The following is a 61,504-nucleotide window of genomic DNA, read 5'->3' as shown; positions in this document are numbered from 1 at the left end:
GGAGAAAATCTTAGAGGAAATTCACTACCTGATTGAAGTATTGGAAAAACATGAGGGTAAGAGAATCAGTATCTCTACGCTAGTAGTAGAAGTAGTATGATGTTTATATGGGTTGCCTAGACTTAATTGCCTGGTTAAAAATCCGGCTATTTTTAACCACATTATTAGTAAATAGCTAATTGGCTTGCTAAGTTATTGTGTGAGTTCTGGAAAGCTTATTTTGTAATGAATTAGATGTTTTGTCTGTTACAGGTAAGGCATTTGACACAGCACAGCCTGTGCTTTATGCCGTCTCCAACATAATCTCGGCCATTGTCTATGGCAGCAGGTTTGAATACACTGACCCCCTATTCACAGGCATGGCGGACAGGGCCAATGAGAGTATACGCCTAACAGGTTCTGCATCAATTCAGGTACAGTCTGCTTATTCAGACCATTTTGTTTTTACTGTATTTTCTAAATAAAAATTGTCTGTCTCAGTGCAATCAATAAAACTAGGAAACAGAACACCTGTTATGAATTCTTGCAAATTTAAAATGAACATACTCATTTAAACTTTACTTGATGTGCCAGTAAACTTATTCTAAACCATTATTGTACAGCTTATAACCCATTACTAAGCTGCTTATAAATCATTTTATACAATATTCATGATGTATACGTGTAATATATCAAATAAAATCCTCATAGCCCAGTCCAAGCTCTTCTCTGTCCTGGCACACTAATGGTGGAACCAGCTTCCCCCTGAAGCTAGGACAGCAGAGCCCTACCCATCTTCCAAAAGGGTCTGAAACCCTACCTCTTCAAAGAGTATCTTAAATAACACCCCCATCTTTCTAGCTCTGACTTTGCTCGATAACTACTTTATGAGAAAAGTGTACTTACTATGCCTGTGATATGTGGTTGTCCACCAAGCTATCTTAAGATGAATGCACTAACTGTGAATATCGCTCTGGATAGAGTGTCTGCTAAATGGCTAAAATATTTTGTACAATTAATTATATCATTGTAATTATTATATATAATATGGTTACATAATCACTAGTGATGGGCACCGATATACAAAATGATATCAATATCAGTACCATTTTTGTCATTCCATATCGTAGCGGTTTGTATAAAATATATTACAACTGTGTATGTTCACTTTTCTGTTCACTTCCATGGCTCTTTGAGGTTCAGACAACTGTTTGCAGGTTGTCCGTTGGGCCAGGCGTGAATATTCTGGTATTATAATATTGTATTCAAACTGGTTAGTTAGGGAGGCCTATATAATAGGACCATCAACAGGCAATTAATTAAATATGCTAAATTGAGAGCCTGTGAGGTCTGTTAGAGGGTTTTGTGTATGCAGGAAAAGTAATGTGTTCTTTTTACAGAATAGTAAAAATAATAAACCGACATTACAATATGCCTCGCTCTTATCGATATTGAATATCACTATTGGTGCTAACAACTAATAATTACACATTTATGCATATGTGTTTCACATTTGTATTTAATTAATCTAATCATAGTTGTGGTGTGTTATGTTATAATTAATATAATATTGTTTTATGCGTATTCTACCTGAATCTCTGTGTAGATGTACAACATGTTTCCCCTGGTTGGGTCCGTGGATAAACAACCTGACACGTCTGAAAAAGAATATTGCTGATATGAAGCTGGAGGTGACAAAGCTGGTGAGGGTCCTGAAGGAGACTCTGAACCCTCAGATGTGTAGAGGCTTTGTGGACTCGGTTCCTTGTCCGAAAGCAGACCCTGGAGGTATGAAGACTTCATGCAGAATCTGCATCTCACTCATTCATAACAAAGTGTTGCATTAATATTGCTCAGCATAACTGTACAGAATAGAATAATCAATAAGGTCCGAGGGGGGTGTGGTATATGGTCAATTTACCCACAGCTAAGGCACTGCATGACGCGAAGTGCAGTGTCTGTATACAGTCCTTGGGCATATTGGGCATATTCCACAAAACCCAGAGGTGCCTTGCTGGTGTTATAAACTTGTTACCAACATAATTAGAACAGTAACGAAGTAATTTTGCATCACACCTGTGGTATATTGTCGAAGTTCCAAGACATTCGGACAATCAGTATCCAGGAACCAAACTATCGGCTTTATAATACTTATTACACCACCTTGTGGTTCACTTTACTGCCGAAGAACACAACTAACTTCAGTTGTCCAACATTAACATCCCACTGGGCACAGACGTCAATTCAACATCTATTCGACGTTGATTCAACATAATTTAATTAAAATGACGTGGAAAATGTTGATTCAACCAGTATGACTGAATGCCAGCTGAGGGAGGATCTAACTAGTTCTCTGTATCAGTAGAATCACATGTAAACTCAGACTCAAACACTAAAACAGTTCCTCAAGCTGATTTAAAAGATTGTGTTGATTATCTTTTTTTTTTTGCTGTATTGTTATTTTCCATATTATGTCTATCTCTGATAAGCTACACAGGAAATGGCAAAAAAATAGCCCATATTAACCTCTCTTCGGTAGGGGGCAGTATTTTGACGTCCGGATGAAAAGCGTGCCCAAAGTACTCAGGCCCAGAAGCTAGGATATGCATATAATTGTATAGGTACATTTGGATAGAAAACACTCTAAAGTTTCAAAAACTGTTAAAATTATGTCTGTGAGTATAACAGAACTGATATGGCAGGCGAAACCCGAGGACAATCTATCCCCAAAAAAAGAAATTCAGCCTACCACTATTTTCAATGGCTAACACTTTTATTATAAGTCCTCCCAGATTGCAGTTCCTAGGGCTTCCACTAGATGTCAACAGTCTTTAGAAAGACTTTCATGCTGGTTTTTGGAAAAATTTGCCAGAAATGTTAGTTTTTCTAGGTGGCTCCCATTTTGGCTGTAGTGTTTCCAAGCGCGTGGAAGAGAGCACGTTCTTTGGTATTTTTCTCCGGTAAATACTAACGATTCTCCATCTTAAATGTTATTGTTTATTTACGAATTAGGGTACCTAAGTTTTGATTATAAACGTTGTTTGACTTGTTTGGAAAAGTTTATTAGTAACGTTTGGGATTCATTTTGTATGCATTTTGATGGAGGGAACTGGGTGGATTATTGACTGAAGCGCGCCAGCTAAACTGAGTTTTTATGGATATAAAGAAGGACTTTATCGAACAAAAGGACCATTTGTGATGTAACTGGAACCTTTTGGAGTGCCAACAGAAGATCGTCATCAAAGGTAAGGCATTTTTTATATCGCTATTTCTGACTTTCGTGTCGCACCTGCCTGGTTGAAATATGTTTTTCATGTGTTTGTATGCGGGGCGCTGTCCTCAGATAATCGCATGGTATGGTTTCGCCATAAAGCCTTTTTGAAATCTGACACAACGGCTGGATTAACTTCTCTAGGATAGGGTGCAGCATTTTCACGTTTGGATGAAAAGCATGCCCAGTGTAAACTGCCTCCTACTCAGTCCCAGATGCTAACATATGCATATTAATAGAAAACACTCTGAAGTTTCTAAAACTGTTTGAATCATGTCTGTGACTATAACAGAACTTATTTGGCAGGCAAAACCCAGAGGACAAACCATTCAGAATAGTTTTTTTTTGAGGTCACTCTTTTCAATGGGTTTCATTGGGAATCCAGATTTCTAAGGGACCTTCCTGCAGTTCCTATCGCTTCCACTGGATGTCAACAGTCTTTAGAAATTGGTTGAGGTTTTTCCTTTGAGAAATGAAGAAGTAGCCATGTTCAGAATGAGGCTCCAGTGAAGTGTACTGTTTGTTAGAGGCGCGTGACCAGAAAGCACATTGTTTTCCTCCTGTATTGAACACAGATCATCCCGTCTTCAATTTTATCGATTATTTACATAAAAAAATACCTAAAGTTACCTAAAAGTAGTTTGAAATGTTTGGACAACGCTTACAGGTAACTTTTGAGATATTTTGTAGTCATGTTGTGCAAGTTGGAACCAGTGTTTTTCGGGATCAAACACGCCAAATAAATGGACATTTTGGATATATATCGATGGAATTAATCGAGCAAAAGGACCATTTGTGATGTTTATGGGACATATTGGAGTGCCAACAGAAGAAGCTCGTCAAAGGTAAGGCATGAATTACATCTTTATTTCTGCGTTTTGTGTCGCGCCTGCAAGGTTGAAATATCATGGTCTGTGATTGTTAGCTGGGGTGCTATCCTCAGATAAGAGCATTGTTTGCATTCGCCGTAAAGCATTTTTGAAATCTGACACGTTGGCTGGATGCACAACAAGTGTAGCTTTAATTTGGTATATTGAATGTGTGATTTCATGAAAGTTAAATTTTTATAGTAATTTATTTGAATTTGGCGCTCTGCATTTTCACTGGATGTTGGCCAGGTTGGACGCTACCGTGCCCATAAGACGTTTTAATATATGTAGCCTTAGAAATAAGGTTAATACAATTAATAACTTGCTAACATCAGATATATATTCATATATTAGCCATTTATGAGACTCATGTAGATAATTCATTTGATACATCATTAGCAATACAATGATATAACATCTACAGAAGACACAGGAATGCCTATGGGGGAGTTGTTGCTGTACATATTCAGAGCCATATCCCTGTAATGCTTAGAGAGGATCTCATGTCAAGTGTTATTGAAGTGTTGTGGTTGCAGGTTCACCTGCCTCTAAAGCCTATTTTAGTGTAGCTCCTATAGGCCACCAAGTTCTGTCAGTATCTAGATAATGTGTGTGAAATGCTTGATGGGGGCTCCCGAGTGGCACAGAGGTCTAAGGCACTGCATCTCAGTGCTAGAGGCATCACTAAAGACCCTGGTTCGATTCCAGGCACAACCGGCCTTGATTGGAGTCCCATAGGGCGACGCACAATTCGGCCAGCATTGTTAGGGTTTGGCCGGGGTACACCGTCATGGTTAATAATAATAAAAGATGGGACTAAAATAGTGTATGAGATCATACGAACAATTTTCAATTCAAATGAAATTGTATTTGTCACATGCCGAATACAACCGGTGTAGACCTTAGAGTGAAATGCGTACTTACAAGCCCTTAATCAATAATGCAGTTTTAAGAATTTAAAAAACAAAAACATTTTGCTGTGACTCTTATGTGGTTGATGTTAAAAAATATTTGTTGGTCTGATGTGATTAATAAGGAGCATCCAGACGCTGCACTTGATGCATTTATGAAATTGCTTCTTCTAGTTATTGTTAAACATGTACCTTTTTAAGAAACTGGCTCCATGGATTGATGAGGAATTGAAAAACTGTATGGTTGCAAGAGATGGGGCAAAAGGAGTGGCTAATAAGTCTGGCTGCACATCTGACTGGCTGAAGGTGAGGTGAAGAAATGATTGTCGATCAATAATGACAAACCTCCTGGGATTGAAACCTGTCATGTCTTTAATCTGAGCAGAGAGAAGTGTTTGTCCTCAGGCCTGGGTCTAACAGCCAACCTATCAGCTCACTGCCAGCTTTTAGCAAACTGTTGGAAAAAATGGTGTTTGACCAAATGCAATGCTATTTCGCTGTAAACAAATGAAGACTTTTGGCATGCTTATAGAGAAGGCCACTGGACATGCACTGGCACAAATGACTGATGATTGGTTGAAAGAAATGTATAATATAAAGATTTCAGGGTAGCCTTTAATATTAGTGACCATAACGTGTTGAAAATGCTATGTGTTATGGCTTTTCAACCTCTGCCATATTGTGGAATCAGAGCTATCTATCTAATGAACCCAAAGGGTTTTCTTTAATGGAAGCTTCTCTAATGTTAAACATGTCAAGTGTGGTGTACTGCATGGCACCTCTCTTGGCCCTCTACTCTTTTCTATTTTTATGACCTGCCACTGGCATTAAACAAAGCCTGTGTCCATGTATGCTGATGATTCAACCCGTCAGCAATCACAGCTAGTGAAATCACTGCAACACTAAACAAAGAGCTGCAGTCAGTTTGAGAATGGGTTGCCAATAATAAACTGGTCCTGAACATCTCCAAAATGAAGCATTGTATTGATACAAATCATTCCCTAAGTTCTGGACTTCAGCTGAATCTGGTAATCAATGGTGTGGCTGTTACTTGGTGTTATTTTAGATTGTAAACTCTCATGGTCAGAACATATTGATTCAATGATTGTAAAGATTTGAAGAGGACTGTCCGTGATAAATAGATGCTCTGCTTTTTCAATCAAATGTATTTATAAAGCCCTTTTTACATCAGCTGATGTCAAAGTGTTGTAAAGAAACCCAGACTAAAACAGCAAGCAACCTCTTGGCTAAGGTTTGAGGGAAGACTGACTGTACATAACTCATGTCATCTGCGGGTCTGTTTCTGTTAGGAATCTGGCAATATGGATTCTTTCTACCATGACGACAACCTGGTATTTAGTGTTGGTAACCTGTTTGGTGCTGGTACCGACACCACCGGGACAACCCTGCGCTGGGGTCTGCTGCTAATGGCCAAGTACCCCCATATACAAGGTAAGGATTGATATAAACACAAAATGCATTCACGCACACACACCACAGGAGGCTGCTGAGGGGTTGACGGCTCAAAATAATGGCTGGAATGGAGTGGTATCAAAAATATGGAAACCATGTGTTCGATTCCGTTCCAGCCATTACTATGAGCCCGTCCTCCACAATTAATGTGCCACCTGTGACACACAGACATGAAACAGTAAAGCACTCATGGTGTTACAAGTTATAAACATTGGCAAAGAGCCAGATTGAAGAATATATTATGAAACTACATAAGGATGGCTTGGTTAATGAAGGTTAAAGGTTAACTGAGGAACATCTTCCTCAGAACAGCCTCAATTCGTTGGTGCATGGACTCTAGAAGGTGTCGAAAGCATCCCAGAGATGCTGGTCCATGTTGAATCCAATGCTTTCCACAGTTGTCAAGTTGGCTGGATGTCCTTTGGGTGGTGGACCATTCTTGATACACACGGGAAACTGTTGAGTGTGAAAAACCCAGCTGCGCTGCAGTTCTTGACACAAATCGAGGCGCTTGGCACATTCACCATACCCCATTCAAAGGCACTTAAATCTTTTGTCTTGCCCATTCACTCTCTGAATGGAACGCATACACAATCCATGTCGCAAGACCCACTGGTTGACCTTTATTTGTAAAACCCTCTTAAGCCTCACTCCCCCCTATCTGAGATATCTCCTGCAGGCCTCATCCTCCACATACAACACCCGTTCTGCCAGTCACATTCTGTTAAAGGTCCTCAAAGCGCATATATTCCTGGGTTGATCATCTTTTCAGTTCGCTGTGACTGGAACAAGCTGTGACTGGAACGAGCTGCAACAAACACTCAAACTGGACAGTTTTATCTCAATCTCTTCATTCAAAGACAGTCTTACTGACAGTGGCTGCTCTGCATGATGTGTTGTCTCTACCTTGCCCTTTGTGCTGTTGTCTGTGCCCAATAATGTTAGTACCATGTTTTGTGCTGCTACCATGCTGTGTTGTCTTAGGTTTCTCTTTATGTAGTGTTGTGTTCTCTCGTTGTGGTGTGTGTTGTCCTGTATTTATATTTTACTTATTTTAAATCCCAGCCCCCGTCCCCGCAGGAGGCCTTTTGGTAGGCCGTCATTGTAAATAAGAATTTGTTCTTAACTGACTTGCCTAGTTAAATAAAGTCTAAATATTCTTCAGGCTTAAAAATCCCTTGTTAACCCCTTCATTTACACGGATTGAAGTGGATTTAAGAAGAGACATCAATAAGGGATCATAGCTTTCACCTGATCAGTCTGTCATGGAAATAAGAGCAGGTGTTTTTGTTTGTATACTCAGTGTACATTTCACGGTATTAACTCCAACCCTCCCTCCTTTCTGTCTCAGACCAGGTCCAGGAAGAGATCAGCAGGGTTTTAGGAAGTCGTCAGCCCTTAGCAGAGGACAGGATGAACCTGCCCTACACTGATGCAGTGATCCATGAGACCCAGAGACTGGCCAACATTGTACCCATGTCCATCCCTCACACCACCAGCCGAGATGTCACCTTACAGGGATATTTCATCAAAAAGGTCAGATACCTGGATATCCAAATCTCTGTTTATTTTGTGACCAATTTCATATTGTCTTCTTTTTTTCTGAAGGGAGGTTACAGGTTCAAAAAACAATAAAATAAATGCATACAAAGAGAAGCCCAATCCATTCCCCCCTTCAGTCCCTATCCACCCGCCCGCATCCTCCTTCCCCACCTGGAAACCATGCCTCCCACCCCGCCTGTATACATTGATGGGTGGGAGTACAGGATGCCAAGGTCATATTTTCTATTGTAACAAGTGCGCTGGGAGTCGGGAAGCAAGTTCAGGGAGTGAATCATTTAATCAATAAACGAAACATATTATAAAACAAGAACGAACAATGCACAGACATGAAACTGAAACAGAAACAACGCCTGGGGAAGGAACCAAAGGGAGTGATATATGGAAGGTAATCAGGCAGGTGATGGTGTCCAGGTGAGTGCTGGTGCGCGTAATGATGGTGACAGGTTTGTGTGTGTAATAATGAGCAGCCTGGTGACCCAGCGCCGGAGAGGGAGTATACGTGACATCTATATTCTGTTCCAGTTAAAGGATTGTTCAGATTGAATTAGATCTGTGGACCATACTGTTTTAATGGCTAGGTCAGAATATGAGCTTTCCAAAAGTTTATATATTATAGAGATCAGTCCATTTGGGAGCCCAGATAATGTATTAATAAATCCATCACTGGATGGTTTGGTAGTTGGGTTTCCCAAGAGACTCCGTAGACCAGCATAGCTGACTTCAGTTGTAAATATAGAAAAAATAAGTTACCTGGTAATGTATCTTTCAAATCTTGGAATGTTCTCAAACCACCATCCATGATATCGGTAAGGTTCCACATTTGGGGGATGCAAAAAGACGGCATCCAGATCACAACACATTATTGGAGTGTGGGCATGCTGTAAGTATATATTTCTGCCTGCAGTGGCAATCCACTCCTTTTGAGTGTGCACATTTATTAAACCAAGTTTCATCACTTTTACTCTGAAAATAAGGGGTCCTATGCTTCACCCTTACTGCAGGGGACGTCTGTGATTCCTCTACTGACGTCGGTCCTACAGGACGATAGCGAATGGGAGAGCCCCCACACCTTTAACCCCTCCCACTTTCTGGATGAGCACAGAAGATTTGTCAAGAGGGGCGCCTTCATGGCCTTCTCTGCAGGTATATTAACTTCATTATATAACACATAATTTCATTGGAAGAAGAACAATTCTGATAGCCTTTTGGACAGACTTCATGCTATTTTCTGTATCTTTGGTCTCTCGCAGGTCGTAGGGTGTGTCTGGGGGAGAGTCTGGCCAGGATGGAGCTCTTCCTCTTCTTCACCTCCCTCCTGCAGCGCTTTCATTTCTCTCCTCCTCCTGGAGTAACAGAGGATGATCTGGACCTCACACCATCCGTGGGGTTCACCCTCAATCCTTCACCTCACCAGCTCTGTGCTGTGAGCCGGGTCTGAGATTTGAACATGACAATATTGGTGGGGCAAACTCAATCAAAAAAGCTGATATGCATCGAAACCACTTCACATTAAATGTACCATTACAATAAATAATCCCAGAAATGAGTTTGCGCGACACACACAAACATTATTATATTTAGTTTATGATCGGTTCATAGGCTACTTCCAATATCTTTTACATTTAATTACACGGACTACGGTAGTCGAACATATTTTTATAGAGTAAAGTCTATTTTACTTCCTTTTCAGCATCGGTCTGCCGTATTGCTAAATTTGTTAGCGTATTGGGATGCAGACCAACACGTTCTGAGGGTAGTCGCATCCACCTGCCTGTTAATAAGATATTCCTGTTAAGAATAAAGGAACAAAGTTTATAAAGCTTCTCCTTCGTTTCAATCGTTTTCCTAGCCACCGTGCTTCTACACCTGCATTGCTAGCTGTTTGGGGTTTTAGGCTGTGTTTCTGTACAGCACTTCGAGATATTAGCTGATGTACGAAGGGCTATATAAAATAAACTTGATTGATTGATTGATGGTCCCATGGGTTATTAAAGCAGGGTCTTATCCTGTTCTAACAGTGCCTATTAAAACAGGATAAACCCATTAGAATTCAACAGTTTTTTTGACAACACCCCTTTTGATTTGAACGAAACCTTTCCATACATTTTTGCCCATTGTAAAAGTGCTCAGAAATTAACTTATTAAATATATATTTTTGTTCCCAAGAAACTTGACGACCTGGTTGTAGATAAACCAAAATACAAATGTATTTGTTGCTGGTATGTACCGCCCCCTGCTGCCATGGCGGATGCTATTGGTGCTACATCTGAATGTTTAACACCTTTTCTGTCCTCGGAGTGGGTTATTTTAGGGGATTTGAATCTGGATTAGCTATCCCTGGCTTCAGATCAATTTAAGTTTATATGCATAGATTTTTATCTTACTCAATTGGTCTCAAAACCCACATGGCCCTGTTAACTCTTCATTGATTGAGTTAATTCTTACTAATAACCCCCATAAATATTTGTGTAGTGGAGTATTTGCATATGATCTCAGTGATAATTGTCCCATAGGATGTATTAGAGATACGAAACGGCAAAATACTAAATCAGGGTTTAATTAAGATTTTTTTTTTTTATGTTTCTGCTTAAGGGTTTTTACATGACATGTTCTACTCTGATAAAACCACCGTCTCTTGTATTCCTGACCATGAATTGGCTCTAGAAAAGGTCTCCTCTATAAATAAATATATACACTACCCCAAAAGTTTGGGGTCACTTAGAAATGTCCTTGTTTTTGAAAGAAAAGCTCATTTTTGTCCATTAAAATAGCATCAAATTGATCAGAAATACAGTGTAGACATTGTTAATGTTCTAAATGACTGTTGTAGCTGGAAACGGCGGATTTTTAATGGAATATCTACATAGGCGTACAGAGGCCCATTATCAGCAACCATCACTCCTGTGATCCAATGCCACGTGTTAGCTAATCCAAGTTTATCATGGTAAAAGGCTAATTGATCATTAGAAAACCCTTTTGCAATTATGTTAGCACAGCTGAAAACTGTTGTCCTGATTAAAGAAGCAATAAAACTGGCCTTCTTTAGACTAGTTGAGTATCTGGAGCATCAGCATTTGTGGGTTTGATTACAGGCTCAAAAGGGCCAGAACCAAAGACCTTTCTTCTGAAACTTGTCAGTCTATTCTTGTCCTGAGAAATGAAGGCTATTCCATGTGAGAAACTGAAGATCTCGTACAACGCTGTGTACTTCTCCCTTCACAGAACAGCGCAAACTGGCTCTAACCAGAATAGAAAGGAGTGGGAGGCCCCCGGTGCACAACTGAGTAAGAAGACAAGTACATTATTGTCTAGTTTGAGAAACCGACGCCGCACAAGTCCTCAACTGGCAGCTTCATTAAATAGTACCCACAAAACACCAGTCTCAATGTCAACAGTGAAGAGGTGACCACGGGATGCTGGCCTTCTAGGCAGAGTTGCAAAGAAAAAGCCATCTCTCAGACTGGCCAATAAAAAGAAAAGATTAACTTCTTATGGCTGGGGGCAGTATTGAGTAGCTTGGATGAATAAGGTGCCCAGAGTAAACTGCCTGCTACTCAGTCCCAGAAGCTAAGACATGCATATTATTAGTATATTTGGATAGAAAATACTATGACGTTTCTAAAACTGTTTGAATGATGTCTGAGTATAAGAGAACTCATATGGCAGGCAACCCGGAAGTGGGAAATCTGAGGTTTGCCTATCCAATATACAGTGTCTTTGGGGTCATATTGCACTTCCTAAGGCTTCCACTAGATGTCAACAGTCTTTAGAACCTTGTTTGATGCTTCTACTGTGAATAATGAGGGAAGGAGAGCTCTTTGAGTCAGGTGTCTGGCATGAGCTGACCACGCGCTCTCCCGTCCTGCGTTCCATCACATTTCTGAAGACAAAGGAATTCTCCGGTTGAAACATTATTGAAGATTTATGTTAAAAACATCCTAAAGATTGATTCTATACATCGTTTGACATGTTTCTTCGAACTGTAATGTAATTTTTTGACTTTGTCTGGACCTAGTGCCTGCACATTTGGATTACTGTACCAAACGCGTGAACAAAAAGGAGGTATTTGGAGATAAATCATGGACGTTATCGAACAAAACAAACATTTATTGTGGAACTGGGATTCCTGGGAGTGCATTCTGATGAAGATCATCAAAGGTAGGTGAATATTTATAATAATATTTCTGGCTTCTGTTGACTCCACAACATGGCGGATATCTGTATGGCTTGTTTGGGCTCTGAGCGCTGTACTCAGATTTTAGCATGGTGTGCTTTTTCCGTAATAAAAAAAAAAACTCTGACACAGCGGTTGCATTAAGGAGAAGTTTATCTAAAGTTCCATGTATAATACTTTTATCTTTTATCAATGTTTATTATGAGTATTTCTGTAAATTGATGTGGCTCTCTGCAAAATCACCGGATGTTTTGGAGGCAAAACATTACTGAACATAACGCGCCAATGTAAACTAAGATTTTTGGATATAAATATGAACTTTATCGAACAAAACATACATGTATTGTGTAACATGAAGTCCTATGACTGTCATCTGATTAAAATCAAAGGTTAGTGATTCATTTTATCTCTTTCTGCTTTTTGTGACTCCTCTCTTTGGCTGGAAAAATGGCTGTGTTTTTCTGTGACTTGGTACTGACCTAACATAATCGTTTGGTGTGCTTTCGTCGTAAAGCCTTTTTTTAACAATCGGACACTGTGGCTGGATTTACAACAAGTTTACCTTTAAAATGTATGAGATTTTTGGGAATTTGGCGCCCTGCACTTTCACTGGCTGTTGTCAAGTCGATCCCGTTAACGGGATCTCAGCCATAAAAAGTTTTAAGATGAGCAAAAGAACAGACACTGGACAGAGGAACTCTGCCTAGAAGGACGCATCCCGTTGTCACCTCTTCACTGTTCACTGACATTGAGACTGGTGTTTTGCGGGTACTATTTAATGAAGCTGCCAGTTGAGAACTTGTGAGGTGTCTGTTTCTCAAACTAGACGCTAATGTACTTGTCCCCTTGCCCAGTTGTGCACCGGGGCTTCTCACTCCTCTTTCTATTCTGGTTAGAGAATGGTACTGGTTAGACTGGTACTGTAAAAAAAATATATATATATTTCATTAAAATCATTCAATAACTGTCTTAGAGGCGATGATAATATATTATCAAGCTTATCCACAATTTATCTTCCCTGCAAGATGTTGCTCATTGTGGACAATATCAGATTTGTTTTAAATACACAAACAATACATTTAGCAATTTCTTTTGGTAGCACAACACAGAAGTGTAATGTCTCCAGCTGTGTATTATAAAGTGCCTTCGGAAAGTATTCAGACCCCTTTTACTTTTTCCACATTGTTACATTACAGCCGTATTCTAAAATGGATTAAAAACATAAAAATCATCAATCTACACACACAACCCCAGAATGACAAAGCAAAAACTGTTTTAGACACTTTTGCAAATGTATCAAACCACAAACAGATACCTCATTAAGTTGTCGTGGCTGAATAAGAATTAGTTAGGTAACATATATAAATAAGATGTTTTAGATATCTTTATGCTTGTCATTAGAATGTCTTCTTTTTGGACTATACTGTGGGCAGTTGCATTGGCCTTTCTCTCTAGGGAAAAGTCACTTGGGGCCCAGAGAGGGGAGGAGAATGGCAGTGTCTGGAACCATTGTATTACCCCTCTGATGTGTTCAACTCATCTTTCATGGTATATGACCTAGATAATCACTCCCCTTTCTGAGCTTGTCCAGGAGGGGGTGTATTTGAGATGGGAGTATCTAGAATTGACAATTGATATATGCCATTAGATGAGGTAATGTTTTCGTACTAAGTGGTAGCAAGAACGAGATTAGAATCTCAATTTAGGAGACCAAACTGAACGATAATTTATAGCTAATGCTATACTCCTCTTTCAAGTAAAAGGTTCTTTGTGAACTGTTACTAAGATCTGTGGTTCGTCATGTAAGTTAGGAGGCGGTGTATCTTGGCTATAAAATATTCTAAGAATTGTGTTGTAAGAACTCTCAGAGAATTCATTTATAGACACTGAATTGATCTGAGAGTCAAAAAGGGCTATGGTGAAGCTCATATATAATTAAAGAAGGACTTTATAATATAACTCTGACTTGTGTGTGGTTTGCTATCTCATTATTGAGTAATACAGGAAATTACCACGACAAAGTATTAAGACCTTTTCTATAAGACTCTAAATTGAGTTTAAGTGCAACCTGTTTTCATTGATCATCTTTGATGTTTCTACAGCTTGATTGGAGTCCACCAGTCGTAAATTCAATTGATTGGACATGATTTGTAAAGGCACACACCTGTATATATATAAAGGTCCCACAGTTGACAGTGCATGTCAGAGCAAAACCCAAGCCATGAGGTCGAAAGAATTGTCCGTAGAGCTCAGAGACAAATGTGTTGAGTCACAGATCTGGGGAAGGGTTCAAAAATAATTCTGCAGCATTGAAGGTCCCAAAGAACACAATGGCCTCCATTCTTAATTGGAAGTTTGGAACCACCAAGACTCTTCCTAGAGCTGGCCGCCCGACAAAACTGAGCAGTCGGGGGATAAGGGCCTTGGTCAGGGAGGTGACCAAGACCCCGATGGTCACTCTGACAGAACTCTGGAGATTCTCTGTGGAGATGGGAGAACCTTCCAGAAGGACAACCATCTCTGCAGCACTCTACCAATCAGGCCTTTATGGTAGAGTGGACAGACGGAAGCCACTCCTCAGTAAAAGGCACATGACAGTCCGCTTGGAGTTTGCCAAAAGGCACCTAAAGACTCTCAGCCCATGAGAAACAACATTATCTTGTCTGATGAAACCAAGATTGAACTTTTTGGCCTGAATGCCAAGTGTCATGTCTGGAGGAAACTCTGGCACCATCCCTTCGGTGGGGATGTTTTTCAGCGGCAGGGACTGGTAGACTAGTCAGAATCGAGGGAAAGATGAACAGAGCAAAGTACAGATAGATCCTTGATGAAAAACTGCTCCGGAAGCCTCAAGACCTCAGACTGGGGTGAAGTTTCAACTTCCAACAGGACTACGAGCCTAAGCACACAGCCAAGACAACACAGGAGTGTCTTTGGGACAAGTCTCTGAATGTCCTTGAGTGGCCCAGCCAGAGCCCGGACTTGAACCCAATCTAACATCTCTGGAGAGACCTGAAAATAGCTGTACAGCAACGCTCCCCATCCAACCTGACAGAGCTTGAGAGGATCTGCAGAGAAGAATGGGAGAAACTCCTCAAATACAGGTGTGCCAAGCATGTAACATCCTACCCAAGAAGACTCGAGGCTGTAATCGCTGCCATAGGTGCTTCAACAAAGTGCTGAGTACAGGGTCTGAAAACTTAAGTAAATGTATTATTTATGTTTTTAATATTTAAAGGGGAGCGAGGAGAAAATATTTTGTAAAAACCTGTTTTTGTTTTGTTATTGTGGGGTATTGTGTGTAGATTGATGAGGGAAAAAAACTATAATCAATTTTAGAATGAGGCTGTAACCTAACAAAATGTGGAAAGTGTCACATTTATTAACAAATGCAATGCTTGAGTCATGAAGTCCTTTGGAAAGAAAACATTAGCCAGCTAAAAGCAGGCATAGTGTGCTGAAGTCCATTCTATAATTTTACTTACTGAATGTTAGAAACCTGAAAACATTAGCCAGATAAAACAATCTTATAGATCATATCAACAACCTAGGGCTGGGCAATATGGCCAAAATATATACTATAATTTATTATTATATTAAAAGTTCTAAATTTGCTGTATAAGTTGTGGCCACATACATTCACATTGATTTCAGTGGGGCTTTTCCATTTGGATTATTTTATACTGTTCAATTAAACTTCAACCAGAAGTTGATTTCATTTGAGATCATTCCCACACTGCCACATAGTGCTGCACTATATAGGTGAAAAATCGAGTCCTTATTTTTACCAAATATTGCAATTGTGATTTGCCTTGCGATTTAGATCAAAACACTTGGTTGAATTGTTGGAATCATGGACATATAATACCTGTTCTAATTCTATAGTTAGAATGTGATAGTGGGCAAAACGCCAGGACGTGTTCAAAGAATTAGAATACTAACAGGATCTCTATGGAGGAAATACTGTAGATCCATTCTTGTGTTACTGTTCTATTCTTATTAAACTCTGCATCAATGAAAAGGGCTCGTAAGCAAGCATTTCTACGTAAAGTCTACACGTGTTGTATTCAGCACACATGACAAATACAATTTGATTTGATTTAATCTTGAATGACAAACCAAGAAACCGATCCTGGGACTGTATTCTTGATTGACAAACCATGAATATGATCCTTTGAGTGGGGCGTGGGGGGATAACTTCATTGGATCTCAGTGGGGGTAAGGGCACATCCAATCTAATAATAGGATCCTAACATCCAAGTTTGGTCTCTCAAGTTTAGCTGGAATTTAGCCCGAAAGGATTTGAGAAATATTGGTTGATGATAGGCCTATAGACAGCAACCTATGTACATAAGTGGACATTAGAGGGACACATTGTTTCTAATAAAACCATAGCCAGTTTGGGCCACAGTTGTATGCAAGTTTGCTTTGTAAAAACAAATATAATAGGCTAATGTCTGGACCGCAAATTACTTGTTTTTTTCAGCATGGCCCTTGCACTGATTGAGTTTGACACCCCTGGCGCATATTATGGACACAGATGTGAAAAATGATCACTATATATAAATATACATTTTCAAGTATAAATTAACAAAGATTACTTGTTTATTACCAACATTACTGAAGATTCAGGTAACTTTGTCAGGAGAACATTTTTATAAATCAGATATTCAGGGTGGTGTTTACATTAAACAACAATCATGTGTGTGTTAGTGGGCATTACTTGAAATCTAAACCCAACCTTCAAATTTGTCAAGGAAAGCAGAGACATCACAAGTACATCTCAGACTTTCTCTTTTTAGACTGAATATTAAAATACTGACCTTATGTCTAAAGTTATTGTGTTGACACTTTCTAGTAAATTGTGACTAGAATTGATGTATATGACTACTACCAATGCCACACAGGCCGTATTCAATCTTCTTATTTTTGTTGTGACAGCTCATTTTTAAATATACCTGCAGAGAAGGGTATGAATGCATCCCTCTTGACAAATCATCCCTGCTCATCCAGAAAGTGGGTGGGCTCTCCCATTCGCTTTCGTCGTGCAGGACCGACATCAATAGAGGAATCACAGATGTCCCCTACAGTTTAAGACAGAGAGCATTGATGGCCTCCTCTACAGGATCGGTGTCCACCCCGCAGGATGGTTGAGCTAACGTAGGCTAATGTGATTTGCATGAGTTTGTAAATAACAAAAACATTTCCCAGGCATTGTTTTTAACATATTTTGGAATGAATAGGATACTATGAGCAAATAGCAGAACATGATATAAAGTGTATTAGGAAAGTATTCAGACCCCTTGACTTTTTCACGTTACATCGTTTGATACACACAAAATGCATTATGAAGAAAATCGTGTAATTCACATTAAAAAGTGCCCGTTACAAATTCCCGAACAAGTAATGTGTCTATTTCACAGTAAGCTGTGATGGTGTGTTAAAATTTGCTATTTAATTATCTAGATATAGACAGAACAATTGTCTCGGGGTATCGACAACGATCGCGGTAAATGTGAAGGCAGATCCACATGGGGGAAATACTCCTGAAACCCTTTCGGCTCCATTTTACACGTGCAGCGCAGCCCGGGAATTTATCTTAACCCCTGTAACATACGTTCGGGTGGGCGACAATTTGATGCAAGACTCAGATTCAGCATAAACTTAATATCCTGCAGTACCTCTAGGCTCTGCCTCTGTATTAGGAATGAGTCCACAAAGCCTCTACACATCTGAGGGTTCAGGGTCCCCTTCAAGCCTCTCGCTAGCTCTAACATCCACCTTCATATCGGCATAATTCTTCTTCAGACGTGTCCGGTCCTTAATCCATGGACCCAGCCAGGGGAACATGTTGTACATCTATCAGGATATACACATATAGAATATGCAGAACACTTTATGCAAACATCTGCTTGTATACATTTCTTATACAGTGCCCTCTGTAATTATTGGGACAATGAAGCATTTTTTCTTCTTATGGCTCTATACTCCAGGACTATCCGTTATCATGGTAGCATCCACAATTAATGTAGAAGTGTTGAGAAACATATTCTATTCTTATTTACAATAAAAGTGACTCCAAAATGACACAATACATTTACTATTCATTTCTATTGTCACGACTCCGACCGAGGCAGGCTCTCCTTCCCGTTCGGGTGGCGCTCGGCGTCACCGGCCTATTAGCTACCACTGATCTTTTTCCTCCCCCTCCTTATGTGTTCATTGGTTACACCTGTTTTGTGTTTGTTCGTAATTAGTTGGGCTTTATCTGTCAGCCGGCCCACCCGTTTCTTTGTGCGGGATTGTTTTATTGTAAGCTTGGTGTTTGTTAGTCTGACGTTACGTGTTTGTGTTAGTGTGCATTTTCTGAACTGTTTTCGTTCCCCGTGTCTGGGGCAGTTTATTGGGAGCTCCCAGTGTCAAGTGGGGTGGCCGTTGTTTGTCAGTGGTTCATTAAATGAACGTGATCATTGTATCCTCTGTCTTCCTGCGCCTTCGCACTCCGACACCCAGTCCTTACATCTATTGGGCACAACATAATCTGAAACACAACCAAAACAAACAGCAAATGCATCCAGCAAGTGTTTAGTCACAAGCTTGATGTAGTCATTGTGTGCTATGAATATGGGACCAAATATTTCACTTTTTACTACACATGTGAATTTGTCAAAATACTTTTGATACCCTAAAATGGGTACAAAAAGTGCTGTAATTTCTAAACGGTTCACCTGATATTAATACAAATACCCTCAAATTAAAGGCTGACAGTCTGCACTATAGTGATTGTTCGATTTAAAATCCAAACTTCTGGAGTAGACCATAGACAATTTATAACATTTTTGGCATACGTTTTTCTGGATTCTTTTGTGGTTATCGTCTCACTGTTCAAATAAATCTACCATTAAAATTATAGACTGATCATTTCTTTTTCAGTGGGCAAACGTAGAAAATCAGCAGGGGATCAAATACTTTCCCCCCTCACTGTATATGTAAATAGTCACTAGCAGCTAATGTGGCTCAAGCTAACCACTAGCTAAGGTCAATGGACAAGGAGTAGCTTAAACTAGCGAACAGTTTTTAAACAACTTTTAGTGAGACCTTTTGGCTGCTTTCACACAAGCAGCCCAATTCTGGTCTTTTGTCCAATTGTAGGCAAAAGAGCTGATCTGGTAGGTCAAAAGACTAAACAGTGGAGAAAGATCAGATGTGGGTTTCCTGTGTAAATGCTGTCTTTTGGTTTCAAGTCTCCTTCAACAACTGGAACCACTAATGGAGGGAAAGTAGGCAGCTGAACTTCCACTCCTGCTGGAACTAGCTAGTTAGTGGTAGTTATTTGTTCTAGCTAGCAGATCTGGCTAAGTATGCTTGCTAGTCATATAAAAACATAGCCACAAGGGTATACAGTGGGGAGAACAAGTATTTGATACACTGCCGATTTTGCAGGTTTAACCTACTTACAAAGCATGTAGAGGTCTGTAATTTTTATCATAGGTACACTTCAACTGTGAGAGATGGAATCTAAAACAAAAATCTGTATGATTTTTAGGTAATTAATTTGCATTTTATTGCATGACATAAGTATTTGATCACCTACCAACCAGTAAGAATTCCGGCTCTCACAGACCTGTTAGTTTTTCTTTAAGAAGCCCTCCTGTTCTCCACTCATTACCTGTATTAACTGCACCTGTTTGAACTTGTTACCTGTATAAAAGACACCTGTCCACACACTCAAACAGACTCCAACCTCTCCACAATGGCCAAGACCAGAGATTTGTGTAAGGACATCAGGGATAAAATTGTAGACCTGCACAAGGCTGGGATGGGCTACAGGACAATAGGCAAGCAGCTTGGTGAGAAGGCAACAACTGTTGGCACAATTATTAGAAAATGGAAGAAGTTTAAGATGACGGTCAATCACCCTCGGTCTGGGGCTCCATGCAAGATCTCACCTCGTGGGGTATCAATGATCATGAGGAAGGTGAGGGATCAGCCCAAAACTACACGGCAGGACCTGGTCAATGACCTGAAGAGAGCTGGGACCACAGTCTCAAAGAAAACCATTAGTAACACACTACGCCGTCATGGATTAAAATCCTGCAGCGCACGCAAGGTCCCCCCTGCTCAAGCCAGAGCATGTCCAGGCCCGTCTGAAGTTTGCCAATGACCATCTGGATGATCCAGAGGAGGAATGGGAGAAGGTCGTGTGGTCTGATGACACAAATAGAGCTTTTTGGTCTAAACTCCACTCGCCGTGTTTGGAGGAAGGATGAGTACAACCCCAAGAACACCATCCCAACCGTGAAGCATGGAGGTGGAAACATCATTCTTTGGGGATGCTTTTCTGCAAAGGAGACAGGACGACTGCACCGTATTGAGGCGAGGATGGATGGGGCCATGTATCGCGAGATCTTGGCCAACAACCTCCTTCCCTCAGTAAGAGCATTGAAGATGGGTCGTGACTGGGTCTTCCAGCATGACAACGACCCGAAACACACAGCCAGGGCAACTAAGGAGTGGCTCCGTAAGAAGCATCTCAAGGTCCTGGAGTGGCCTAGCCGGTCTCCAGACCTGAACCCAATAGAACATCTTTGGAGGGAGCTGAAAGTCCATATTGCCCAGCGACAGCCCCGAAACCTGAAGGATCTGGAGGTCTGTTTGCAGGAGTGGGCCAAAATCCCTGCTGCAGTGTGTGCAAACCTGGTCAAGAACTACAGGAAACGTATGATCTCTGTAATTGCAAACAAAGGTTTCTGTACCAAATATTAAGTTCTGCTTTTCTGATGTATCAAATACTTATGTCATGCAATAAAATGCTAATTAATTACTTGAAAATCATACAATGTGATTTTCTGGATTTTTGTTTTAGATTCCGTCTCTCACAGTTGAAGTGTACCTATGATAAAAATGACAGACCTCTACATGCTTTGTAAGTAGGAAAACCTGCAAAAGCGGCAGTGTGTCAAATACTTGTTCTCCCCACTGTATATATTAGTGTCAACTACTGATAACATTAGCTAGAATACTAATTGACTTTGCTAAGCTTGGCAACAGCTGTCCAGTCCCAGACAAGGCAGGACAGCAAGCAAAAACAACAAGCATTCTGTACATACATAATTGCAGTGCTTTGTATCAATCAATTACATTGTCGGAATGTAGAGCAATCAAATTCAACCAAAACCATTGAGGGACTGGTTTCATCTCAGACCTGGCTCACAGCACAGCCGGTGAGGTAAGCTGTTTCAGCATGTTTGTCTAAAGTGGAGCATTTGTTCATGTATAATAAGTCATGTATAATTTACATTAGGCCCAGACTCATCTCAGACCCGGCTCACAGCACACAGCTGGTGAGGTGAAGGGTTGAGGGTGAACCCCACGGCCGGTGTGAGGTCCAGATCATCCTCTGTTACTCCAGGAGGAGGAGAGAAATGAAAGCGCTGCAGGAGGGAGGTGAAGAAGAGGAAGAGCTCCATCCTGGCCAGACCCTCCCCCAGACACACCCTAATACCTGGAAGAAGATCAAATGAGGGAGACAACCTATAACAATTAGGTCTACATAGATTTCCTATAGTTGACAAATTGTACACACATTTTATATCATAAACTCTCCCTGGTTCAAAGCAATTCCCCAAACTCTTAATTTTATAGTACCATAGAAGGATTCACTTACCCAGTCAGAATGGATACAGAAACAGTGGAACTCACCTGCAGAGAAGGGCATGAAGGCATCCCTCTTGGTGAATCGACCTTCCTCATCCAGAAAGTGGGCAGGGTTAAAGGTGTGTGGGCTCTCCCATTCGCTTCCGTCTTGTAGGACAGACGTCAGTAGAGGAAACACAAGCGTCCCCTTCTTGATGAAATATCCCTGGAAGGTGATGTCTCTGCTGGTGGTGTGAGGGATGGCCATGGGTAAAACGTTGGCCAGTCTCTGGGTCTCATGGATCACTGCATCAGTGTAGGGCAGGTTCTTCCTGTCCTCTGCTAAGGGCTGACGACTTCCTATAACCCTGCTGATCTCCTCCTGGACCCGGTCTGAAACAGAAAGGAGGTAGGACCAAAGTTACTACCCTCAGAGAAAATGTCATCTTAATAATCTTTACCCTGGACATTTTATAATTTTTACAAGATGGCTTGATAACTTAAACTGGGCTCCAAGTGAACGATACCTTTATTAACCTACGTACCAAAACAGTCACCTTTTCTGCACAGTTCAATGTTCTCACTTAATGCATAACACCTTTTTGTAAAACAGTAGTCCCACTTGTACACAAGAATCTTTTTGCAAAACAGTAGACAACAGCTACACAAGACAAAGTAAATTGTATAAATCATGTCCAACAAAACTGTTAGTTTCTCAATTGCTTGAACACTTGCCTCAAAACAGGGATAACGCAGCCCACGCAAACAGTATCATTTGTCATAGAATGACAAGGTCATCTCACCATTCATCACATAATGGCTCAACAAATACTAACTGTCTGTAACGTTGAGTCAGGAAGCAGGTGCAGATGGTGAGTTTAATAATAACGACCATCGCAAGTACAAAACAAGAGACGCATCAGGACATGAAAACAGAACCAATTCTGCCTGATGACTGAGGTTGGTGAGGGCTATTAGACGGGAGAGTAATCAGGGTGGTGATGAAGTCCAGGTGAGCTTAACGATGGGAGCAGCTGTGCGTAATGATGGTTGCCAGGTGTGTGCAATGTGGGTGGCCAGGACTGGTGGATAGTAGACCGGCAATGTCGAGTGCTGGAGGGAGAGAGCAGGAGTAGGTGTGATACTATGACCATCAATAAAATAGATTTTTCTATTAAATAGAGTAAATGGTACGAGATTGTAATCAACTATTTCATAGACAGCTGTATTCTTGTTCTCTGAATTAGCATCTAATACTAAAGCAGGAAGAATTTCACTAAACCTAAATTGATACTGTTTAGAATTGCAAAAGTGTCCGGTGCTGTATATTGTAACGATGTAAATGTTTACAATGCATTGAAGATAAATCAAAGAGAAGAGGTGTTGAAAGGGCAATTGTGATTTTAGTATTGTAAAACCAGTCACTGTACAAAGAGAGTTTACATGTTAATGGTAAAAGATATGGGAGTACCTTTTATTTACTGTGATATTAATTTAGTTTAGTTTGACATTCTGTACACAATAGGTTTGTGTCCTGTGTAGAGAGTTGTGTCTAGTATTTTGCCTAACAGTGCTTATCATTTGCATTTAATGTGAAAACAATGAGAAATTACATACTGTTGTGCATAAAAGGGGATTGTTTTGGCCACGCGGATCCCAGGTTTTGCAGGTAGTCTTGTTATTTTGATGGATGTATTTGCATTTTTAGGGTATCTTCAGTTTTGATGGCGCCGACAGAGAAGGCAGCATCGCAACTAGCTCTTAGGAAACTGCAGTATTTTGTTTGTTTATGTACTATTTTTTTACAGAATAAGCTCTAAAATTGTTTTGTGCCATTACATACAGCCGGGAAGAACTATTGGATATTATAGCGGCAGTAACTCACCAGAACTACCAGCATCACGACCAGGATTACGACCTGGAGCAGATCCTTTGTTTGCTCTCCCCAGAGCAGTTGAACTTATTCCAGAGGCTGACCCAAAACAACGCACGGTGGAGGAGAGGTACTCGGGGCGGTCTTCTGGTCTGACTTAGGAAGCGTGCACACCACCCACCGCTCCAGAGTATTTTACTCGTTAATGTCCAATCGCTAGATAATAAAGTTGACAAGCTCAAGGCGAGAGTGGATTTTCAGAGAGACACCAGGGATTGTAATATACTCTGCTTCACAGAAAGATGGCTCTCAAGATATTCTGTCTGACTCCATAAAGCCAGTTGGGTTCTCAAAGCATCGTGCCGACAGGAATAAACATCTCTCAGGGAAGCAGAAGGGTGGAGGTATATGTTTTATGACTAACGACTTATGGTGTAACTGTGATAACATACAGGAACTGAAGTCCTTCTGTTCACCCAAACTAGAATATCTCACAATCAAATGCCGACCGTACTATCTCCCGAGGGAATTTACATCAATAATAGCCACATCCATCTATATCCCCCACTCAAGCCAATACCACGACGGCCCTGAAAGAATTTCAATGGACTTTATGCAAACTGGAAACCACATATCCTGGGGCTGCATTTTTTGTAGCTGTGGATTTTAACAAAGCAAACTTGAAGAAAAGGCTCCCGAAAGTCTATCAACTCTATGTACTTGCACGGCTAAAACTCTCTACCACTGTTACACTACCTTCCGGAATGCATATAAGAACCTCCCCCGAACTCCATTCGGCAAATCGGATCATGATTCCATCTTGCTCCTCTCTTCGTATAGGCAGAAACTCAAACAGGAAGCACCCGTGGTAAGGACTATTCAATCGGTATGCACGCTTCCAGATTATTTTGATCACGCAGACTGGGATATTGTTACGAATCCCTTTGGCCCGACAGTCTAGGGGGGATGGTAATGGGACCCGTAACACAACTCATGCAAATTATAGTAGTGAAAACGTAACAGTGAGAACAAATAACACAGACAACTTAATTACCGTCAAACACTAAATGTTTATTTATAAACACACGGTAAATGGGGGGGGGGGAAGCAGGAAAAGGGGCTGAGCGGGACCCAAGGAATGAAAGAATAATAATTCAAAAACACCCCTAAGCTAGACTAGCCTACTTCACAAACAGCTAACTAACTAACCAAAAATACAGGGGGTGGTCCGCCCAGTTCTAACTAGTGTTTTTAACAATGTTTAACTACGGGTAGTGTAGCCCAAGGGCAACTTGTCTGGTTACCCCCTTTTCCCACCATCAAACAAACACTCAAACACCATAACCAAAACAATACTCACAGGTGGGGACAAAGTGACATGTAGCTGCAAAACACACAAGCGACCTACAGACAGAAGGCATGTTACAAAGAGATTGAGCTGGGGAGACAACAACTGACAGGGGTTTTAAACCAAGGGAAAGGGACTGTGATTGGGTAAGGGAAAAGGAGCAGGTGTCTTCTGATTAGCGACTGATTGATGACTGATTGGGGAATGATTATTGTCACCTGTGAGTAGGGGAGAAGGAGAGAAAAGAAATACACACAGGATACACACAGAACACTTGTATCCGTAACAGATATGTTCAGAGTAGCTTCAGAAAATAATAAACTCATTCACCGTATTGGTAAATGTGTCTATCAGGAAGTGCATAGGTTGTACCCACTGACTATTAAAACCGACCCCAAACAGAAACCGTGGATAGATGGGAGCATTCGCTCAAAACTGAAAGCACGAACCACCGCATTTAACCAGGGCAAGACTGGGAAAATGGAAGAATACAAACAGTGTAGTTATTCCCTCCACAAAGCAATCAAGCAGACTATACGTCGGTATTGGGACAAAGTTGAGTCTCAGTTCAACAGCTCAGACACGAGATGTATGGGGCAGGGTCTACAGACAATCACAGATTATAAAAGGAAAACCAGCCACGTCGCGGACACCGACGTCTTGCTTCCGGACAGGCTGAACACCTTCGCTCGCTTTGAGGACAATACAGTGCCACTGACACGGCCCACTACCAAGGACTGTGGGCTCTCCTTCTCCGATGTGAGTAAGACATTTAAGCGTGTTAACCCTCGCAAAGCTGCCGGCCCGGATGGTATCCCTAGCCGCATCCTCAGAGCATGCACAGACCAGCTGGCTGGTGTATACACAGATATATTCTGGCTGGTCTGTTGTTCCCAAATGCTTCAAGATGGCCACCATCTCTTTCTTAGGTACAGGGACAAAGGTAATTTAACTAAATGACTATTGCAGCGTAGCACTCACCTCTGTCATCATGAAGTGCTTTGAGAGACTAGTCAAGGATCATATCACCTCCACCCTACCGGCCACCCTAGACCCACTTCAATTTGCTTACCGCCCCAATAGATCCACAGACGATGCAATCGCCACCACACTGCACACTGCCCTAACCCATCTGGACAAGAGGCATACCTATGTAAAAAGGCTGTTCATTGACTATAGCTCAGCATTCAACACCATAGTACCCTCCAAGCTCATCATCAAGCTCGAGGCCCTGGGTCTGAACCCAGCCCTGTGCAACTGGGTCCTGGACTTCCTGACGGGTCGCCCTCAGGTGATGAAAGTAGAAAACAACACCTCTTCGCTGATCCTCAACACTGGGGCCCCACAAAAGTGTGTGCTCAGCCCTCTCCTGTACTCCCTGTTCACCCATGACTGCTTGGCCAAGCACGCCTCCAACTCAATCATCAAGTTTGCAGATGACCCAAGTGGTAGGCTTTATTATCAACAATGATGAGACAGTCTACAGGGAGGAGGTGAGGGCTCTGGGAGTGTGGTGCCAGGAAAAGAACCTCTCACTCAACGTCAACAAAACTAAGGAGATGATCATGGACTTCAGGAAAAAGCAGAGGGAGCAACCCCCTATCCACATCGATGGGACCTCAGTGGAGAAGGTGGAAAGTTTTTAGTTCCTCGGCATACACATCACTGACAAACTGAAATGGTCCACCCACACAGACAGTGTGGTGAAGAAGGTGCAACAGCGCCTCTTCAACCTCAGGAAGGCTAAAGAAATTTGACTTAACACCTAAAGCCCTCAAACTTTTACAGATGCACAATTTGAGAGCATCCTGTCGGGCTGTATCACCGCCTGGAACGGCAACTACACCGCCCACAACCGCTCCAGAGAGGTGGTGCTGTCTGCCCAACGCATTACCGGGGGCAAACTACCCACCCTCCTGGACACCCACAGCACCTGATGTCACAGGAATGCCAAAAAGATCATCAAGGACATCAACCACCCGAGCCACTGCCTGTTCACCCCGCTATCATCCAAAAGGCGAGGTTAGTACAGGTGCATCAAAGCTGGGACCGAGAGACTGGAAAAACAGCTTCTATTTCAAGGCCATCAGACTGCTAAACAGCCATCACTAGCACATCAGAGACGGCTGCCTATAGACATAGATTTGAAATAACTAGCCACTTTAATTATGTTTCCGTATCTTGCATTACTCATCTCATATGCATAAACTGCACTCTACACTATTCTACTGTATCTTAGCCACTTTGTGTTTACATATTGCATCACCCATCTCATATGTATATACTGTATAGTATTCTATACTACGCCACTGACTGTTAAACAGCCATATCCAGCACATCAGAGGCTGCTGCCTATAGACATATATTAGAAATCACTGGCCACTTGAAGGAAATTAAACACTAGCCACTTTAATGTTTCCGTATCTTGCATTACTCATCTTATATGCATAAGCTGTACTCTACACTGTTCTACGGCATCTTATCCACTTTATTTGTGTTTACATATTGCATCACCCATCTCATATGTATATACTGTATTCTTTACTATGCCAATGTATCTTAGTCCAATGCCGCTCTGACATGTATGTATATATTCTTAATCCATTCCTTACTTAGATGTGTGTGTATTTGGGTACACAGTTGAAGTTGGAAGTTTACATACACCGTAGCCAAATACATTTAAAACATAGTTTTTCACAATTCCTGACATTTAATCCTAGTAAAAATCCTGTTTTAGGTAAGTTAGGATCACCACTTTATTTTAAGAATGTGAAATGTCAGAATAATAGTAGAGAGAATTATTTATTTCAGCATTAATTTCTTTCATCACATTCCCAGTGGGTAATTAGTTTACATACACTCAATTAGCATTTGGTAGCATTGCCTGTAAATTGTTTAATTTGTGTCAAATGTTTCGGGTAGCCTTCCGCAAGCTTCCCAAAATAAGTTGGGTGAATTTTGGCCCATTCCTCCTGACAGAGCTGATGTAACTGAGTCAGGTTTGTAGGACTCCTTGCTTGCAAATACTTTTTCAGTTCTGCCCAAAGATTTTCTATAGGGTTGAGGTCATGGCTTTGTGATGGCCACTCCAATACTTTGACTTTGTTGTCCTTAAGCCATTTTGCCACAACTTTGGAAGTGTGCTTGGGGTCATTGTCCATTTGGAAGACCCATTTGCGACCAAGCTTTAACTTCCTGATTGATGTCTTGAGATGTTTCTTCAATATATCCACGTTTTCCTGCCTCATGATGCCATCTATTTTGTGAAGTACATCAGACCCTCCTGCAACAAAGTACCCCCACAACATGATGCTGCCACCCCCGTGCTTCACGGTTGGGATGGTGTTCTTCTTGCAAGCCTCCCCCCTTTTCCTCCAAACATAATGATGATCATTATGGCCAAACAGTTCTATTTTTGTTTCATCAGACCACAGGACATTTCTCCAAAAAGTACGATCTTTGTCCCCATGTACAGTTGCAAACCGTAGTCTGGCTTATTTATGGCGGTTTTGGAGCAGTGGCTTCTTTCTTGCTGAGCGGCCTTTCAGGTTATGTCGATATAGGACTTGTTTTACTGTGGATATAGATACTTTGGTACCTGTTTCCTCCAGCATCTTCACAAGGTCCTTTGCTGTTGTTCTGGGATTGATTTGCACTTTTCACACCAAAAGTACGTTCAACTCTAGGAGACAGAACGCGTCTCCTCCCTGAGCGGTATGACGGCTGAGTGGTCCCATGGTGTTTAAACTTGCATACAGATGAACGTGGTACCTTCGGGCATTTGGAAATTGCTCTCAAGGATGAACCAGACTTGTGGTCTACAAAAACAATTCTGATGTCTTGGCTGATTTCTTTTGATTTTCCCATGATGACAAGCAAAGAGGCACTGCGTTTGAAGGTAGGCCTTGAAATACATCCACAAATGCACATTCTATTTTACTCAAATTATTTCAATTAGTCTACCAGAAGCTTCTAAAGCCATGACATAATTTTCTGGAATTTTCCAAGCTGTTTAAAGGCACGGTCAACTTAGTGTATGTAAACTTTTGACCCACTGGAATTGTGATACAGTGAAATATAAGTGAAATTATCTGTCTGTAAACAATTGTTGGACAAATTACTTGTGTCATGCACAAAGTAGATGTCCTAACCGACTTGCCAAAACTATAGTTTGTTAACAAGACATTTGTGGAGTCGTTGAAAAACGAGTTTTAATGACTCCAACCTAAGTGTATGTAAACTTCTGATTTCAAATGTATGTTGTGAAACTGTTAGATATCACTTGTTAGATATTACTGCACTGTCGGAGCTAGAAGAACAAGCATTTCGCTACACCCGCAATAACATCTGCTAAACACGTGTATGTGACCAATAAAATTTGATTTGATTTGAATTAATATATTGGCTGTTTGGAGAAGGCAACTAAACTGAACAAAAATCCAAATGCTCACCTTCGATAGCCACTTATATCCTGGAGAAGTGTGCTCTTCACGGGTGAATCCCAGTTTCAACTGTACCGGTCAGATGGCAGACAGTGTGGGCGTCGTGTGGGTGAGCAGTTTGCTGATGTCAACATTGTGAACAGAGAACCCCACCGCCACCATGGGGCAATGGTATGGACAGGTATAAGCAACGGACAACGAACACAATTGCATTTTCTTGATGGCAATTTGAATGCACAGAGATACCATGACGAGATCCTGAAAACATTGTCGTGCCATTCATCTGCCGCCATCGCCTCATGTTTAAGCATGACAATGCACGGCCCCATGTCGCAAGGATCTGTACACAATTCCTGGAAGCTGAAAATGTCCCACTTCTTCCATGACCTGCATACTCACCAGACATGTCACACTTTGAGCATGTTTGGGATGCTCTGGATCGATGTGTATGACAGCGTGTTCCAGTTCCCGCCAATATCCAGCAACTTCGCACAGCCATTGAAGAGAAGTGGGACAACATTCCACAGGCCACAATCAACAGCCTGATCAACTCTATGCGAAGGAGAAGTGTCGCACTGCATGAGGGAAATGGTGGTCTTACCAGATACTGACTGGTTTTCTGATCCACACCCCTACCTTTTTTTTAAAGGTCTCTCTGACCAACAGATGCATATCTGTATTCCCAGTCATGTGGAACCCATAGATTAGGCCCTAATGAATTTAATTCAATTGACTTATTTCCTTATATGAACTGTACCTCAGTAAAATCTTTGAAGTTGTTGCGTTTATATTTTTGGTCAGTGTATATTTTAAAAATGCATTTAGTGTAATGAAAAATGGCACTGAGTTCCGTGTCTTGAAAATCTAAAATGATGTTCCAAAAAATGCTTATACGCAAATACGGAAAAGCTGCACACAAAAAATATACACCTGTCCAAGCTGTAGGGTGGGGAAGTCAAGTTGGAGGGTGGGGAAAGTGCATTATCTGTTCGACATTGAAGGATGTCGAACAGATGTAATTCGAGTGTAATTTTCTGAGAATCTTTCTGAAGACTTTTTGCAGACAATTTATGGACTCGTTTTTTTATTTATCTTTCTGTTCTAATAATAAATATTATAATTGTGTATTCTACTCCAATCATGCATCTTTCCAGGTATTTGCGCCACTGCTCTCCATCCCAAGTTAAGAACCTGTTGTCCTCTGTGGCTACAGTATCCTTTATTGCCACATAAATACCACACCATAGTACAATTCCATTATATATATATATATATATATATATATATATATATATATATATATATATATATATATATATATATATATATATATCACTTGGCTGCCTTACACATGTAGGTTATCCCAATGAGAAAATCTGGTTGAAATATTGTCATTTCTACACATTTAGTTACATTCATGTAGATTACAGCTTCATTCACAGTGTTAAAGCATTTGAAACAAACTATAAACTGGTCTGTGGTTCAAGTGGGCAATTTGGAAATGTTTACAGCAAGTAACACCTTGATTGTCTTGCATTACTACAATCACTTGCAATGTCTGTACAAAGGCGTGTGTCTGTTTGCACATTGATACTTACCCTGTATAAGGGGGTACTTGGCCATTAGCATCAAAGCCCAGCGTAGGGTTGTCCCTGTGGTGTCTGTACCAGCAGAAAACAGGTTGGCCACAGAGGATATCAGGTTGTTGTCATGGTAGTGAGAGTTCTTGTTGCCAGATTCCTTATACAGACAGAAAAAGCATTTTAAAGGGTAGAAAATATTTGTTTTCCCCTCAAAAGTCATGGTCTAGCAGTCTTTGCATTCTTTTTCGAAGGTCAAAAATTTGCTTTCAAAAATGTGTTTTTACATTTAACTTCTACACACATTTTACATACACGGTGTAGCAGTCTTAGCTGCAGCCTCCAAAACACATACACTTAGTGTACAAAACATTAGGAACAAATGCTGTTTCCATGGATTAGACCAGGGTGCAACTCAGTATTAGGAAGATGTTCCTAGTGTTTTGGACACTCAGTGTATACCGCTGCATCCTGGGCCCAATGCCATTTCAACACAATATCTCCTATATTTTCTCCATTCTCTATCACATGGGCCATTTACGCATTTCTCAATACACACTAAATCCCTAGATGTTATTCCTTCAAAGAATTAAAATGTTTTATTTTTTGGGGAATAGATCAGCTTTAATATTGCAGATGGAAGCTACAATCTATCAATGTAAATGTCAGCATCATTTCCAATCCCCCATATTGTTTTTGTAAATATGTACAGTGCATTCGGAAAGTATTCAGATCCCTTGACAAAGCAAAAACAGGTTTAGACATTTTTACACATTTATAATGAAATAGAAACCAGAAATATCACATTTACAGGGCTGAGATTCATTCGTACTACACCGGCTTCGATGAGCGTCTTATTTGGCTTGCAAACTATTACAGACGACAAAGGGAAGCACAGCCGCGAGCTGCCCAGTGCCACAAGCCTACCAGATGAGCTAAATCACTTCTATGCTCGCTTCGAGGCAAGCAACACTGAGGCATGCATGAGAGCATCAGCTGTTCCGGACGACTGTGTGATCACGCTCTCCGTAGCTGACGTGAGTAAGACCTTTAAACAGGTCAACATTCACAAGGCTGCGGGGCCAGACGGATTACCAGGACGTGTGCTCCGGGCATGTGCTGACCAACTGGCAGATGTCTTCACTGACATTTTCAACATGTCCCTGATTGAGTCTGTAATACCAACATGTTTCAAGCAGACCACCATAGTCCCTGTGCCCAAGAACACTAAGGCAACCTGCCTAAATGACTACAGACACGTAGCCCTTTCCCACCTGTACAAAAGGAACACCTACGTGAGAATGCTATTCATTGACTACAGCTCAGCGTTCAACACCATAGTACCCTCAAAGATCATCACTAAGCTAAGGATCCTGGGACTAAACACCTCCCTCTGCAACTGGATCCTGGACTTACTGATGGACCGCCCCCAGGTGGTGAGGGTAGGTAGCAACACATCTGCCACGCTGATCCTTAACACTGGAGCCCCTCAGGAGTGCGTGCTCAGTCCCCTCCTGTACGCTCTGTTCACCCACGACTGCGTGGCCTGGCATGACTCTAACACTATCATTAAGTTTGCAGACGACACAACAGTGGTAGGCCTGATCACAGACAACAACAAGACAGCCTATAGGGAGGAGGTCAGAGACCTGGCCGTGTAGTGCCAGAATAACAACCTATCTCTCAACGTAACCAAGACTAAGGAGATGATTGTGGACTACAAGAAAAGGAGGACCGAGCATGCCCCCATTCTCATCGACGGGGCTGTAGTGGAGCAGGTTGAGAGCTTCAAGTTCCTTGATGTCCACATTACCAACAAACTAGAATGGTCCACACACACCAAGACAGTCGTGAAGAGGGCACGAGAAAGCCTATTCCCCCTCAGGAAACTAAAAAGATTTGGCATGGGTCCTCAGATCCTCAAAAGGTTCTACAGCTGCAACATCGAGAGCATCCTGACTGGTTGTATCACTGCCTGGTACGGCAACTGCTCGGCCATCGAACGCAAGGCACTACAGAGGGTAATGCGTACTGCTCAGTACATCACTGGGGCTAAGCTGCCTGCCATCCAGGACCTCTAGCCTCGCTACTGTATATAGCCTCGCAACAGTTATTTTTCACTGTCTTTTTTACTGTTGTTTTATTTCAGTTTTTTATTTCTTTACTTATCTATTGTTCACCTAATACCTTTTTTTACTTAGAAATCGCACTGTTGGTTGGAGGTTGTAAGTAAGCATTTAACTGTAAGGTCTACACCTGTTGTATTCAGTGCACGTGACAAAAAAAAACTTTGATTTGATTTGATTTACAGTGGCTTGCAAAAGTATCCACCCCCTTGGTATTTTTCCTATTTTGTTGCCTTAAAACTTGGGATTAAAATAGATTTTTTGGAGGGGGTTGTATAATTAATTTACACATCTACCACTTTGAAGATGCAAAATATTTTCGTGAAATAAACAAGAATTAAGACAAAAAAAACGGAACTTGAGCGTGCCTAACTATTCACCCCTACAAGGTTGGCACACCTGTATTTGGGAAGTTTCTCCCATTCTTCTCTGCAGATCCTCTCAAGCTCTGTCACGTTGGATGGGGAGCGTCGCTGCACAGCTATTTTCAGGTCTCTCCAGAGATGTTTGATCGGGTTCAAATCCGGGCCCGAGTCGGCGGTCCGGAGCTCTCTGAAGCAGGTTTTCGTCAAGGATATCTCTGTACTTTGCTGCATTCATCTTTCCCTCGATCCTGACTAGTCCCCCAGTCCCTGTGGATGAAAAACATCCCCACAGCATGATACTGCCACCACGCTTATCCATAGGGATGGTGCCAGGTTTCCTCCAGGCGTGATGCTTGGCATCCAGGCCAAAGAGTTCAATCTTGGTTTCATCAGACCAGAGAATCTTGTTTCTCATGGTCTGACGGTCCTTTAGGTGCCTCTTGGCAAACTCCGAGCGGGCTGTCGTGCCTCTTATTGAGTGGCTTCCATCTGGCCACTCTACCATAAAGGCCTGATTGGTAGAGTGCTGCAAAGATAATCGTCCTTCTGGAAGGTTCTCCCATCTCCACAGAGAAACTCTGGAGCTCCGTCAGTGCCCATCGGGTTCTTGGTCACCTCCCAAGGCCCTTCTCCCCAGAATGCTCAGTTTGTCTGGGCGGCCAGCTCTAGGAAGAATCTTGGTGGTTCCAAACTTATTCCATTTAAGAATGATGGAGCCCACTGTGTTCTTGGGAACCTTCAATGCTTTAGAAATGTTTTAGTACCCTTCCCCAGATATGTGCCTCGACACAATCCTGTCTCGGAGCTCTACGGACAATTTCTTTGACCTCATGGCTTGGTTTTTCCTCTGACATGCACTCTCAGCTGTGGGACCTTATATAGACAGGTGTGTGCCTTCCCAAACCATGTCAAATCAATTGAATTTACCACAGGTGGACTTAGTAAGGGTCTAAATAATTATGGAAATAAGGTATCGTTTTTAAATCTTTACACATTTGTTAATGGTTGGGTGGCAGTATTGAGTAGTTTGGATGAATAAGGTGCCCAAAGTAAACTGCCTGCTACTCAGGCCCAAAAGCTAGAATATGCATATAATTAGTAGATTTGGATAGAAAACACTCTAACTGTTTGAATGATGTCTGTGAGTATAACAGAACTCATATGGCAGGCAAAAACCTGAGAAAAAATCCAACCAAGAAGTGGGAAATCTGAGGTTTTTAGTTTTTCAACTCTTTGCCTATCCAAGATAGTGTAAATTTTGTCCGATTGCACTTCCTAAGACTTCCACTAGATGTCAACAGTCTTTAGAACCTTGTTTAAGGCTTCTACTGTGAAGGAGGGGGGAATGAGAGCTGATTGAGTAACAGGTCTGGCAGAGTGCCATGAGCTCATTCAGGCGCGCTCCCGTGAGAGGTAGCTGCCTGCATTGCCTTTCTAAAGACAAAGGAATTCTCCGGTTGAAACATTATTGAAGATTTATGTTAAAAGCATCCTGAAGATTGATTGTATACATCGTTTGACATGTTTCTACGAACTGTAATGGAATTTTTTGACTTTGTCTGACCTGCGCATCGTGAATTTGGATTTGTGAACTCAAGGCGCGAACAAAAAGGAGGTATTTGGACATAAATGATGGAATTTAGCAAACAAAACAAACATTTATTGTGGAACTGGGATTCCTGGGAGTGTATTCTGATGAAGATCATCAAAGGTAAGTGAATATTTATAACGCTATTTCTGACTTTTACTGACTCCACAACATGGCGGATATCTGTATGGCTTGTTTTTGTATCTGAGCGCCGTACTCAGATTATTGCATGGTGTGCTTTTTCGGTAAAGCTTTATTAAGGAGAAGTTTATCTAAAGTTCCATGCATAACACTTGTATTTTCATCAACATTTATGATGAGTATTTCTGTAAATTGATGTGGCTCTCTGCAAAATCACCGGATGTTTTGGAAGCAAAACATTACTGAACGTAACGCGCCAATGTAAACTGAGATTTTTGGATATAAATATGAAATTTATCGAACAAAACATACATGTATTTTGTAACATGAAGTCCTATGAGTGTCATCTGATAAAATGAATCACTAACCTTTGATGACCTTCATCTCTATTTCTGCTTTTTGTGACTCTTTGGCTGGAAAAATGGCTGTGTTTTTCTGTGACTAGGTACTGACCTAACATAATCGTTTGGTGTGCTTTCGTTGTGAAGCCTTTTTGAAATCGGACACTGTGGCTGGATTTACAACAAGTGTATCTTTAAAATGGTGTAAAATACTTGTATGTTTGAGGAATTTGAATGAATGAGATCTTTTTGAATTTTGCGCCCTGCACTTTCACTGGCTGTTGTCAAGTCGATCCCGTTAGCGGGATCTAAGCCATAACACATGCATTTCTAATAAAAACCTGTTTTCGCTTTGTCATTGTGGGGTATTGTGTGTAGATTGATCAGGGGAAAAAATACATGTAATCCATTTTAGAATAAGGCTGTAACGTCACAAAATGTGATAAAAGGGGAATACTTTCCGAATGCACTGATTGAGATGTGTGTGTGTGTGTGTGTGTGTGTGTGTGTGTGTGTGTGTGTGTGTGTGTGTGTGTGTGTGTGTGTGTGTGTGTGTGTGTGTGTGTGTGTGTGTATATACATACATACAGTGGGGAGAACAAGTATTTGAAACACTGCCGATTTTGCAGGTTTTCCTACTTACAAAGCATGTAGAGGTCTGTAATTTTTATCATAGGTACACTTCAACTGTGAGAGACGGAATCTAAAACAAAAATCCAGAAAATCACATTGTATTAATTTGCATTTTATTGCATGACATAAGTATTTGATACCTTTGTTTGCAATTACAGAGATCATACGTTTCCTGTAGTTCTTGACCAGGTTTGCACACACTGCAGCAGGGATTTTGGCCCACTCCTCCATACAGACCTTCTCCAGATCCTTCAGGTTTCGGGGCTGTCGCTGGGCAATACGGACTTCCAGCTCCCTCCAAAGATTTTCTATTGGGTTCAGGTCTGGAAACTGGCTAGGGCACTCCAGGACCTTGAGATGCTTCTTACGGAGCCACTCCTTAGTTGCCCTGGCTGTGTGTTTTGGGTCGTTGTCATGCTGGAAGACCCAGCCACGACCCATCTTCAATGCTCTTACTGAGGGAAGGAGGTTGTTGGCCAAGATCTCGCGATACATGGCCCCATCCATCCTCCCCTCAATACGGTGCAGTCGTCCTGTCCCCTTTGCAGAAAAGCATCCCCAAAGAATGATGTTTCCACCTCCATGCTTCACGGTTGGGATGGTGTTCTTGGGGTTGTACTCATCCTTCCTCCAAACACGGCGAGTGGAGTTTAGACCAAAAAGCTCTATTTTTGTCTCATCAGACCACACAACCTTCTCCCATTCCTCCTCTGGATCATCCAGATGGTCATTGGCAAACTTCAGAGAGGCCTGGACATGCGCTGGCTTGAGCAGGGGGACCTTGCGTGCGCTGCAGGATTTTAATCCATGGTTTTCTTTGAGACTGTGGTCCCAGCTCTCTTTAGGTCATTGACCAGGTCCTGCCGTGTAGTTCTGGGCTGAACCCTCACCTTCCTCATGATCATTGATGCCCCACGAGGTGAGATCTTGCATGGAGCCCCAGACCGTCATCTCGAACTTCTTCCATTTTCTAATAATTGCGCCAACAGTTGTTGCCTTCTCACCAAGCTGCTTGCCTATTGTCCTGTAGCCCATCCCAGCCTTGTGCAGGTCTACAATTTTATCCCTGATTGAGTGTGTGGACAGGTGTCTTTTATACAGGTAACAAGTTCAAACAGGTGCAGTTAATACAGGTAATGAGTGGAGAACAGGAGGGCTTCTTAAAGAAAAACGAACAGGTCTGTGAGAGCCGGAATTCTTACTGGTTGATAGGTGTTCAAATACTTATGTCATGCAATAAAATGCAAATTAATTACTTAAAAATCATACATTGTGATTTTCTGGATTTTTGTTTTAGATTCCATTTCACAGTTAAAGTGTACCTATGATAAAAAATTACAGACCTCTACCTGCTTTGTAAGTAGGAAAACCTGCAAAATCGGCAGTGTATCAAATACTTGTTCTCCCCACTGTATATATATATAGTTGAAGTCGGAGGTTTACATAAACTTAAGTTGAAGTCATTCAAACTCGTTTTCTACCTCTCCACAAATTCCTTGTTAACAAACTATAGTTTTGGCAAGTCGGTTAGGACATCTACTTTGTGCATGACACAAGTAATTTTCCCAACAATTGTTTACAGACAGATTATTTAACTTAGAATTCACTATCACAATTCCAGTGGGTCAGAAGTTTACATACACTAAGTTGACTGTTCCTTAATACAGCTTGGAAAATTCCAGAAAATTATGTTTTGGCTCTAGAAGCTTCTGATAAGCTAATTGAGATCATTTGAGTTAATTGGAGGTGCATTTGTGGATGTATTTCAAGGCCTACCTTCGAACTCAGTGCCTCTTTGCTTGACATCATGGGAAAATCAAGAGAAATCAGCCAAGACCTCAGAAAAAAATTGTAGACCTCCACAAGTCTGGTTCATCCTTGGGAGCAATTTCCAAACGCCTGAAGGTACCACGTTCATCTGTACAAACAATAGTGCGCAAGTATAAACACCATGGGACCACACAGCTGTCATTCTGCTCAGGAAGGAGACGCGTTCTGTGTCCTAGAGATGAACGTACTTGTGCAAATCAATCCCAGAACAACAGCAAAGGACCTTGTGAATATGCTGGAGGAAACGGGTACAAAAGTATCTATATCCACAGTAAAACGTTTCCTACATCGATATAACCTGAAAATCCGGTCAGCAAGGAAGAAGCCACTGCTCCAAAACTGCCATAAAAAAAGCCAGACTACGGTTTGCAACTGCACATGGGGACAAACATTGTACTTTTTGGAGAAATGTCCCCTGGTCTGATGAAATAAAAATAGAACTGTTTGACCATAATGACCATCGTTATGTTTGGAGGAAAAAGGGAGAGGCTTGTAAGTCGAAGAACACCATCCCAACCATGAAGCACGTGGGTGGCAGCATGTTGTGGGGGTGCTTTGCTGCAGGAGGGACTGATGCACTTCACAAAATAGATGGCATCATGAGGGAGGAAAATTATGTGGATATATTGAAGCAACATCAAGACATTAGTTAGAAGTTAAAGCTTGGTTGCAAATGAGTCTTCCAAATGGACAATGATCCCAAGCATACTTCCAAAGTTGTCAAAATGGCTCAAGGACAACAAAGTCAAGGAATTGGAGTGGCCATCACAAAGCCCTGACCTCAATCCCAAAGAACATTTGTGTGCAGAACTGAAAAGCATGTGCGTGCAACGAGGCCTAAAAACCTGACTCAGTTACACCAGCTCTGTCAGGAGGAATGGGCCATAATTCACCCAACTTATTGTGGGGCGCTTGTGGAAGGCTAAGTGAAACGTTGGACCCAAGTTAAACAATTTAAAGGCAACGCTACCAAATACTAATTGAGTATGTAAACTTCTGACCCACTGGGAACGTGATGAAAGAAATAAAAGTTGTAATAAATCATTCTCTCTACTATAATTCTGACATTTCACATTCTTAAAATAAAGTGGTGATCCTAACTAACCTACGACAGGGAATTTTTACTAGGATTAAATGTCAGGAATTGTGAAAAACTGAGTTTAAATGTATTTTGCTAAAGTGTATGTAAACTTCTGAACTTCAACTGTGTGTGTGTATATGTACGTATATATATACACTGCTCAAAAAAATAAAAGGGAACACTAAAATAACACATCCTAGATCTGAATGAATGAAATATTCTTATTAAATACTTTTTTCTTTACATAGTTGAATGTGCTGACAACAAAATCACACAAAAATTATCAATGGAAATCAAATTTATCAACCCATGGAGGTCTGGATTTGGAGTCACACTCAAAATTAAAGTGGAAAACCACACTACAGGCTGATCCAACTTTGATGTAATGTCCTTAAAACAAGTCAAAATGAGGCTCAGTAGTGTGTGTGGCCTCCACATGCCTGTATGACCTCCCTACAACGCCTGGGCATGCTCTTGATAAGGTGGCGGATGGTCTCCTGAGGGATCTCCTCCCAGACCTGGACTAAAGCATCCGCCAACTCCTGGACAGTCTGTGGTGCAACGTGGCGTTGTTGGATGGAGCGAGACATGATGTCCCAGATGTGCTCAATTGGATTCAGGTCTGGGGAACGGGCAGGCCAGTCCATAGCATCAATGCCTTCCTCTTGCAGGAACTGCTGACACACTCCAGCAACATGAGGTCTAGCATTGTCTTGCATTAGGAGTAACCCAGGGCCAACCGCACCAGCATATGGTCTCACAAGGGGTCTGAGGATCTCATCTCGGTACCTAATGGCAGTCAGGCTACCTCTGGCGAGCACATGACTGACCCACCGCCAAACCGGTCATGCTGGAGGATGTTGCAGGCAGCAGAACGTTCTCCACGGCGTCTCCAGACTCTGTCACGTCTGTCACATGTGCTCATGTGCTCAGTGTGAACCTGCTTTCATCTGTGAAGAGCACAGGGCGCCAGTGGCGAATTTGCCAATCTTGGTGTTCTCTGGCAAATGCCAAACGTCCTGCACGGTGTTGGGCTGTAAGCACAACCCCCACCTGTGGACGTCGGGCCCTCATACCACCCTCATGGAGTCTGTTTCTGACCGTTTGAGCAGACACATGCACATTTGTGGCCTGCTGGATGTCATTTTGCAGGGCTCTGGCAGTGCTCCTCCTTGCACAAAGGCGGAGGTAGCGGTCCTGCTGCTGGGTTGTTGCCCTCCTACGGCCTCCTCCACGTCTCCTGATGTACTGGCCTGTCTCCTGGTAGCGCCTCCATGCTCTGGACACTACGCTGACAGACACAGCAAACCTTCTTGCCACAGCTCGCATTGATGTGCCATCCTGGATGAGCTGCACTACCTGAGCCACTTGTGTGGGTTGTAGACTCCGTCTCATGCTACCACTAGCGTGAAAGCACCGCCAGCATTCAAAAGTGACCAAAACATCAGCCAGGAAGCATAGGAACTGAGAAGTGGTCTGTGGTCACCACCTGCAGAACTACTCCTTTATTGGGGGTGTCTTGCTAATTGCCTATAATTTCCACCTGTTGTCTATTCCATTTGCACAACAGCATGTGAAATTTATTGTCAATCAGTGTTGCTTCCTAAGTGGACAGTTTGATTTCACAGAAGTGTGATTGACTTGGAGTTACATTGTGTTGTTTAAGTGTTCCCTTTATTTTTTTGAGCAGTGTATATATATATATATATACACACACACACAAGTTTTACAACACATACTCATTCAAGGGTTTTTCATAATTTTTACTATTTTAATAGTTAAGACATCAAAACGATGAAATAACACATGAAATCATGTAGTAACCAAAAAAAGTGTTAAACAAATCAAAATATATTTTATATTTGAGATTCTTCAAAGAGCCACCCTTTGCCTGGATGACAGCTTTGCATACTCTTGGCATTTTCTCAACCAGCTTCATGGAGGTAGTCACCTGGAATGCATTTCAATTAACAGGTGTGCCTTCTTAAAAAGTTCATTTGTGGAATTTATTTCCTTCTTAATGCATTTGAGTCAATCAATTGTGTTGTGACAAGGTAGGGGGGTATACAGAAGATAGCCCTATTTGGTAAAAGACCAAGTCCATATTATGGAAGGAACAGCTCAAAAAAGCAAAGAAACTACAGTTCATCATTACTTTAAGACATGAAGGTCAGTCAATACGGAAAATTTCAGTGCAGTCGCAAAAACATCAAGCGTTATGATGAAACTGGCTCTCATGAGAACCGCCACAGGAATGGAAGACCCAGAGTTACCTCTACTGCAGAGGATAAGTTCATTAGAGTTACTAGCCTCAGATATTGCAGCCCAAATAAATATGTCAGAGTTCAAGTAGCAGATTCCTCTGAACAGTTAATGTTGAGATGTGACTGTGTGAATGAGGCCTTCATGGTCGAATTGCTGCAAAGAAACCACTACTAAAGGACACCAATAAGAAGACTTGTTTGGGCCAAGAAACAGAAGCAAGAAAGGTGGAAATTTGTCCTTTGGTCTGGAGTCCAAATTGTAGATTTTTGGTACCAACCACCGTGTCTTTGTGAGACACGTGTGGGTGAACGGATGATCTCCACATGTGTATTTCCCACTGTAAAGCATGGAGCAGAAGGTGTTATGGTGTGGGTGTACTTTGCTGGTGACACTGATTTATTTCGAATTCAAGGCACACTTAATCAGCATGGCTTCCACAGCATTCTGCAGCGATATGCCATCCCATTTGGTTTGGACTTAGTGGGACTATCATTTGTTTTTCAACAGGACAATGACCCAGCACACCTCCAGGCTGTGTAAGGGCTATTTTACCAAGAAGGAGAGTGATGGAGTGCTGCATCAGATGACCTGGCCTCCACAGTCACCCAGCCTCAACCAAATTGAGATGGTTTGGGATGAGTCGGACCGCAGAGTTAAGGAAAAGCAGCTAACGAGTGCTCAGCATATGTGGGACCTCCAAGACTGTTGGAAAAGCATTCCAGGTGAAGCTATCATGTTTGAAGGTAAGACTCATTGCAGCTGGAAACAGGAAACATTGCAGCTGCACCCTGGACGTAGGCTGAGGCCAATCCACCATCGCTCTCACCTTCCCGGGATCCATCTGGACACTCCCAGCAGCGATGATGTAACCCAGAAAGGGGATGATGGAGCGATGGAACTCACACTTTTCCGCATTCACAAACAGCTGATTCTCCACTATGCGCTGAAGAACCTGTCTGACGTGTAGCACGTGTTCTTGGGTGGAGCGGGAGAAGACGAGGATGTCATCAATGTAGACGAAGACAAACCGGTTCAACATGTCGCTGAGAACATAATTTACCAGTGCCTGGAACACTCAGTCGCCGCTGGCCGTTTTGAAGGTGGTCTTCCACTCGTCCCCCTCTCGTACCCGCACCAGGTGGTAAGCATTCCGTAGATCCAGCTTGAAAAAACAGTGGCCTGCTGGAGGGGCTCGAAGGCCGAGGAAATGAGTAGTAGCAGGTAACTGTTCTTCACAGTAATGGCATTGAGTCTCCAGTAGTCAATGCATGGGCGCATTCCTTCATCTTTTCCTTTTTCTCCACGAAGAAGAACCATGCGCCGGTGGGAGAGGAAGCGGGACAGATGAATACTGTAGCTAGGGAGTCCCCAAAGTCTCCATAGCCTTGGTCTCCGGTCCCAACAGAGTACAGCCGTCCCCGGGGCGGCGTGGCGCTCGGGAGAAGGTCAATCCCACAGGCATAGGGTCGGTGTGGCGGAAGCAAAGTGGCCCGGGCCTTGCTGAACACCTCCCGGAGGTCCTGGTACTCCGCGGGAATGGTGGAGAGGTCCGGGGCACCTTCCGAGCCCCCAGGAAGACGTCCCAGGGAAGGTTGCGCTGACTTCAGGCAATGTGCATGGCAGAACGGACTCCAGCCCATGATGGCACCAGTAGACCTGTTGATGAGGGGATTGTGTCGCTGGAGCCAGGAGAATCCCAAAACTATGGGAATCTGAGGAGACTTGATGAGCAGAATTTGCATCTTGTTGCTGTGATTCCGTCACCTGTAGGTGGATGGGAATGGTATTATGTGTGACCTGGCCTATAGAACACCCGTCCAGCACTCTAACATCCATGGTTTTGGAGAGGGGCTGAGTGGGGATGTTCAGCTCGGAAGCCAGGATAGCGTCCAAAAAGCTCTCATCGGCCCCAGAGTCAATGAGGACCCGCAAAGATTTGGACTGGTCTCCCCACAGCAGAACGGCATGAAAAGGGGTGCGAGCAAGGTAAGCCCAGCTCTGCCTAGTTGCCTAGGCTCAGGAAGCGGCCGTCTTCGGCAACTCCCAGGGTAGGTCGGTAAGCCTCGGGTTCTCTCGGCAACGAGACCGTCAGGGACTTCCAGGATGACTCGGAGGCTCAAATTCTCTCTTCCTCCGTCGTTCCCGTAATCACCCATCGATTCGGATGGTCAAAGCGATGAGGGAATCGAGATCTGTAGGTAACTCCCGAGCAGCTAGCTCGTCCTAGACCTCCTCCGAGACGCCGTGCAGGAACATATCGAACAGCGCTTCCTGGTTCCAAGTACTCTCCGCTGCCAAAATCCACCGCATAATCTGCCACACTGTGGGAGCCATGCCGAAGCTGAATTAACTTAAGGGCAGCCTCTCTCCCGGGAAATGGGGAATCAAAAACCTTCTTCACTTCTCCCATGAACCCCTCCAGACTAGCGCATATGGCCAGCTGTTGTTCCCATACAGCAGTAGCCCAGGTGAGAGCCCTCCCGGACAACAGCGTGATGAGGTAGGCTATCTTGGAGCGGTCCGAGGGGAAGGAGGGCTGAAGCTGGAAAATGAGGGCACACTGAGCTAGAGACGCCCGACAGGTGCTTGGCTCTTCATTAAAAGCGTTCCGGAGGTGGTCCTGAGAAGGTGGAGTGGCAGAATGAGACGGCGCTACTCCCAGCTGAGTTACTGAGGGGCTGTGGGGTTACCGCCGTAGTAGGCTGCCTCTCAGACAACCCGTGTAATCAGGGCAGGGTCAGGGCAGGCAGAAAGGTCAAAACCGGGAAAACTAGAAAACAGACACTATAGGTAGGACAGGAGCAAGGGGGAAAACTCTGGTAGGTATGAATGAATAAAACAAACTGGCAATAGACAAACAGAACACAGGTATAAATACACAGGGGATATTAGGGAAGATGGGCGACACCTGGAGTGGGGGTGAAAGATCAGGTGAAAGATCAGAAAGACAGGTGAAAGATCAGTGTGTGACAGAAGCTGGTTGAGAAAATGCCTAGAGTGTGCAAAGCTGTCATCAAAGGTAAAGAGTGGCTTTTTGAAGAATCTCAAATATAAAATATATTTTGATTTGTTTAACACTTTTGGTTACTACATGATTCCATATGTGTTATTTCATAGTTTTGATGTCTTCACTATTATTTTCTATTTGCCATATATTTCTAACTGTGCTGTTTCACAAAAGTTCTGAACCTGTATCCATTTTACCAACACAGTATATTTTACATGAGTTATCTTGTTTTTAATTGAGATGTTTTTAACTGTAGTGAGATTTCATACCTCCAGGGTCTGCTTTCGGACAAGGAACGAGTCCACAAAGCCTCTACACATTTGAGGGTTGAGAGTCTCCTTCAGCCCCCTCACCAGCTCCCCCATCTCCTTCTTGTTGTTCTCAATATTCTTCAACAAAAGCTTCCTGCTTTTCAGCCAAGGGCCCAGCCAGGGGAACATGTTGTACAACTATCTCCCAGTAAACAAAAAGTTAAGCATGAATTACCCTCTATTATTCCAGTAGCCCAGTACACATTTGAATAACTATTACATTTTCCTGGTTTAGTCAAGTGTGACCAGTTTGCCATTATTCTCTGAGTGAGAAACAAATTAAACATAATGTACCTGTATTGAAACAAAGCCACCTATTCGGAGGTTCTCATTGGCTCGTTTTACAGTGGCTTTGAACTTGGGGTCAGAGTATTCAAACCTGCTGCCGTACACAATGTTGGAGATTATGTTGGAGACAGCATAATTCAATGGCTGGGTTGTGTCAAATGCTTTACCTGTTACAAAGGACATCAGAAATTGAATTAGCAAACCTAAGGGGGAAAAAGTTATGTAACCTGTTTTTTGGTTTTCAAATCAGAACTACAAATTCTTACCCTTGTGATTTTCAAACACTTCAATCAGGTAGAGAGATTCCTCTAAGATTTTCTCTTCAATCACTTTCTTGCCCATCCCAAAGTCTCTAAGGTTCGCCAAGGCAAAGCGCCTCATCTCTTTCCATGATTCGCCATTGCCAAACAGAATACCTACCAGTATTGAAAAGTAATATTGTTCAGGTGTCAGGAATTAATCATGTAAGGAGAAAATAACAAATTTGTCAAATATGTGGGTCTGTTGTTACAGCACCAAATATGCTTGCTTGGCAGAATATTGTCTAGAATGCAACAGTTAATCGGATTACATGTTTCACATATCCTACATTACCATGTCCATTGGTGAAGTCATAGAACACAGGAAGCATGCCCCTGTCCCCAAACTCCTCTGCATGGTTGACCAGCGCCTGCTTGACCGTCTTGTACCCTGCCAGGATCACCACTTTTGTGGGTCCAAAGTGAACCGTGAAAACAGACCCATATTTCTTGGACAGCTGTAAAACATAAAATAAGACTTAAATGCATGGTTTATTAAAGGTCCCGGACAGTGAAAATCATGTGGTTGGTCAAATTGGATGATATTTGGATGTAACTAGTTCATAGTAGGTTGACCTGTAGCTGGTACATTGACAAAGTTGGTCATAAAGTTACTAGTCCCTTCCCCCCATGTCAAACACTTGGATTCATGAGGCAGGCATTACTTCTGGCTTTATGCCATGTCACGTAAAGCCGGAGATGTTATACACCAATGGTAGAGTCTTATAATCTTAAGTAATTTAAATATGTAACACCTTAAAACCATCATCACATGTACGCATCATACGGCTTTGTTTACAAACCGTAACATAACTTAAGCGGAACTTGGCAGAACTAAACTGGTAACTAACCCCTTTTCATCTGCATTGTGGCTTTTAGCTAGCAAGCTACTTACCAGAATTCCACATGTCAGTGTTAATTTAACTACACTGATTTCCAAATGATGAAGACATCCAACAGCATTGGCTGCACCGCATGATCATGTCACGTGAGTTCAGTGCACGTTTCAAGCGAAGTTGCTTTATCAATTGGGGAGAACATTCAATGGTCTTGTCAGGATGCTACTCCTGAAGACAGATGCTGTACCATCATTGACAGTGGATCTTTCAAGTGCTGTCCATAATGTAGTCTGATGCGGTTGCTGTAACTCTTGACTTGTGAACTGTATATTTTCTGTAACACACCTGATAGGGATGGAAGAACAAAAACCATATAGACTAAGCCCCCTGCATTGAGACTGAGAACTGCCAACATACAGCTGACATGAAGAAATAATGTCCACAAAAGGAGCATAGTCAGGAGTGCAACTTTGGTTTAAGTAGTGAGGGGGACACAACATTTAAAAACAATGTCATTGAAAAGGCACAATGTGCACATAGGTTAGGTTACTATGGTGACCATAGGTTAGGCTACTATGGTGACCATAGGTTAGGCTACTATGGTGAGCGAGCGTTGCGCCTTTTAATTTTCAATAAGTATCATTACCCATTTGTCTCTGCCTGCAAATTGTTCTCCTAAAAAGGTAGACTAACCTATAGGACTATGCAAAACGTAGCAAGTGTCACTGTCATTGTTGCTGCTTCAGTTCAGTAGCCAATACTGCGAGATCAGGTGCGCATGTGGTATCAATTATATAGAGTAGGCTACAGCCGGTGATTGTCACACAAGTAAATGTAGGTCTCATGGTAATGGACCGTTAATTTACATAAACACATTTAACATCTCCTGGCTTCCACACAGCCTATAAGCCACTGATGCAGAACTTTGGAACATCTACATTTTAAAAAGTCTAATAAATCCATGTAATATGGCCTACACCTTCACAATAAATCCATTAGACAGGTCTAAAGAAGCATGATATGAAGGAAATGTAGTCTATTTCAGAAGAACAGAATAGCATACTCTGAGTCGTCCTTATGTTAGGCCCTGTTATGGCTATGCCATATGGCTGTGGGCTGCGCTAGTTCATTTAGCAGACAAGATTTGCTTAGAATTCCAAGGCATTATTTTATAATATGTTATAGTATGAAGAATATAACTGAACAAAGCTGAATATAAATATTTTCTCCAAACGATTTGAGGTAGTGCACACACGTGGATATTCTGTGTTGAGCGGTTAACAAAGAAATAGGTACTCCTATATGCTTAATTTAGATGTTCTTTAGTTGTTCTACAAAACGTTGGGCAATAGGTTTTGATGTTTAATACACTAAGGCTGCATGATGAGATTGATGATTTGAAAAAAGGTGCTTGAAAGGCATGAGCTCTGCTTTGTACACACTTCATTAGGCTCTCATTCACAATTTGACAAGCACTTGATAATGCCTTGAATTTCACAGCAGCATCCCCTTTGTGGCCGTAATGCACCTAAAAAATCCATGCCTTTGTTGAGCCCTTCTGAGTGCTGCATGCTCTCCATCACGTGATCGGGTCTTTCTCACAGGCTAGATGTTGGAAGAACTGTCCACATTTACTTTTCGTCAGCCAACAAGATGAGTAGGCCTAAGGAATGGCAAAAGTACTAGCCTATGTCAATCTACTCTCCCCCATAGTACAAAAGTCAACCTATTCTATGCGAGAAATACATATTCTGGACAGTTGTGGGATGCAATAGATCCCAAATTAATACAACCACTAACAAAACATTTTTTTTAAGCAATGTGGCTGACGCAACAGATCAGAACGTTTACCTTGAAATGTTAAACCATTAGGCTATTTCTTCACATTATAAGCACAGCACTGCTGTTCCTCCTTCACTCACGCTGCCAAACATAAAACTGACTATTCTACCGATCCTTGACTTCGGAGATGTCATTTACAAAATAGCCTCCAACACTCTACTCAGCAAACTGGATGCAGTCTATCACAGTGCCATCCGTTTTGTCACCAAAGCCCCATATTCCACCCACCACTGCGACCTGTATGCTCTCGTCGCTGGCACTCGCTACATATTTGTCGCCAGACCCACTGGCTCCAGGTCATCTATAAGTCTTTGCTAGATAAAGCTCTGCCTTATCTCAGCTCACTGGTCACCATAACAACACCCACCCGTAACACGTGCCAGCAGGTATATCTCACTGGTCATCCCCAAAGCCAACACCCACTTTGGTCGCCTTTCCTTCTAGTTCTCTGCTTCCAATGACTGGAACGAATTGCAAAAAATATATATATTTTTTAAAATAATAATAATTATCGCTGAAGTTGGGGACTTATCTCCCTCACTAACTTTAAACATCAGCTATCTGAGCAGCTTACCGATCGCTGCAGCTGTACATAGCCCATCTGTAAATAGCCCACCCAACTACCTACCTCATCTCCACATTATTTTAATTTACTTTTTTGCACACCAGTAACTGTTCTACTTGCACATCATCATCTGCATATCTATCACTTCAGTGTTAATTTGCTAAATTGTAATTGCTTCGCTACTATGGCCTATTTATTGCCTTACCTCCTTACTCCATTTGCACACACTGTATATAGATTTTTCTATTGTATTATTGACTGTACTTTTTTTATCCGATGTGTAACTCTGTTGTTTTTTTTGTCGCACTGTTTTGCTTTATCTTGGCCAGGTCGCAGTTGTAAATGAGAACCTGTTCTCAACTGGCCTACCTGGTTAAATAAAAGTGAAATAAAAAATGCGCACATGGCAGCAGGCTATAAGCGGAAATGTTCCATTAGCGGGAACACAACATTATCAAAAGTGACCGCAAATGCGATTATGCATGTAATGCTTTTACTATAAATTAGCATTTATTTTGAGAAAATGATCTTCCCCAAACTTACGCGCTGCTTATGTATGCCAGTTAGGCTCTACACCCATTGTAAAGAGGATTAATGTGCTTAAAATTTATGTGATACAAAACATATAGGCCTATGGGCTCGGCTACATGAGGTGTACAACTATGATTTGAAAAAGTCGCACAAAAAAGCTGTTTCTTATGCTGGGCATCATTCACAAGTGATAATACATAACTCACAAGTGATAGGCTAATATTGTCACCTATCAGACTATTCTTGATTTAATATTGTCTTTAGATATACTAAATAATATGTGAGAAATTTGTTTTGATTTAGAATGGACCATTATCATACACCTGTCTCCAAACAAGGGGCAGCAGAATAAATACATTTCATCTATGCACTTAGAGCAGATGGAGAGCGCTTTTCCCATGACTCATTTTCATGCCAGCCAGGTAGTCTGTACTCCTGTTGTAAAGATAAGCAATGTGCTTAATATTAGGGGGGGGGGGGGTGACCATCTTTATATGCATTTATTTTTTATCTGTAACCCTCTGAAAAATAAATAAACTCAATAAAAAGTTGTTCACAAAAAGAACATTACAGGCTACATAGATTGGCTCCTGGATCTCCTCTTCAACGAGGTCACACTTGATCCACCCTTGATCCAGCGCCGTATGTTTGGAAGTTGTGCGAGCTGTCCATCCCAGGACCCCTATCTGCCCAGTGTGAGAGGCCTGACAAGTAGGAGGCCAAAGCTGAATTTGTCTCCCTGCTCTTATGCATGCGGAGTGCCTGGATACAGCCGTTAGCCGTGGTATATTGGCCATATACCACAAACCCCCAGGGTGCCTTATTGCTATTATAAACTGGTTACCAACTTAATTAGAACAGTAAAAAGTAATTGTCATACCCGTGGTACATGGTCTGATATTCCACAGCTTTCAGCCAAATCAGCAGTCAATGCTCGAACCAGGTTAAGAATTGGAAATAAATCCCCTTTGCGCATGTGCATAACTATGGATAAATCTGACAGGAGAGTTTGAGTGATGAAAATTGGCCAGAGGATCTTGAAATCTCTAAGCAAGAAATACTTGGATTAACATGAAAAAAGAATGTTAGGCTGTTTTCTGGCCATTGTGCTGTTACTATGTGCCAAATGTTAAGACTACAAACCGTTCAACGGCCCATTTTCGAGATTGACTTGTCATTTCAGTAGGCATAGGCTACAGACTAAAATCTGGGTTTATGGTTGTAATTAAATTTTGCCATGGTTTGCTTAGATAAAGGCAGGTAGCCTATGATGGGCCTACATCTCATTTCCGATAGTCTACAGTAGCCTAGACAAGATGCAGTGTCAAGTGTGCTCCCTCTCTGGCCTCTAGGTCATCAGGCAGCTCATTATCCCTCACACCTGTCACCATCGTCACACGCCTACGGGCAATTTTTCTATGAAAATGGTTTTCCATGACCAGATAGGCTTCACAAGTGGCACACATTGATTTGTAATGACCCCAGTGATATCGTCATTTCCACATATTTATTGTATCAAAATGGTAGCCTACAATGGCATATACATGAATAGGCTACTTGATGGCCAACAGAGGCAAATGTATCATTCTCCATATTTAATGTCAGTTTCATTGAGGATTTCCATTAAAAAGAACCACGCGAGGGAGTTCCAAAACTTCCATTTAATTTCCACTTGGGCAGCCGAGACCCAAGAACTGAGCATGCATAAAGCACTTCACTTGATATTGTTTTCTCTAAGCAGTCAACATTAGAATGCAGTTTAAATCCCCTCCGAGTCGTTTCCCAGCGTCTCCATTATTTATTGATGTATCCAGGCTGTATCACAACCATCTGTGATTGGGAGTCCCATAGGGCAGCGCACAATTGGTCCAATGTCGTCCGGGTTTGTCCAGTGCAGGCCGTCATTGTAAATAAGAATGTGTTCTTAAATACTGGTAGGTATTCAACTGACTTGCCTAGACAGAATTAAGTGTGGCTGTGTGGCGACACAGACAAAATATTTGTTTTTACAAGCGGCAGATGGGATTTTCGAGAGTGCCTGCCCCAGATACTTTCATTAGAGACAATGTTTGTTTTTTCGCATTGTTGGTAATTTTGTACATAATGTTCCTGCTACTGTCTCTTTATGACCGAAAGGAGCTTCAGTATATCAGAACAGCGATTACTCACCTCGAACTGGACGCAGATTTTAGTGAAGAGAACATGACAACACCTTTTCCCTCTCAGGATACTGAAAATATTTGACATGGGTACCCAGCTCCACAAAAGGTTCTACAGCTGAACTGCAGATTGTGCCTTTAACTAAGCTCTCAAAGTATCTAGAAGTTATTCAAAATAAATTAACCAAACACAGACTGTGGAGATCAGTGTGTGACTTTAAAAAATGCAGTTGCTACGAAAAGCCCTGTGAAGTAAACAATGCATGAAATGTAAATATAAAAACTTGAACTACAGGTTGTTGGAAGCAGTTCTGTAAGAAATAAAGTATAATTCTATGTTGACACATCTTCTGGAGTGATATCCTTGCAATATAAGTTGGATTGAAGTATGTGTGAGCTATTTTGGTGAGTTGTTTGGTCTGTGACAAGAAAACTATTAAGATTGTGTTTTTACCCCTCACAAAAACTATCCCTTTAAGCATTTATGACCGATACGATTTTCAAGTCAAATGCCTCTATTATGTGAGTGAATACACATTGGTCATTTCACCTGTATTATTTGATAACACTTGGCATTTAAAAAAACTGAAATGGAACATTAACGGAGGAACATTCTCTGAAAACATTCATAAACTCAGAGCGAGTGTGGTAAGTATGGCCACATCAAAATATATATTTTTTTAGAGGGCTCCTGTGTTGACAAACTATTGCTAACTGGTTGAAACACTATGTATTCAACATATATTAATATGTTGCTTTGAAAATACATGCCTATTGAAACTAACTGGAAGTTTTAAACCTGCTAAAATAAACATTTTGAAAATATTTAGCCAGATAAAACAATGTCCCAGATCATATCAACAACCATAACAGGACTTCCTCTCACCTCACAGAGGGTGCGGTAGGGCCTCTTGAGATCCAGCTGGAGCATGTTACCAAGCAGGGGCAGAGGCCTGGGTCCTGGAGGCGCCTTCCCCTGTTCCTCAGAGTTGGAACCAGAGGAGAGGCGGTAAAGAGCCAGCAGAAACAGCAGAGCCCCCAGCAGTGTCACCGTACTTGATGTCTGGAGAAGAACTTCTATAAGAGACATTTTCAAACAGCTCTTATACCTACACAGGGTTAAAAATAGTGACTACTTCCAGCTCATTGATCTGCCTGCCAATGGAGGCTCACCTTTTATAGAGCATGGAACAGCCTCAGGGGAGGGGCTAAACATTCTGGGGAAAAATGTGCTCTTATCTATGCGAAGGTTACTCGTCCTATGAGGATTTCCCATAGTTTTTATTAGACCTTGATCACCACTAGATACAATTGAAGGCAAGTGTAAAAAGAAACATTTACAGACCTTTGAGGTTTGACTGTGTTAACCACTATCTTTTGAATGTCATTTAGCAACTATTAGATACATATTTCCAATCTTTTTTCTCAAATGCACACATTTTGGGGACTTTCACATTTGACACTTTAGTGGGGTGTATACATATAAATGACGTGGGAACAACGTTGATTCAACCAGTGTGTGTGCCCAGTGGATTGATAGATCACAGTGCTGTGCCGACATAGACATAACCTGATCGACCGCTCAGCAAGAAAGAAGCCACTGCTCCAAAACCACCACTTAAAAGCCAGACTACGGTTTGCAACTGCACATGGGGACAAAGATTGTACTTTTTGGAGAAAAGTCCTCTGGTCTGATGAAACAAAAATAGAACTGTTTGGCCATAATGACCATCGTAATGTTTGGAGGAAAAAGGGGGAGGCTTGCAAGCCGAAGAACACCATCCCAAACGTGAAGCACGGGGGTGGCAGCATCATGTTGTGGGGGTGCTTTGCTGCAGGAGGGACTGGTACACTTCACAAAATAGATGGCATCATGAGGAAAGAATATTGTGGATATATTGAAGCAACATCTCAAGACATCAGTCAGGAATTTAAAGCTTGGTCGCAAATGGGTCTTCCAAATGGACAATGACCCCAAGCATACTTCCAAAGTTGTCAAAATGGCTTAAGGACAACAAAGTCAAGGTATTGGAGTGGCCATCACAAAGCCCTGACCTCAATCCTATAGAAAATTTGTGGGCAAAATAAACCTGACTCAGTTACACCAGCTCTGTCAGGAGGAATGGGCCATAATTCACCCAACTTATTGTGGGAAGCTTGTGGAAGGCTACCCGAAACGTTTGACCCAAGTTAAACAATTTAAAGGCAATGCTACCAAAAACTAATTGAGTGTATGTAAACTTCTGACCCACTGGGAATGTGATGAAAGAAATAAAAGCTGAAATAAATCATGCTCTCTACTATAATTCTGACATTTCACATTCTTAAAATAAAGTGGTGATCCTAACTAACCGAAGACAGGAAATATTTACAAGGATTTAATGTCAGGAATTGTGAAAAACTGAGTTTAAATGTATTTGGCTAAGGTGTATGTAAACTTCCGACTTCAACTGTATATGCTCAATTTATTGTTGATATTTAACTCTGCGTCATTGTATTTCACTCTGTACACTATTAATTGAAAATATCTCTGTTACTTTGTTGTTCAGTATTCTAAAGTTTATTATTTAGAGTAATGTTTACTCACAGTATAATCACAACAGTTAATTCAACTTATATTTAGTCAAACAACACTATTTTAGGGTTTATATGGTACCATTTCAGTTGTAAAATCTAATTTACATATTTCTTAATGTGTCGTATTATGGTGGCTTGGTTGTGAAATCCAATCTCTATTGGTATCCATTTAAGAGAAATCATTTCCAGCATTTTTACATTTCCCACAATTTACATTCCGAATGCATGTCAGCCTTCTCAGTAAAGGTTGCAATAAATCCAACCACTTACAGATTAGGTTAATTTAGGAAAATGTATGTTACATATCATTGTGTAGCATACGATAAAAAACAATCAATGTACAGTACCAGTCAAAAGTTTGGACACCTATCAAAACTATGAAAAAACACATGGAATTGTGTCGTAACCAAAAAAGTGTTATACAAATCAAAATATATTTTAGATTTTAGATTCTTCATAGTAGCCACCCTTTGCCTTGATGACAGCTTTGCACACTCTTGGCATTCTCTCAAACAGCTTCACCTGGAATGCTTTTCCAACTGTCTTGAAGGAGTTCCCACAGATGCTGAGCACTTGTTGGCTGATTTTCCTTTGCTTGTATTTCTTGGACGAATAAAGTCTCTTCTTATTATTGGTGTCCTTTAGTAGTGGTTTCTTTGCAGCAATTCAGCCATGAAGGCCTGATTCACACAGTCTCCTCTGAACAGTTGATGTTGTGATGTGTCTGTTACTTGAACTCTGTGAAGCATTTATTTGGGCTGCAATTTCTTAGGCTGGTAACTAATTAACTTATCGTCTGCAACAGAGGTAACTGGGTCTTGCTTTCCTATGGACTTGTTCTTTTACCAAATAGGGCTATCTTCTGTATACCACCCCTACCTTGTCACAACACAACTGATAAAATGCATTAAAAGTAATTTTGTTTAAATTCTTTCCTTAACATGTCACACCTGTTAATTGAAATTCTAAGGCTGGTTGAGAGACTGCCAAGAGTGTGCAAATCTGTTGTTATCAAGGCAAAGTGTGGCTTCTTTGAAGAATATAAAATATATTTTGATTTGTTTAACACTTTTTTGGTTACTACATGATTCCATGTGTTATTTCATAGTTTTGATGTCATCAGTATTATTCTACAATGTAGAAAACAGTACAAATAAAGAAAAACCCTGGAATGAGTAGGTGTCCAAACTTTAGACTGGTACAAACATGCGAAAGCACAGACATTGAAACAGACATCTACCTGCAACAAAGCATGCTGGGAAATATGACAATATAAGACCCCTCCCACATCTGTGGATACTCCATAGTTTTAACTCCTTGCCTCTGGTTACGCTTAAGGACAGGAAGCAAACCAGAAAAGTCAGGGAAATCAGACAAAAATAATGTTTTTCTAGAAATCAACTACGGAATGTCAACTAAAGGTGTTAACCCTCCACATCTCTCAAGACAACTGGAGCACTCTTAAATAACAACCAGTCTTAAATTGCACCTTGGCCGCACAGGTGAAATACCTTCCTACTAAGAGCATAGCAACCAACACAGGTGTAACACATACTGACTAACGAGGTGACACCAATTGGTGCGCCCTACATGCTGAAGTCCAACCTCAAAACATAAATGGAAAAACCAAAACCTGTAACTACCTATTTTGGGGTGGTGTAGAGGTGTGGAGTGGTTATAGTGGGTTAGATTGAGAACTATATTTATATACTATATTAAAAACAAACATGTTTTAAGTGAGAAGTAGGCATTGGTTTGAAGCCCAAAAAGGAAATTCACAATCACCAAAATACCTACTCCACCCATGCTCTACCAACGTTTTCCAGCCAACAGTTGACCCACTTCAGTCTCTATGTCTATTGTAATTCAAACAATGTTTGCAGGTTACTCAGGATTCAAACAGTATCAAAAGATTACTTTTTTACAGTCTGGAAAATACATATTTTTCATCTTTCAGAACGTAAAATGAACCCAACGTCAATGTCTGGAATATAAATTTTTTGAACAATTGCTGCTTCCTGGGTTCAGATTTCTGGGGAAACACTGAAAAGTAACATGAGACTGTTGATCAGTCAGCGCAAATTTGGATTAAAATGGCATGAGGGAAATTGCATTGACTGAAGAGTGTGTACTGAATTAATGCATCATAAAGATAGGGCTGGAATTTGTTCTGGATGATCAAGCAGCAACGTGTCTGCCTCCTGTGTTGTTTTAGATAACTCGGTAGCTAGCATGTGTACACTCACTGCAATGCACAGCTAATGCGCTACTTGCATGTGCATTGGCTGGGTTTCGACATGGCCAACTGTTTCTTAGCAAGACGAGTTTTATTATCTACAGTTTGTGTTGTGAGGGGTTGATCTTGGTTGAGGAAATGTAGACTAGCTATCAATGTTTGTGCTGAAACTTACATCTGGCTGCACACGTAGCCATCGAGCCAGTTTGAGTTTAAACGATTTAAGATAATAAAACGAAACCAACTTTCAAATGTCCAACTGCCCCAACTTGGATTGCTTGAGAAACATTTTTTGATAGCATTTATAGACATATCGCAATTTCAGAACCATGGACAGTGATAGGTATTATTATATACTTTGAGTGGCTGGCGGTGTCCGAATACCCATACTAGCGTACTACATACTTAAACGGCATACTATTTACTCATCGTCGCATACTTTTTATCACGTACTGTTTAGTAAAAAGTATTGCACGGCCGCAACGCAGTAGTGGCTCCTAATTGGCTGAGTAGGTGGGGTGGGGCCGAATGCCGGAGGATTTTTCCATTTTCAACAGACATGAATCGCATTAACCAGCCTGATAACTAATTTCCAAGTTGATTCATTTCTTTAAAAACTTTGAATGGAATAGGAATGGAGTTAAAGGCCTACGCAGGCTGGTTATAGACAGGCTATCACATTCGACCTATACCGTAGTAGACAATATAGTCCATCTAAAAAGGACTGAAGACACGGGGGAATTGTCATGCTGAAACATGACAGAGCCTTCCCCAACTTTTGCCACAAAGTTGGAAGCACATAATTGTCTAGAATGCTGTAGTGTTAAGATTTGCCTTCACTGGAACTGAGGAGCCTAGACTGAACCATCAAAAACAGCCCCAGACCATTATTCCTCCTCCACCAAGCTTTACAGTTGGCACTATGCATTGGGATAGGTAGTGTTTTCCTGGCATCCGCCATACCCAGATTCATCAGTCGGACTGCCAGAGGGTGAAACGTGATTCATCAATCCAGATAACGCGTTTCCACTGCTCCGGTCCAATGGCGGCGAACTTTACACCTCTCTACCCTTGGCATTGCGCATTGTGATCTTAGGCTGCTCGGTCATGGAAACCCATTTCATGAAGCTCCAGTTGTTGTGCTGACGTTGCTTCCAGAGGCAGTGTGGAACTCGGTAGTGAGTGTTGCAACTGAGGACAGAGACTTTTTATACGCTATGCGCTTCAGCACTCAGCGGTCCCATTCTGTGAGCTTGTGTGGCCTACCACTTTGCGGCTGAGACGTTGTTGCTCCTAGGCGTTTCCCCTTCACAATAACAGCACTTAACGTTGACCAGGGCAGGTCTGGCAGGGCAGAAATTGAACGAACTGACTTGTTGTAAAGATGGCATCCTATGACGGTGCCACGTTTACAGTCACTGAGCTCTTCAGCCATTCTACTGCCAATGGTTGTCTATGGAGATTGCATGGCTGTGTTCTCGATTTTATACCCCTGTAAGCAACGGGTGTGATTGAAATAGCCGAATCCACTAATTTGAAGAGGTGTCCACATATTTTAGTATATATAGTGTATATACTGTTCATTAAATCACATAGCTTAGTACACACACACTAAAACTTTTCAAATCAAAAAGGCTATTGCACAGAAAAACGTGGACAGTCGTGTGCATCTCAAATGCAGTACCGCTGGACAGCAAGATAATAAACTGAAGATTGGGAACAAGATCAGAATGAGTGCTAAGGCTTGATACATGAATTAAATAGGTAGCCTTGACTACAAAACTAAAACAATCCGTTCAGATTCAAAGGCCTGATTAACATGACATCAATAACGCAGCCACATCCAGAGTCCCCGGTGCCAACACATTCAGGAATCAGAAGATGGTTTACTATTTAGTTTAAAGCTCTAACAAAGACCAAGAGAACAAGAAACAGTTTCAGTGGAAAACAAAAATCCACTTTGGCCCCAAAGACTTCTGTTTTCAAAGATGTAGACTACGCTGCAATACGTGTGATCATTTTAAGGAGAAAAACTACTTAGCCTACATTTGAACACCATCGCAGAAGCCTCAGGCATCTGTGCATTGTGTTGTGTAACAAAAACTGCACATTTTAGAGTGGTCTTTTATTGTCCCCAGCAGAAGGTGCACCTGTGTAATGATCAAGCTGTTTAATCAGCTTCTTGATATGCCACACCTGTCAGGTGGATGGATTATCTTGGCAAAAGAGAAATCCTCACCAACATGGATGTAAACAGATTGAGAAAAATAAGCTTGTTCTGCATATGGAACATTTCCAGCATCTTTTATTTCAGCTCATGAAACATGGGACCAACACTTTACATGTTGCGTTGATATTTTTGTTCAGTATATTTAGAATGCAAGTATGGGTATTCGGACATGTCAGCTGTCTGGCTGACACATTCTATTATTTTTATCTAAGGGAGGTGGGGGGGGGGGCGAACTCCGACCTTGGGAGTGTGGTCCACAGACACTATGTTACGCCAGTGTCTATAGATACTGATAAAGACAACCTGAAGTCAGTTTACTTTTAGGTAGAAGAACACAAGTCATGTTAGTGGATAAAATGTGTCAGAGGTCTCTTCTGTCAACAAACATTTATTTGTAAAACTGTAGCAAATGGAACACTATGTATTTGCAACTTCAACATTTATTAACAAATGCAATGCTTGAGTCATGAAGTCCTTTGGAAAGAAAACATTAGCCAGCTAAAAGCAGGCATAGTGTGCTGAAGTCCATTCTATAATTTTACTTACTGAATGTTAGAAACCTGAAAACATTAGCCAGATAAAACAATCTTACAGGTCATATCAACAACCTAGGGCTGGGCGATATGGCCAAAATATATACTATAATTTATTATTATATTAAAAGTTCTACATTTGCTGTATAAGTTGTGGCCACATACATTCACATTGATTTCAGTGGGGCTTTTCCATTTGGATTATTTTATACTGTTCAATTAAACTTCAACCAGAAGTTGATCTCATTTGAGATCATTCCCACACTGCCACATAGTGCTGCACTATATAGGTGAAAAATCTAGGCCTTATTTTTACAAAATATTGCAATAGTGATTTACCTTGCGATTTAGATCAAAACACTTGGTTGAACTGTTGGAATCATGGACATATAATACCTGTTCTAATTCTATAGTTAGAATGTGATAGTGGGCAAAACGCCAGGAGGTGTTCAAAGAATTAGAATACTAACAGGATCTCTATGGAGGAAATACTGTAGATCCATTCTTGTGTTACTGTTCTATTCTTATTAAACTCTGCATCAATGAAAAGGGCTCGTAAGCAAGCATTTCTACGTAAATTTAGCATAGTGTGACCAGCCTGTCATTGTTCTCAAAGTAATCATCATCATCATAAGCACAGTACAATACCTGTATTGGAAAAGAGCATCCAAGTTGGATGGTCTCATTGGCTCAATCCATCATGCCTCAGATCAGAGTATTCAAACCGGCTGCCATACATTGGCTTGGTTGTGTCAAATGTTTTACCTGTGACCATCAACTTATTAAATACTAATGTTATTCACTATGAGGGTTTCAGTATGAAATATACTTTAGATTTATTTTTACACACTTTTATTTATTTTACTATGTCAAATGTTATGGCACCAAACTGGTGGCAGTTGTAAAAAACTCAATAGTTGGAAGAGTTGCAGAAATAATTGAAAATAATGCCAATGAGATGCTTTTTTCATTAAATAGACTAGAAAAGCTTAATTAAAAGCCTATCTGTAATGAACACGAGGGGAGACAGAGCTGGTTTCAAGCGCAGGGCACCGCAGCTGTTTATATCAAAGGATCACAGGATGAGGCAGGTAGCTGGGTCCAGGGGCAGGCAGAAGGTCATACACAGGGGGTCCAAAAGTGCAACAACACAGGCAGGGAAAAGGCTAGTAACATAGTCCGGGAGATCAGGCAATAGGTAGATAACAGGAAATCCGATCGGCTAAAGTACAGGCAGGGAATAGGCAAAAAAAGTATCGTTAGTGAGGCAGGCAAAATCTATCATACACAGGAGGAGTAATTTACAGGACACACTGCACACAACATGTGTCACAAAACAAACAATACCTCACAGTGATGGGATGTAAAGAACTGAACTAAATAGTGTGATAATGACATACAGGTGTGTGAACAGGTGATTGGGATCTGGAGAGTGAGCTGCGTTCGGGGGATCTAGGTGTTTGAGGGTGTGAGTTGGAAGTAGACGTTACACTATCCAGTAGAAACTTGGGGATTCATGTTTCATATCTATGGACACAGATGTGAAAAAATAATATTATATATTAATATATAAAATATATATATATTTAAGTATAAATTGCCAAAGTTACCATAGATTGCCATAGATTACTTGTTTATTACCAAAATTACTGAAGATTCTGGTAACTTTGGTAATTTACAGGTAGCTTTGCAACCCTAGTCAGGAGAGAACAACATATTTGTCAGATATTCAGGGTGGTGTTCACAGTATAGCACCAATTATGCCTGTTTAACGGTCCATTGTCAAGTGCAACGTAGTTGGTTTGTGCACCAGTTATCTGCCATTACTGTGCTCTTTGTTTAGTTCACCGAGCACAGGAGTGATGTCCCTGTCCCCAAACGGCTCTGCATAGTTTACCAGTGCCTGCTTGACCGGCTTATATCCGGCCAGAACAACCACTTTTCTGGGTCCAAGGGGAACTGTGAACACTGAGACATATTTCTTAGACAGCTGTAGAACATGAGATGATGTGAAGGGACAGCTTTATTGAGACAGATACAATCCTTTCATTTCAGAGCCAAATGCCTCATCAAATATGACTGGATGAACATCTGAGGTCAATGTTTGACAGGCAAGTTTAGTACTTGATTTATTGTGTTACCTCCCAGAAATGAATGACTGAGTGTACATACTGTAAATCTGTCAATACCTAGAAAGGAGGTCCTTGAAATTGAACAGTTCAAGCAAGCAAACATTTGATTTATTGATCTCACCCCACAGAGAGTCTGGTAGAGCCACTTGAGATTCAGCTGGAGCATGTTACCAAGCAGGCTTCAGAGATGGAAACAGAGAAGAAGAGGTAGAGGACCAGTAGAAACAGTAGAACCCCCAGCAGTCCCCATGCTCGATGTCTGGAGAAGATCTTCTATAAGAGACATCTTCAAACTCAACTCTTATACCTTACACTGGGCTAAAAAGAGAGACGAGTTGTGTTCACACAAAACAATAACTCTGTAAGAACTTCCTGCTCGTCCATCTGCCTGTCCATGAAGCCTCACCTTGTATAGATAAGTGGACAGCCTCAGGGGAGGAGCTAGGCAGTCTGAAAAACAGAATAA

The 61,504-nt window shown here is 41.6% G+C and overlaps 1 protein-coding gene and 1 pseudogene across 1 annotated transcript; one reads left to right on the top strand and one right to left on the bottom strand.

Annotated features, from left to right (window-relative positions):
- Window positions 1–4: 4 nt before the first annotated feature.
- Window positions 5–9,662, top strand: LOC120041566 (annotated as a pseudogene).
- An 11,895-nt stretch (window positions 9,663–21,557) lies between these two features.
- Window positions 21,558–52,489, bottom strand: LOC120041560 (cytochrome P450 2K1-like). The gene is made up of 8 exons (XM_038986436.1): window positions 52,217–52,489; window positions 45,690–45,852; window positions 45,362–45,511; window positions 45,102–45,262; window positions 44,766–44,945; window positions 31,138–31,279; window positions 21,943–22,269; window positions 21,558–21,745 (listed from the first exon to the last, which is right to left on the bottom strand). Exons 1-8 carry the CDS (start codon window positions 52,418–52,420, stop codon window positions 21,558–21,560), a joined length of 1,515 nt encoding a protein of 504 aa, XP_038842364.1. The 5' UTR covers window positions 52,421–52,489.
- Between the last annotated feature and the right edge of the window lie 9,015 nt (window positions 52,490–61,504).

The sequence above is a fragment of the Salvelinus namaycush genome, unplaced genomic scaffold (genome assembly GCF_016432855.1).
Source record: "Salvelinus namaycush isolate Seneca unplaced genomic scaffold, SaNama_1.0 Scaffold477, whole genome shotgun sequence".
NCBI lineage: Eukaryota > Metazoa > Chordata > Actinopteri > Salmoniformes > Salmonidae > Salvelinus > Salvelinus namaycush.
Note: the sequence above shows the minus strand (reverse complement) of the source record. Positions and strands in the feature narration are given on the sequence as shown.

Excerpts from the sequence above, each read along its gene's own strand:
- LOC120041560 (XM_038986436.1), bottom strand. The coding sequence starts at position 52,420 with ATGTCTCTTATAGAAGTTCTTCTCCAGACATCAAGTACGGTGACACTG. Across the intron at positions 45,263-45,361 it reads AGTGTTTGAAAATCACAAGG|GTAAAGCATTTGACACAACC; the intron begins GTAAGAATTTGT and ends CCTTTGTAACAG. Across the intron at positions 22,270-31,137 it reads CAAGTACCCCCTTATACAGG|ACCGGGTCCAGGAGGAGATC; the intron begins GTAAGTATCAAT and ends TTTCTGTTTCAG.